Raw genomic sequence first — 72,089 nt, 5'->3', positions numbered from 1 at the left:
TACTGATGACCTGCATGATATGAATGATGAATTCGATCACGACAGGCCCGACATTGATCCGATTGAAGCTCCTGTTATACAATGATTGCTATATTTATTGTTGGTACAATTCGCTTAAACTCAAAATACTTTCTTATTTTGCATAGAGCTCATTGTATAATATGCACATTCTTTTTTAATATCAAAACTAATACGAATTTCAAATAATTTGTCTACATTTTTGTTCGCAGGTTTCGATGGACCAGAAACCCCCTACTTGCGCACATCGTGCACCATGCCTACCCGTCCCTTGCATGACTACATCCACACCGGCGATGTCAGGGGCACTACATACCACACCCTGGCCACACCACCCGGACGCCGTTTATAGACCATTGCCACCGGGTACGGCGGGGATGAGCTCGTCAGATCATGGGCAGACGAGCGCAGCTGGATATTCTCCTTCTCCATACCCGCCTACGTCCACACCGGCGATGTCAGCGGCACTACATACTACACCGTGGCCACACCACCCGGACGCCCTTTATAGACCATTTCCCATGGGTACGGCGGGGATGAGCAGGTCAGATTCCGGCCAGACGAGCTCAGCTGGATATTCTCCTTCTCCATACCCGACGTTCTCGCAGTTGGGGATCACCTCACCGGGTCATATTGATTGGTGGTGGGCGCGAGAGTGTCATGATCTGAGCAGATTCCCGTTGTACTATCCATACCCCCTTACACCACCTATGCCAGTCAACCCTGATAGTGAGACTCAGGATGACAGATTCCCGCTGTCACAGCGGGGGGGGATGCCTATGCTGGCTATGCGGTCGGGACAGATGTCGGCACCGGCAGGGGGCCAGGGCCCGGCACATGGGGAGAGTTAGGTGCCTGTTTATGGACAGAGCCAGTTGCCACTTTCTGGGGAGAGTCAGGACCCAGATGTGGAGGAGAGCCAGATGCCCCATGAGGGGGACGATGTGATGTTGGGTCTTGATCAGTTGGCCCATGATGTCCCCCAGGATATGTCTTCGGATGACGATCATCATGATGGCGACCCAGCGACAGAGCTCATAGCGATCGACCATATTCGGCTGATGGGTAAGTACATTTTTATACATAATTATATCTTAATTTAGTAAGTTCGTATAATATTTAAATTGAATTTTTAATTTATTAATATAATTAAGTTATTTAGTGTTAATATATTAACGTTTTATATTTATTGACTAGGGTATAACCCATACGGGAGCATCTATTTTGAGGTGATTAAGGACCAAGAGAGAAATTGGGTGCTCCCGAGGGGGAAGAAAGTTGTGTAGCAGTAGAATGCTGCAACACAACCCGTGGGACGAGCATGCAATCATTATAGATGGGCTGCGGGCAAGCTTTTACGGAGCGGGTCCCACATTCACTTGCGGGACGAATGGGCAAAGGTAGATAAGCAGATTAAGCGGGCTACGTGGGATGCCATAATGGTATGTGTATGAAACTAATATATGTATTTAGTGAAATTAAAGTTAAGATTAAGTTTTTGTTGAACTGCTAAAATTAATCCTTAAATTGAATGTGCAACAAGAATTTTATGTACCCGTATCCGTCGACCAGCGTCTGGCACAGAACGAATTCTGGGGTGATATGGGCCGTAAGCACCTTTCGTGGAAGTCGAAGTTGAAGACCCAGCTAAATATTCGAGACGGTGACACGCCATTGACAATACGTGCGAGAATGCCAGATACGTTTTTTGATAAGTATGACCAAACGGATGTGGAGGACGTACTGCACGAGTGGTGCACAAAAAGAAATCAGGTATGTAGGTCTTTGAATGTATTAATATAATGTTGTCTTTTTTTAATAAATAGTTCATTTAATCATAGCACATAAGTAATTAAGTGTGTCAATTCTTACATTTTTTTTCGGAATGTTCAATGCAAAGGCGAGGTCTAAACGAATCAAGCGGCTGCGGGAACAGAATGACATCCCCCATAGTCTGGGGTCCAAAAGTTATGCCAGATTTAATCACGATGAGGTATGAAACAATATGTAAATGTTTTAATTGTTATTTGTGCGTAATTGTTCTTTCTTAACATTAAATGAATATCCAATGTTTGTTATATATTTATACTGTATGGCGACAGGCATCTACATCTGGCACGCCCCCCACTCGCGCCGAGTCGTTTGTGAAGACGCACACAAGGAAAGACGACACTTATCTGAACGAGCAGACACGGGACCTATGCGTATGATACTGTTCTATGTTATTAATATTTATTAGTTATGCGTGTGATAAAGTATTTATTAATTACCAGTGTATTGTTTGTTGACGACGTACAGGAGCGGATGACACAGAGTTTGTCCACTGATCTTGCTGCCACGGATTCCGTTTCATCAGATACGGTGCATTGGGCACCTGGCGAAGCGTACGAGCAGGCAGTTGGGCGACCCGAGTATGGGGGTAGGGTTCGGCAGGTTGGGCCGAACGTTACTCCTGTTCACGGGACTTGTTTCTCGTATAGGGCTCGCACACAGGGGGGACCGGCCGAGGGCACGTCTCAGGATTGGGCTGCCCACAAAATTGCGGAGATGGATATCATGTTACGGGCCGAGAGAGAGAGGAATGACGGGTTGGAGGGCATAGTGCGGGCCGAGAGAGAGCGGGTTGACAGCATGGAGCAGCGCATACGACAGTTTGATGCTATGGAGCAGCGCATGCGACAGTTTGAGACCTTCATGTCCTCTACAGGATTATCGTTCGTTTGCCCTGGTGCTCAGCAGTCTTCACCTGCACACGTAGGTAGTACGTCGTCTGTTAGTAGTGCGCCTGTAGGTATGGTTCATATTATGTATACACTTAGGTTTATTTTTAATTTGTTCTCATTACTTGTTTAAATTTGCATATAATATTATATAGGTTAATTATTTTTATTACTTGCAGGTAATGCGACAACGATTGGTCCGGTGTCGCCTGTTGGACAATTGCTGAGCCAACAATCCCCTCTCGGGACTCCATCGCCCGTTACACCATCTCTTGCGGGACAATCGCCGGTTGGCGAGTTCACGCCCGGGACTGCACCTCGTGATCCGCAGCGAAGTCCTCCAGATTTGTAGATATTTTGTGTATTTTTTTTTTGTTAGTAACAAATAACTTTATTAGATCAAGATTTTCAAATTTGTTAATATTGTTGTGTAAGTATTTGTTGTTAGTAACGATTACATTTATTAGTACATGGTATTCAAATTTTTAAATATTGTTGTTTTGATTAATTTGTGTAATTTGATTTTGTGATATTTTTAGATAAAATAATTTTGGAGAATTTTAGTAAAATATATATATATATATATATATATATATATATATATATATATATATATATATATATATATATATATTTTAAATAAGAGGAAATTAAAAAACAAAATTAAATATTAAGAAAAAAATTTCACAGTTGGCCGCGTGTATAATAATACAAGCGGCCAACAGTTAGCCGCGTGTATTGTTATACACACGGCCAATTGGCCACGTGTATATTAATACACGGCCAACAGTTAGCCGCGTGTATTATTATACACGCAGCCAATTGGCCGCGCGTATTAAAATACACGCGGCCAATTGTGCAATTAGTGTCACCCGGATTCACCACGTGTATTTACGTGGCCACTTGCACGTGGCTAACAGTTCGCCACGTGTACAGTGACCGTACACATGGCGAATTGCAAGTGGCAAAAAACATTTTTTTTTGTAGTGATTCTTTAACAATTTGGTTTAGTTAATTAATTTGGTAGAAGGACATTCGACCTATTTTTTGAGCGACAACAAAAGAAAAGAAAAATAAAACCTAATATTCATCTACGCATTACTCAGTAAACTTTAGGTTTACACAATGCTTTTCATGCAAGAAACGAGTCAGACTACAAGGACTTAAAACATGGAAGTAGAGACCCAACATAAGAATCGAACACCAACAACCAATAACCATTGACATACAGTGACCGAGAAATACAGACCCACATTAGAATCGAACACAAAAAACCAATGATCATTATATACTCACCACAAAAATTCGAATCACTAACTTACCTTCCAATTTTTGTAACTCACGAATCTCCTACCGAAATTTTTAGTGGTGTGGGCAGTTTTCACCATCATCGGCCGCTCACAAAAACAAATGCGCTCAATTGAAGATGTGCCCCCGCTGCGTTGCGTGGACTCGGAGGTGCTAATTTCAGTGGAAGATTCCGTGGGTTTATTGCTTTTCGAAGAAACCCTACCAGCAAAGATCGTGACCCTGTCGGCTTGAAGACAACAAAAGTCTCAAAGGTTGTGGCTTTTAGTATTTTTTGACCTAAAAGGCGTGTGTTGTTTTTCAAGGGCATTAAGGTAATTTAACGTGCTAAAATAAGGGTATAAATGGGACGTTATCTTCGAACTTGGCACGTGATACGCACGTGTTAACTTTTCCATCTGGTTTAACCGCTAAGGGTGACGGAATGCCTGAATTGCAAATTTATGGAACTTCGGGGGGGTACATTGCAATTTTTTAAACTTTGGTACCCAAATTGAAAATGGCCGATAACTTCAGGGGGGTGAATTGTATTTAACCCAAAAAAAAAAAAAAAAAACTCTTGGAACATATCAAAAACTGAATTGCTTGCAGTCCAAACTTTTAGTAAAATTAGATGTCTCTAATTATTAATTTAAGGGATAAAAGAAAATGTTAGGAATCCGAATCCATATATAGAGTTATTGAAATGAAATCTACCCTGAAATAACATGTAAGGAAACCTTGACAATAATAATAATGGAATATCAACTTTGTAGGTAATGCATAAAAACCTAAAACTGACAGAAAGTAAATGAGATTTGCTTAAACTGACAGCAACAATGTTTAGAAATAATAATCAATAACAAATTATAACTCTCAAAAATAATAAGCAAGAATGTGATTGAGGGACTTCATATGGTTTTTTTTTCTTTTTTGTATATAACCTCCTTTCTATAACACACAAAATAAAAAATAAAAACCTACATTCTCATTAGTGCAAATTTGGTCTGCCCCATTAACACTACCTTTAGAGAGGAGCAAAGAGGGAAGACTCAGCTGCTAGTATAATTTTTGGCTTCTAAAGGTATTCCAGATCTTTAAAAATGTTGTTTATTTGTATTCTAATCTTTTGGCATGCATATAACAGTTCTAACACATACCAGGGCGCATCAAAACCTGCGCCCATAAACTAGAACATCACATAATGCTTCATTCATTTGAACAAAACCAAAATTTGGTTTCAGTTTTTCCCATGGAATAATTACTAGTGCATGAAAACCTCAACCATGCTACTTTGGTAGTTTTTGATCATCATGAGTCTTGGTCTTGCAATTAAGCAGGCTTAGCGTTGGCTGGATATTCCAACAGGGACAACATGAAGATAGCCTTAAAACTATAGCATACCAGGTCTACTGCAAAGCTAATTTTCTCGTTCAGATATTCCAGAAATATATAATCTACAACTTACGTTGATTTAGGCTGGTTGCAGAGAGAGTTTACCTGAATTGATTTAGGTTGCTTGAAGATAGAGAGAGAGAGAGAGGCACTCGATCTGCTGGGTTCGAGAGAGAGAGAGGGAGAGAGAGCTCGGTCTACATACATCAATCACAACTATTCAAAGTTAAACCACAAATGAATACCGCAATTTTCGCAAAGCTTGACAAGAAAATAAATAAAAAAAAACCGTAAATAAGGTGTTTGAGGGATTAGGATTCAGACCAACAAATCCAGATCTGAGTTTCAAACCCAACTAGATTGAGAATAATGGAACTGAGATTCTAGATCCAAAAACAAGTGGAAAAACAAGATCTTTCTGATACTACCAGAGGAGATCGAGGAAAAATGGAAAGAAAAAAAGAAAGAAAGAGAAAACCTGACCTCGGTGGGCTCGTCGGATCTGTACGGTGGGAAGCGATGGAGATGGATATGGGTCATCGGAGATGGCGGTCCGGTGGCGGTGGGAGGTTGCAAAGGCTGGCGGTGGTGGGCAGTAGCGACAACAGCTTTGGTTGGGAGAAGTTTTGAAATTTGGGGAAAAGCTTTTCTGAAATGAGGGGGGAAAAGGATAGAGAAGCTGTATATTTGAATCAGAGCACCAAACAAGCACCACGGTAGGCTCGTGCGTACCACAAGGTCGACGGTGGCCGGCTCACTGTGGGGTTGAGGAGAGGAGATAGAGAGAGGGAGGGAAGATTTGGGGGGAAAATGGTTTGGGGAAGAAAAATGGGTATAGAAAGAACATAGATGGGTTTTCAAAATTCGATTTTTTTTTTTTTTAGAAAATAATATATATTAAAAGCTAAAAGGCCCTTTCCACGTAGGAAAGGGCTGGGCATGGGACTGTAAAACGTCCCCTGCCTATCATTAGTCGAGGGAAACAGATGCTTTCCATTTCATTTAAAACGAAGAAGAGCCGGTTATTAGAGTACTAGTAATAGATATTTTATAGGTAATTATTTATAAAAAAAAAATAGGAAAAATACCAAAAAAATCACAAAAAATCACATACAACGGATTCCTTACAAATTTCTTAAGCATTGGGAATAGTACAGTGTTTCCCAATGTGAGAGAGAGACACATAACATAAATAAAATGAAAGAAAAAAAAAATTAAAAAGTAAAAAAAATAAAAAAAAATTATATATATATATACATATTTTAATGGTTTAGAGAAAAATTAAGAGAAGTTATTGTGGAATGTTTTTAGATAAGTGAAGTAAAAAGTAGTTTTGTTCTCTAAATTTAGAGAAAATGGTTGGTTGTCTCTGCTAGTGCTCTGTAGGTTATAAAATAAGAGGCAAAATTGTCATTTCAATTTTTTTAGATAATTTTACCCCTAATTTTGTAACTAACTAGCTCCTCGAGGATCCTATTGCTCCAGGGAGCATATCACCGTTTTCGTACACTTGTTTGGTTTCTTTTTTATTTTTTATTCATTATTATTATTTTTTTTTTTTTAGAGAGAGGGAGGGGCAGGGGTGAAAGAAGAAATCTCCTGTTTTTTTTATTCTTATGGGTATGGTTTAACGTTCAGTGTACTATTAAAAAAATATATCATAGAATATATAAAAGTGAAAGAGAAAGTGGAAGCAAAGAGAGAAAGAGACTAATGAAAACCGTTAAGGCTACATCTTTACTATTTGAATGTCAATGAAACTGTATTATAATGAGTACTATTTATAGAGTGGTTAAGGAGTGGTGAAAAAGAAAACCTAGACTAAAAAAGAAAGATAATAAACCTATGAGGAAATAGAATAAAGACTTAATAAAGAGAGAATATTCCAAAATGCTCTAACATTTTGAAGTCATACATATTGTACACCTATGCTACTTTTTGATAGATGGGATTATGCCATTTTTGTTTACTTTTAGCTAATCCTATAATAAAATATACCAAAAAAAAGCTTCCTATTTTGCTAGCCACTTTAATAAAAAAAATTTCTAGTTGCTGCAACGCTAATTAAGCAAATTTGCATAGCAGTGTAACTCAATAATGCATAAGTTGAATTAATAAAAACAAAATAAAAATCAATCTGATTCACTATATTCTTCGAGAATAATAAAAATGGATAAAGAAAACATTTTTAAATAGAAGAGTTGAAGTGTTGAGCTGGATGTCGACGCTTTGAAAAAAGTGAATAGATAAAATAAATAAATAAAAAGATGTTTTTTACATAATTTTAAACAAATATTTGTTGAGCCAAATGTAAATGCTCGTACCGAAAGAATTTCTCTTCCTGTTATTCTCCAATCATATTCCACTATTGAAATATTCCACATATGATATATTTTTATATGTTGGCAAACAAATGATATGTTTTGGCATCAAGAACGGTTTGTCGAACCGATGCTACTGCACCCACCGCGGATAACCCTGAGGCTGCTACAGCTATCAATGTGTTGGCCCAAAAAACAAGGCCATGCTTTGAGGGCTTGAAGGTCACATTGTAGAAAACCATTGGGAAAATTAGATCCAGAGGAATGAATCCAAATGCCCCCAAAATTGCCATGATATCTCCAAAGAAAGGTAGCATTGCCGCAAAAAGTGTACCTACGATCACTGATATCGATCGGGAAAACAGCCTAGGCACAACGTTACGAATGGAAAACTGCTGCACGTTGGGGTCTGCAAATAACTTTTCAAACGCTTCATTTGTTGGTTGCAAGTATATATGCAGTATAACAAGTATGACTGTTACACAACTTATGAATTTGATACGAAATTAGCAGATTAGGATTAAGGGGTCTGATCTATTTAATTAAATAAGTCGTGTTAGATCGAGTTGACCTATATAGTCTTATATTCATGCTTCAACACGATCTAAACTCGACATGCAATATTCAGAACTGATAATTTTTTACACTAACCACAAATTAAACCCGAGACAAACTTAGTGGTAGCGCGCCAAGCGGCTACGTGGATTTTAAATTTATAAGTTTACCACTCGCAATAGTACGTATCGATTGTACTATAGTAAGGGTGATCGAACCATAGAGATTATTGGTTGTTTTGCGTAACGGAATACTAAAGAACGTAATTAACTTAACTTAAGAGTAAAAATAAAAGCAAAGGTTGTAGAATTGAAGCTACAACAATAAAGGTAAGAAAAAAGCGGAAAATGAAAGCAAACTTAAAAGAAACTTAGGGTATTGATCTCATCTAATCCTTTACCAATGAAATGCTTAAAGTCTACATGGATTCTCCTAACATGCATGATATGAGCGCGTAATGGGCGTCAACCATTACGAAGACCTCAACGTGAAAACACTTTCGTTAAGACGTAGTTATAAAGCACCTAAAGGTGTGGAGTGATTAATGCTCCCTAGCTTACTACTCTACAACACATCCTAATAAGTATACACAATACATGAAAACCCTAATTAGGTCACAATGATAAGGTATCTAGTTTCACACCGGTCGCATCACATAAAAGTTACACTATAATTGAAAAACAGTTTAAACTACTAAAGGTGTGAAACGACCAGTATTCCCTAGCATACCCTATAAGGTGACTCTAATGAGAAATCACACATCATGTCAAATAGCATCATTGCAAAAGACATCGTTCTTGTTTCCAAGAACGTTGGTTTTACTCAAGAAATCTAAGAAAACTCATAGACAAGTTTAACTCTTTTTCATGAATAATTAGATTGGAATCTCGAAAACAAAACCTTTTAGAATGGGTTTTAAGATCCTCTAGCCCTTAACAATCATCAAACATCTAAAGAAAATCCTAAGAACCTCAAGAACACTTCATGGTTTTTGGATTGGATTTTGATCAAACCCTAAGAACTAAATTAGCTAGACATGAAGCAAACTAATTTAAGCATGAAATTAAAGGAAAACAGTAAAGAAAACAAGATTTGAATAAACTAATAACACTATATTAACATAAGAAGATTCAGATTACAAACGGAAATGAAAAGCATTAAAATTAACTAAGAAGATACACCTGAGAAAATGGAAGTCCCAAGAAGATGCATGCCTATTACTCTCACCCATGCCTCATATATATAGAGGAGGAGATTTACAAAATAATATCTAAAGAAGAGATAAGATAAGAGAAGAGATAGGATAAGATAAGATAGGATAGGATAGGATAGGATAAGATAGGATAGGATAAGATAAGATAAGATAGGATAGGATAAGATAGGATAGGATAGGATAAGATAAGATAAGATATTTTGGAAATATCTAGAAAATATCTAAGAAATATCTAGGAAATATCTAAAAATATCTAAAAGAGTGACATGTCAACATTGTTCCAGATTGTTCCGAAAATATCCAAATTCGATCGATCGATCGCACTTCGCTCGATCGCATTCGTGGTTGCCCTATCTCGATCGATCGCATGTCGCACGATCGATTTTTTCTTCGACTGATGATTCGATCAATCGATTATAAAGTAGATCGATCGATTTGCCTTAGCCGATTCTTCACTTGGCAGGAGCAACTTTGAACTCTGGAAATGACCAAATCGCCCTTGATGTATTTTCAGGTTTAATTCAGGTGTGTTGAACTAGATTTCAATTAAGACCAGAAAATAAGACAAAACACAAAAACTACAACAACACTTTATATATACAACAAGAACTAGGTCTAACAAATGCAAATTAAGGGGTCTTGAATCGAATAATTCAAGACTTATCACTTAGCATGAAATTAATAAGTTAGGAATGGAGGATATTACCCTTTTAATAAAATAGGTGCTGTTAAGGTTAACCTATATAGTATTATAGTACTTATGCTTCGACACAATTCGAATACAACATGCAACATTCAAGGTAACAATTTTTGGCACTACCCATAAACCTAACATGAACTTAACACGAAATTAATAGGTTAGAGATTGGGGCCGGGTATGACCCGTTTAATAAAATGGGTTGAGTTAGGAGCTGGTGAATTATTATTCCCCAAAACTTAAATGAGCAAGCCCATTGTTTCAAGCCGTGCTAGTGGCCGGAATAAACCCTAACCCATATGTTTAGAATTTGGCAAGCCCACATCAAGGGAGAAATGGGCCTAAAAGGCCATCTAAGGCCCGGTCCTAATCGGAAAAGAAGATCCATGCAGGGGCAAAACCGGTCATGGATTTGCCTAAGTTGTGGATGTATATCATCTGAATCACCAGGGGATTTACCGCTCAAAAACTGCAATACCCACATCTGAGACATAACCATGATCATGAAGAGGTTCTCCCTCAACTCAAGGGATTAACTGTCTCAACCCTACAGTATAAATACAGGTCAACCTCCAGGTATTCTCTAGCTGAAATTATGGTGATTGAGGCATTTATACAGATTATGCAAAGAATTAACTTAAGCATCGGAATGAGAGTAGCAGGAACCCCTAGCAAGTACTTTTATTGTGATTGTTATTTGCAGAAGGACTTCATCATAATACACGAAGCAGGCTTGTGTCACCTGATCAAAAACTGTCTCAATATTAGGGTTGACCTATATAGTCTTATACCCATAGTTCGATACGTTCCGAACCCAACACGTGACATTCAAGGTTGACAATTTTTTATACTATCTGCAAACTCGACATGAAGTTAGTAAGTTAATTAGGGATGAAAAATATGACCCGTTTAATCAAATGGATCGGTTATATCTATGACTTGACACAACTAGAACCCAATATGCAAACGCAAATTGCCATCGTAAAGTGAATCAGGATCTCCATGATGCCTCGTCATAGGGGACATATAATCTTCAGGAATTGTTAGGCTATATAGTGATGAGTTGGACTTACCACTGTGACAGCCGATATTTGAATGACATTGAAAACATTGGTCATCAAGAGAAACCAAGTTGGCAGCAAAGGCTTTTGATCACCCATAAAATTTGCAAGAACTGTCCCCATAGCTTCATTGCCAAAATGCCCAGTACCCGGAAATTGAAACGCTAAAAAAATTTGTGAATATAACAGCATAGCAGACGCATAAACCTTTGAACATCTTTCCTTTGACTGGAGGAGCTATAGTTGCCTGCAAATGAAGCAAATTTAAGTCAATTTTTGTCCTTTTTGGGACAAAAGGAGTACATTCTAATTTTCAGGTAGTTTTGAGAGAATATTGCTTTAATTGAAAGTTTGAAGGGTTATATGATAGTTCAATGGTATGTGTACTTTGTCCAAATTGTATGAGAAAAACACATTTAACCCCTATGAAGTATACATGTTTTTTTGGATCTTGCCTTCAATGTATAAAAAGTAGTAATAGACCCCCCAAAGTTTCTGACTTTTGCAATGTTGCCCATCCGCTAGCCATGTTCTTCTTCTTTGACGAAAAAATGACTCACGTTCATCTCATGTAGTTTTTTATTAGATTAAAATTTCAAAATGCCCATATTTTTCCTAAATTTTGAGGGTGGCCAGCCACCATCATTTGGCCGCTTAATTGTAGCGGAATCAACCCCAATTTTTTTTCGAAAAAATGAGAGCATTTTCAACTTTTCATCTAATAAAAATTCACGTGCATCGGAAAAGCAAAAATGGTTAATGGACGAACAATATTGTAAAAGTCAGAAACTTTGAAAATCTATTGTTACTTTTTAAACATTGAAGGTCAAATAAAAAATGAGTGTATACTTGGGGTGTTAAATGTATTTTCCACAGAAATTTTAACTAAAATTTGGAGAGTTAAAGTTTGTTGATTATATGTGAAACCCAACAAAAATGAAAAAGGAGAGAGAGAAAGAAGGATAAGATAGAAATTTCAAGAAATTGTCTTAGCAACAAATGAGAGTAGTGGCTCAACGTACTATACCTGTATTTCAGGAATAATTCCACAGGCATATGTGGTAACAATGATTGAAACGGCATTAACAGCACCAAAAACACGATTCACTTCGGAGCCATTTATAGAATAGTCCTTGTTGGGAGCGTTCTTGGAAAGCCCTGTCAAGTTTATGTATATATCATCCAAAAGAAATGTTTTATATATATATATATACACACACACACACACATTGTGGTTTGAAGTCTTATTACCATGTATATTGAATCGGCGGTGACGCAGGCGCTGTAAGCAAGAGAGAGGAAAAGTGAGACAAGATTGAAATGCCTGAGGGAGTGGAAGGATGGAATTTGGGCCAAGAACAACATTAGGACTCCGAAGATGGTGGTAAACTGGTAAAGCTTCATTGTCCCATTTGGATTTGAAAGTAAGTAGATGAACTGCCAAAAAGAAACTCTAAAAGTTAGTCGTTCAACATTCACATCCCGCTCACTAAATTAGTTAAATAACACTTTTTCAAAGTACTTATATTCAATTCAACATTTTAGCTATCTAATTTCACTATTTGGATCCATTTAAAATATTATTCTTATTATTATTATTTATATATTTTTACTTTTTTCAAACAAAAGAAATAATCAAATTGATATATATTTTTTTTCCCTTTAAAATAGATAACCATAAAGTGTATTTTTTTCATATATAGTTGAAAATGTTACGGTTACGTACATCGATTTGTTTCCCTTAGTTGCATAATACATTTAATCTGGATCATATATGTATGTGTCACACTCACGTCCTAGGACGATATTCCGATTGAGTGACTATATTGATGAGGTCATGTTGAAGTCATGGAAGGCCGTATTACCTTTCATTGATATATGTTGGGATTTCCAAGTTTGTATTATACCTACACTGTTTACATGGTATAATTTGTTGGACTTGATCTGTTTGTGATATTAAGGAACTTACTATGCTCGGACTTGAATTTTAATTATGGAGTTTGTATTATGTTTGGAGTTGAGTGACTACGTTAAGTTTGAACTTGAATTGTTATTGTTGTGTGTTTTTGACTTGATGCAATCGTTTGGACTTTCTGTTGAGTTTCACACTTGGATATATTGTCCAACATTTGATTATAAGTTTTAAATTTGAATTGAGATTAGGTTTGTGTTGTTAGAGTTTTGTACTTAATTAAGTTTTTTGGACTTGATTACAACGTTTGGACTTGATATTGAGTTTTGCACTTGATTAATTATGAGTTTTGGAATTAATTACGTTGTCTTGAACTTTATTATGTTGTTTTGGACTTGAGTTTTGGAATTGAGTTTTGATCTGGAGATTATGAGTTTTGAACTTTAGTTGTTATTGTTATGAATTTAGATAGTTTAATTTGTATGGACTTGAAATTGTATATTAGGTTTTCATATTATATGGTTGAATTTGCTACATCAATTATTGCAGGAAAAAAAAAGAAAGAAAGAAAAAGACGCTCATTATATATATATATATATATATATTTTTGGGGCGGAGGGGGGGGGGGAAGAATTTAGTCTCGTTTAGCCTCTAAAACGACACTAAGATGTTACTGTCATTTGAGCTCAAGCGCCTTTAATTAGTGTCGTTTAAACAGTAAACAACAATAATCTAAAGTCTCGGCCCTATGTTTAGCATCGTTTAGCAAACGATACTATTCAAACGGCGCTAAATGATAGTCCTTTTTTCTTTTTTTTCTTTTTTTTTTTTTTTTCTTTCATAAATAACACTATTGAACCAACACTAAACCATCATTTGTTTTGTAGGGTTACTTTATATTATTCATTGCTGAGCTACAATGCTCAACAAATTGCTGAGCAATGTAGCCACAAGCCAATTTTTTAGCAAAAGTGGCTAGTGGGATGAAGAGGTTCTTTTTTGGCATATTTTGCTATAAAAATAATGCATCATTACTCATTTATTTAAGGAATTAAGCTGTTTAATTAGGCATATTATTTGAGATGGCTGAAAGGGCTTAATGGACAGAGACTCAACTGACCTTAAGGCTCTGCCCTCCAAGAAGAACACCAGCAATAATTGCGCCATAGCATATCCCAAATTGAAGTGGCCCAACAACATACTTCCCCCATCGTGGTCCTGCCAATGCATTTACCTTCCACAACTTAGAATTCGTAGCAAAAAGGCCAAAATTGCAAATATTATTGGCATCAAATAAAAAACAAATTATAAATAAAATAAAATAAATAAAGAGTGGGAATGCTTACCAAAGGACAATAGTTTCATAATTTTTTATGAAGCCACCAAGGAAATAAAACCTTTTCCATATCAAATATCCCTTGAAATCCTGGGTGTCCAATTTTTAGGGTGTGTTTGGTTCTGCAATTTTGCAAGCCAAAAACATGGGTTTGAACAAAATTGCATTTGGTATTGCGGTTAAAAAAATGGGATAATTACACCATTGGTCCCTGTGGTATGCCATAATTATTTTTCACTCCATATGGTTTAAAAAGTTCATGGGAGGTCCTTGTGGTAAGTAATAATTACAAATCGATCTCTGGCGTCAAATTCCGTTAAAATTTTTAACAGATTCCGTCAAATGCCACGTCAGTGCCACGTGTCGCCCTCTTATTGTCGACACGTGTCCATCTTAATAAATAAATAAATTTTATTAAAAAATAAATAAATATACTTATTTTTTAAAAAAAATTCAAAAAAAATTTAAAACAAAAAAACACAAAAAATAGAAAGCAGCAGCCACCCCTTGCTTCCCGTTTTACTTTTTTTTTTTTTTTTTTTTAAATAAGTATTTTTATTTATTTTTTAATAAATTTATATTTTTTTATTAAGATGGACACGTGTTGCCACCTTATTGGCGACACGTGGCGCTGACGTGGAATTTGACGGAATCTGTTAAAATTTTTTACAGAATTTGACGCCAATGATCGATTTGTAATTATTGCTTACCACAAGGACTTCCCATGAACTTTTTAAACCATAGGGAGTGAAAAATAATTATGGCAAACCACAGGGACCAATGATGCAATTATCCCTAAAAAAATAGCACTTTAAAAACCTGAAAACATTCATATTTCTAAACCGTAGGTAAAGGAGTTGATTTTCGAAAACATACAATTTTTTAAGCTAAATCGCAATTTTAAATGTTTTCATTAACTACATTTTGATATCACTATTTTTTCAATACTAATGGCGGAAACCACATTTTTATCCGACAACTATCCATGATGCTGACATGTTTGTCTTGACCAATCATTAGAATTTTTATTTTTTATTTATTTTATTTATTTTTTTTAACAAGGATTGGTTGCATTGGGATTGTCGACACATTGGATAGTGAGATCAAATTAAAAATATAGCTTCTAGCATTACTATTTTTTCAAACCACACATTTTGAAATCGCTAAATTAAACGAACACTGAATTATTCTATTAATATCTTGAACATTAAAATTTGTAGGGATTTTATAGTAAAGAAGGAAATGGCTAGATTGGAGTCTAGAGTGTGTATAGATTGCCCACCTAAAATATCTCTGGCCACGTCCCGAAACCGAAGTTGGCGGCAACCGAGTTGTGCATAGTGCTCCAAAACCAGAGATAGAAGATTATATGAATAAAAAGTCAGCAAACATGCAAGGATGAGGGAAAGAACTCCCCCAACCCAACCTTGCAACGCCAACGCAAAAGGAAGACTCAGAAGCGCCGGACCCACGATAGATGTCGTCAAATGGTATCCACAGTGCAACCATGACCCTAATCACAACAAATTTACACAGATTCTGAGAGCATTAATCAAAATTCTGAACAATACAAAATGAAGCTCTAAAGTTTGGAGAAATTTTACTTACTCCCGAGCTGTTGGTTTTGCAATTAACTTTGTAATATTGGTATCCCATGTTTTAGCATCTTTTAATTTCACACACCAGTTAAGATTTTATCTGAAATCCAAATGGCGGATGCCAAAATAACACGTTTTTATTTTATTTTAATAAAATAAACATTTGTTGACCCATGGCAACGCGTTTAAGTTTTTTTGGGGTGCAACAATGCCGTTTTGCTCACATGGACGGCTTTTAGAACAAGCCTTGTGAGGTGCAATTTTAAATGCCATAAAAGGCTTTAGATTTCTCCATTAGATACCTATTGGTTTTCAAAGGAGACGGTGAAAAGCACAATTCAAGAAATGGTGCTAGAGCCAAGATCATGACTTCGAGTCGTGGGAGTGTCACGTTGAGGGAGAGATTGTTGGGGTGCAATAATACCTCGTTGCTCATGCGGACGGATTTTAGAACATGCCTTGCGATGTGCGATTTCAAATGCCATAAAAAGTCTTTAACTTCCCTCGTTGGACACAAATTGGTTTTCAAATGAGATAGTCAAAGGGTCGATCCAAAAAGTTTTCTTTTTCTTTTTTTCTTTTTTTTCCTTTTATAATTTCTTCAGTGAAAAGGAATCTACCTAAGGTCCCAATCTCCCTTAACTAAGGAGATCATTCATGAGTTTCACAGTGGATCCCATGAGGGATTTCATAAGATGTGGCATCGCTTGAAGTCTGTATTTTATTGGCATGGAGCTTGTGCACAGATAAAAGAATATTTACGAGGGTGTGATATTTGTCAACGAAATAAGAGCGAGCTCACACTTCCAGCCGGATTATTGCAACCTTTGCCAATACCCAATATGATATGGAGCGACATCTCCATGGATTTTGTAGAAGGACTGCCGAATTCTCTAGGTAAATCTGTCATTTATGTTGTGGTGGATCGTTTTTCAAAATATGAACATTTTATCGCACTCAAGCATCTGTATTCAGCGATCATGGTGGCTAAATAATTTTTTGAGAATGTTTTAAAATTACATGGACTCCTTACATCCATTGTATGTGACAGAGATCCAACTTTTACAAGCAATTTCTGGCGTGAACTGTTTCGGTTGCAAGGAACTAGATTCAATTTCAGTTCTGCGTATCATCCACAAACGGATGGACAAACGGAAGTGGTGAATCGAACATTAAAAATGTATTTGAGAAGTTTCACAGGTGAAAAACCCAAGGATTGGATCAAATGGCTGGCATGGGTGGAGTATACTTACAATACTAGTTATCACTCAAGCACTGGTAAGTCTCCTTTTGAGTTGGTATATGGACGTCCAGCCCCATCATTGCTATCTTATATTCCAGTCACAGCAAGAGTAGAATCTGTGGGTCAACAACTGGAGGCTCGAGATATTTTGTTAAAACAAGCTTGCCTCAAATTGTCCCAAGCACAAAACAGAATGAAGCAGCTCTACGATAAAGGCCACAAGGAACGTGAGTTTCAGAAAGGAGATCTTGTTTATGTCCGATTGCATCCTTATAGGCAGCAAACAGTTGCAAGGCGTTTGAATATGAAATTGGCTGCCAAATTCTATGGCCAATACAAGGTACTGGAAAGGATAGGAGAAGTAGCGTACAAATTGGAATTGCCTCCAGGGTCTAAAGTACATCCAGTTTATCATGTTTCTTTACTTAAGAAACAATGGGGTCCCAATTCAGCAAGTAGTACAATTCTACCCGAAGTCCCTCAAGATATTCCAGAATTGGTCCCACAAGATGTTCTCGATGTCAAGTGGAAAGACCAAAAGAGAGAAATTCTAGTCCATTGGCGTGCCATAATCCCGCAAATGCAACATGGGAAAATCTCAACAATATGCAACATCAATTTCCAGAATTCGACCTTGAGGACAAGGTCGATTTTTAAGGGGGAATGAGTGATACGGAATGCATGCTAGTTTATCGTATGGGTGTTAGTTTATTTTATGTTATCATATTATTGTTAGTAGTTGAGTAAGCAGCAGAGTCTATCTTAAATTCAAGTTCTAGAGTTTATCTTAATTTCAAGTGTCAATCGCCAGTAGGTTAGTAGTTGTTGCGATAGACAGTGTTTTCTTTTATTTCAAATTACTAGTGTTATCTTGGCTGGTAGAAGGGGATAATTATCTCTTAGAGTTATCTCCCAGTTAGGACTCATTATGTATTCTTTATTTAAAGAGTTATCAGTGACTGAATAAAGCATGCAAATTTTAACTTCAAACTTTATGTTTGATATGAGACCCAGGAATCTCTAATTTTCTAAATTAGCAAACATAGGCACAAGAAGCAGGATTCTGCTTCTTTTCCTGTTAACAGGCGTGTTACTAGATCCGTTACGAATTCTCGTAACATTTTGGTATCAAAGCCAGGTTACCCAATGGTTGACTCATTGAAAGATCGACTGGAGAATCTCCAAAAAACGCTTGACGACTTCATCAAGCATGCTTCCGAGAGGTTCAAACAAGTGGAGGATAAAATTAGTCAACAAGGCCCCAGTGGATCCGATGAAAATTCCTCAACCAAGAACCGTGATAAAGGTTCTGGGGGCTTCAACAACAATCAGGGAACGAAGGTGACTAAACTCGATTTTCCAAAGTACAATGGACAAGAGGATCCCACGAGCTGGATATGCCGAGTTGAACAGTATTTCGATTTTAAGCAAATCGAGGAAAGGGAGAAATTGCCGTTGGCCGCGTATCACTTGGAGGGGGAATCCCAAATGTGGTACCAACTATTCAAAGACAGTGAAGAAGTCGTTACTTGGGACGCGTTGAAGACAATGCTCCACACTCGCTACGGCTCAACATCTTTTAAGGACCATTTCGGTGAGCTCACGAAACTTCGACAAACAGGGAGAGTTCGAGATTATCAATGGCAATTTGAGCAATTACTCAGCAAGGTGGAACGACTCTCTGTTCACCAACAATTGGGCTGCTTTGTAAGCGGGCTCAAGGGAGAAGTCAGAATTGAAGTACAAGCCGGGAGACCAAAATCAGTAACTGAGGCTATCGGATTGGTCCGATTATATGAAAGCCGAAATTGGAGCTTGAAGAAGCCTCCAAATACTGAGGAAAGGCGGTCAGGGTCTAGGGATTCCGTCCCTCCCCTTCCATCACCCAATCTGACGCGCACCCGGAATCCTCCAACTCGGCGATTATCCACAACAGAAATGCAAGAACGCAAGGCCCGTGGTTTATGTTTCAATTGTGACGAAAAATTCGTCCTTGGCCATCAATGCAAGAAATTGTTCTTAATCGAACGAATCTACTCAGCTGAAGAAAATGGAGGGGAGGAAGAATCATTGGGGACCGAAGAATGGGGAGAGGAAGAACCAGTGATATCACTGCATGCTCTCACAGGGACGCCCAATCCGCAAACTATGCAGGTAAGGGGGATTTTGGGAAATTTGGGGGTGGTCGTTTTGATGGATTCCGGGAGTACGCACAATTTCCTTAACCCGCAAATAGCTCAACGTTTGGGTCTAAGACCCACCCATTCTGGAAGAATGACGGTCATAGTAGCTAATGGGGAAAAGATAAATTGCACAGGGGGTTGCGCTGGAGTATTGTTATGGCTACAAGGGGAGCCATTTTTGGTGGACTTCTTTATTTTGCCCATGGATGTGTGTGAAGCAGTATTGGGCACTCAATGGTTGCGCACGTTGGGACCAATTTGGTGGGATTTTGCAAGGTTGGTGATGGTATTCTAGTGGAAAAGAAAAGAGGTGGAGCTAAGGGGCATCAAACTACCTACGCACAGGATGATTGAAGAAAGAGAGATGGAAAGAGAAGTGAAGAGAAGGAGATGTGGCTGGGCTTACCATGTACAGCTCAGGATTGGGAAACACGATGAAGGTAGCTTAAATGCAATTGAGCTGGGAGCCGATTCCTTTGGGCAGAATAACTCTCATCAACAAATTAGAGTGCTCTTGGACTCATTTTCAAACATCTTCAATGAGCCTTAAGGCCTTCCTCCACTCAGAGGCCACGAGCATCAGATCGGATTACTCCCGGAAGCTGGTCCCGTGAACGTAAAACCCTACAGGTATCCTCATTATCAAAAAAATGAAATTGAAAAAATTGTATTGGATTTATTAAAACCTGGAGTAGTGAAGTTTAGTACTAGCCCATATTCATCCCCAAACTGTTAGTAAAAAAACATGATGGGTCTTGGAGATTATGTGTAGATTACAGGGCATTAAATCAAGTTACAATCAAAGACAAATTTCCCATCCCAGTAATTGATGAGTTGCTAGATGAGTTACATGGGGCCAAAGTTTTTTCTAAACTTGACCTCAGATCAGGATATCACCAGATCAGAATGATGGATGCAGACATAGAGAAAACTGCATTTCGAACCCACCACGGTCACTATGAATTTTAGTGATGCCGTTCGGGTTAACAAATGCACCTTCCAAGCCCTGATGAATGACGTCTTTTCAAAACTACTATGTAAGTATGTATTAGTTTTCTTTGATGATATTCTCATATATAGCAAGACTTAGGCCGAACATATCACGTAGCTACAAGAAGTTTTCACTATAATACGAGATCAAAAACTATTTCTCCGGCAAAAGAAGTGTGAATTTGGCCGGGATTCCATAAGTTATTTGGGCCATGTGATCTCATACCAAGGAGTGGCAATGGATCCAGAGAAGATCACCGCCATGACACAATGGCCCCAACCAACTACAATCAAGGCTTTGAGGGGTTTTTTGGGCTTAACCGGGTACTACCGGAAATTTATCAAAGGGTATGGGGATATTGCAGGACCCTTAACCCAGTTACTCAAAAAAGACTCCTTTATGTGGTCTGAATCTGTAGATTTGGCATTCAACAAACACAAGCGGGCCATGACTACAGGACCTGTATTAGCACTACCGGACTTCAACAAATTATTTGTGGTGGAGTGTGACGCATCAGGCACAGGAATCGGAGCAATTCTCATGCAAAACTCCAGACCCATAGCATATTTCAGCCAACCAATAAAGGGAAAAATTTTAGCCAAATCCACGTATGAAAAGGAGATGATGGCCCTCATTGCAGCAGTACAAAAATGACGTCCATATTTATTAGGCCAAAAATTTGTAGTTCGCACTTATCAGAAAAGTCTCAGGTATCTATTTGAGCAAACCATCACTACAGAAGCGCAACAAAAGTGGCTTGTAAAATTAATGGGCTACGGTTTCTCCATTGAATACAAAAAAGGGCGTGAAAATTTAGCGGCAAACAGCTTATCAAGAAGAGAAGACCACGGCCAACTGTCTACCATTTCTAATCCAATTCCACATTGGATAGAACCCATTCAGGAGGAGATATTGCAGGACAAGGAATTACAAGACTTGGTGTAGAAGATTCAGCATGGAGAAGCATCGGGACACTGGACTTACAAATCAGGTTTGATTTTTTTTAAAGGCAGAATCTACCTAAGATCCCAATCTCCCTTAACTAAGGAGATCATTCATGAGTTTCACAGTGGATCCCATGAGGGATTTCATAAGATGTGGCATCGCTTGAAGTCTGTATTTTATTGGCATGGAGCTTGTGCACAGATAAAAGAATATTTACGAGGGTGTGATATTTGTCAACGAAATAAGAGCGAGCTCACACTTCCAGCCGGATTATTGCAACCTTTGCCAATACCCACTATGATATGGAGCGACATCTCCATGGATTTTGTAGAAGGACTGCCGAATTCTCTAGGTAAATCTGTCATTTATGTTGTGGTGGATCATTTTTCAAAATATGCACATTTTATCGCACTCAAGCATCCGTATTCAGCGATCATGGTGGCTAAATAATTTTTTGAGAATGTTTTTAAATTACATGGACTCCCTACATCCATTGTATGTGACAGAGATCCAACTCTTACAAGCAATTTCTGGCGTGAACTGTTTCGGTTGCAAGGAACTAGATTCAATTTCAGTTCTGCGTATCATCCACAAACGGATGGACAAACGGAAGTGGTGAATCGAACATTAGAAATGTATTTGAGATGTTTCACAGGTGATAAACCCAAGGATTGGATCAAATGGCTGGCATGGGTGGAGTATACTTACAATACTAGTTATCACTCAAGCACTGGTAAGTCTCCTTTTGAGTTGGTATATGGACATCCAGCCCCATCATTGCTATCTTATATTCCAAGCACAGCAAGAGTAGAATCTGTGGGTCAACAACTGGAGGCTCGAGATATTTTGTTAAAACAAGCTCGCCTCAAATTGTCCCAAGCACAAAACAGAATGAAGCAGCTCGACGATAAAGGCCACAAGGAACGTGAGTTTCAGAAAGGAGATCTTGTTTATGTCCGATTGCATCCTTATAGGCAGCAAACAGTTGCAAGGCGTTTGAATATGAAATTGGCTGCCAAATTCTATGGCCCATACAAGGTACTGGAAAGGATAAGAGAAGTAGCGTACAAATTGGAATTGCCTCCAGGGTCTAAAGTACATCCAGTTTATCATGTTTCTTTACTTAAGAAACAATGGGGTCCCAATTCAGCAAGTAGTACAATTCTACCCGAAGTCCCTCAAGATATTCCAGAGTTGGTCCCACAAGCTGTTCTCGATGTCAAGGGGAAAGACCAAAAGAGAGAAATTCTAGTCCATTGGCGTGGCCATAATCCCGCAGATGCAACATGGGAAAATGTCAACAATATGCAGCATCAATTTCCAGAATTCAACCTTGAGGACAAGGTCGATTTTTAAGGGGGAAGGAGTGATATGGAATGCAGGCTAGTTTATCGTATGGGTGTTAGTTTATTTTGTGTTATCATATTATTGTTAGTAGTTGAGTAAGCAGCAGAGTCTATCTTAAATTCAAGTTCTAGAGTTTATCTTAATTTCAAGTGTCAATCGCCAGTAGGTTAGTAGTTGTTGCGATAGACAGTGTTATCTTTTATTTCAAATTACTAGTGTTATCTTGGCTGGTAGAAGGGGATAATTATCTCTTAGAGTTATCTCCCAGTTAGGACTCATTATGTATTCTTTATTTAAAGAGTTATCAGTGACTGAATAAAGCATGCAAATTTTAACTTCAAACTTTATGTTTGATATGAGACCCAGGAATCTCTAATTTTCTAAATTAGCAAACATAGGCAAGAACAAGAAGTAGGATTCTGCTTCTTTTCCTGTTAACAGGCGTGTTACTAGATCCGTTACGAATTCTCGTAACATTTAGGGATGAAATTAAAAGGAACTAAAACTTTTGTATCAACATTACAAATTTTGATAATTCGAGATTATCGTCGCAAAACCCTTAACAATTCGGGAGTAACTTAAGTTTCACCCAAATTATTATGTAGTCATATATGATAACAAGAAACAGAGGGAAACATTGTCATCAATCATTTCTCCACTGTTACAACACGAAACCATCAACAATGGCGAAAGTTTTCCTACCATGGGGGAAAATCGCTTAAGCATCTGAAAACGTAGGCATATAAGGGCTGTTGGGAATTGGAAGGAAAGTGAAAAACAAGTTACTAACCTCTGGATTTGAGTACAAACAAAGCTCCAGCATCAAGCTCTTTTGGAGGGTATTCAAGAACAGCATCTTCCTTGCCAGTTGTGGATGACATCTCTCTCCTCTTTCTCTCTTAGAGCATCTTCCTTCCCCTGTTTATCTATTATCTGCTTAACTAATCAATATTAATTAGCCACACAAATTAAATCAATAGGCATGGATGATCTTCTGTGTCTCTTTGAATGTGTGCTCGGCCATGCCTAATGGGAGATGGTGCTTATAGAATCATTTTTATCTATGAATTAATAGACATGTCCTCATTTTAGGAAATGGACAAAACAAAAAATAAAGTACTTCGACCAGCGACCAGTCAATGACTCAATGCCATGCAAAGCTAAAGCCAAAAAATGGAAATTAATGCTACTTTGGACTTTGCTAGAAAAAAAGTTTCATGGAAGACAACGAAATCGATATCAAAATTTGGTTTATTGTTTGACTTTAATATACGTGAAAAGTAAGTATAACGTATATAAACGGCAGCACAATAAGACGGAAAACATGTTTGCAGGGAATTAAATTAATAAAACTCCAAAGTTTTCGAGATTTGCTTATGTTTTACATAAGTTATTCTATCACTTCATCTTTAAATTTAACGGTTTGGCATCCGCCACATGTGTCTTATTTAAGTAAGATTTGAAAACTTCCATGGCCAAATCCCACGTAACATGTTGGATTTTGGTCAGAATTGATCATAAACACCCTGTCCTCCCTTCTCTTGCCCTAAAGTTGTCGTTGTTTGGCCTAAAAATTGCTGAATAACTAAAATTTTGGCTAAACATGCAGGCGATCCACGACCCAACTTGACAACAATTGCATGTTTTTCTTTGATTGATCATCATACAGAGATACTTTTTCTAATGTGTTATTTCATCTTCTGGTATCCATTTGAGAAAATTCAAACTAGATTTTTGCGGATTGAAGAATTTTAAAGTTAGAATTTCAAGCTTCCTGCATTCCTAGTAATACCCATTGCTATACCTAAGGAACCAAACGTAAAAAACAAAAACACGAATGCTTACAAAAAAGTCACGACTTCTCATTTATTTGTACGTCTTTGTCCTATTAATTGGATTGCGTGAATAATTAAGAGAGCTGCCACGACTGTTGACATTGAAATTAGGGCCGGCAATTTTGACCCGAGCCAACAATTCTACACGAACACGACACAAAATTAGCGGGTTTGAGTTTACTTCAAATGGGTTTGGGTCATAAACGGGTCCCATTTATTTCGGTCTAGCGGGTCGTGTCACGGGTCACCCGTAGGTGAACCACCGAACACGATTATTATTTTTATGTTTTTTATTTAAATTTTTTTTTTTTAAAAAAAAAAAGGAAATGGGATCCATGTGGGCACAACTCGGGAACCCCAAAATTTGAGTTTATTGAGTCAAATTTATCTAATTTTCTTTCTCAGTTTGCTCTGCAATTGATTAGAGAACGGTAAGGGTTTTGTAATTCTGCTGGATCATACTAATTCCTTTGTAATTAGCCAGATGTACAATAAAAATCATTGATGCAATATAATCGTAATAATAAGTGAGTGTAAATTTGATTTTAATTGTTTTTTCATTGTAGATTCTTGATTAAATATATTTGCTATAATTCTTGATTAAATAGACTTACACCACCCATTAACAATAAGACTCTTAATATATAACAGCTTACAAACACTCAACACTCCTAACCATGACTGAAACATCTTGAAATGATGATTTTTATTCAACAAACAAATAACCACTTTTACTAAAACTAAATTACTCGAGAGGCAGCATATATAGAGATTAATCTTTTTGCAGCGATAGATGTCTCCATGGATTGTAACAGGCACGTTCTTCCACTTTGGCACCCAAAAAGAAAAATAAAAAAAAATTCACTTTTAAGCTAAACGGGTCGTGTCGACCTGATACGACCCCTTATGCTAAATGGGTTTTACGGGTCGTGTCAGGTAACCTGTGAAATTGCCGTGTCGTGTCTTATCTGGAGCTCCAACCCATTAACATAAACGGATTGTGTTTGAGTCTAGCTTAAACGTGCATGTCACAAGTCTCCACGGATCGTAAACGGGTCAACCCACAAACCCGCTTTGCTAGCACTAATTGAAACTCATGCTCCATATACGTACAAATTCATGTTGCCATGAGTTGAAATTGGTCCTTTAAAGCTACGTGGATCTTTAATGCCCTCAAGAACTTTGAAAGGCATGTGCCACAATACTATACGTGCCATGTACATTAAATGCCTGCATGTCCCAAATTATATGATTCTTCTCCATCACTTTCAAAAGAAAAAAAAAAATTACAAGAATATTGTTCAATTTCGATAAAATTTGCTCCATGTTTGGATCGTTAGCAATTCGAACAATAAATGTAAGAAAATTTTAACAAGATGAGGGTTTTTTCTGCTTATATATATATTAACTTTTTTTTATATTTACTATCTGAATTATTAGCGATTATTGTATGGATTTTTATCTGTTCAATTTAGATATCCTTGCTTTTGGTCACTTTTGCCTACTTGTTACTTCTTTTATATAGAAGCTTTTAACCCTCACTGCCACAAATTCTAACAATTACCTACCTGTATTGCTGGCAATTGTGAAATGGTCCATGAACTGCAGCAATCTAGGCATATAATTATTGGAGATCCAGATCCGACTACTGCTATGTATAACTTGCATTGCTTGGTTTTTTGTTGATTGTAGCTAAAGTTGGCCCAACTGTCGCTGAGTTTGAATTTGCCTCGGCCACATTAGTTTATAGCCGCAGTTAAAGTTACCTTTGGTGAAGACCAAATTTCTTGTAGTTTTCAATGTGATAGTTAAAAAAAAAAAAAAAAAAAATCATCATTCAAATAGTTAAATATATTCTACCATTCTTTATAAGATTGCAGTTCTTATAGTTGTCATTCTTATCATCATTAAAATTGAGGACTAATTAATTTCTTTTGGATCGAAGGGCATAGGCATGCATTTGAAGTGTGGATACATAATGTTAAGAATCATACATTTTCAAATCAAGAAGTATTTGTCTAACGGATGATAGAGCCCCCCCAACAATCAATACTGAGGATACGACTACTATGGATGTGTTTGCCAGAAAAATTAGGCTAAGCTTTGATGGCTTGAAAGTCGAATTGTAGAAAAGCATTGGCAGAATCAAACCTAGGGGGATGCATCCAAAGGCCCCCAACAATGCCATGATATCTCCAAAGAAAGGTAAAACTGCAGCAAATATTGTAGCTATGATCACTGCTGTTGACCTGAATATCACCCTTGGCACCACATTCCGGATTGAGAATTGGTCTGCATTTGGGTCTGCAAACTTCTTCTCTATGATTTCATTTATCGGTTGTAAGTAAACCTGCAAAATAACCCATGTAATCCTCATATGTGGCTGCAGAAAACTTTTAGAATAAGCTGTGATCGATTTAACCTGTTTTAAGACAATATTTAATAAATTTAAGTGAATTTATTAGAATTCATGTTGACCAAGGCAACATTTCTTTCTTCTTTTTTGGTTCAAATAATGCTACTTATAAGTGGGATAGATTAGTGGTGTTACAATAAATAATTACGTACCCTAGACACACTCAAGCAGCCTCTACATAAAAAATGATCAGAGGGATATATATAATTTAAGTCTATCATGTGGCAAGCATCTAAGGGACTACCCCCATGAAGCCTCCCATAAAAGGGGGCAAACATTCCTGGCTACGCACATTTTCTCATCTCCCACTCTCTCCATCAAGTTTTCTATCAGAGAATTATTTACTGACTTAAGTATCGGAGGTTTCCAAAGTCCTCCAGGATCGCAATAGTTTCAGGTGACTTTTTCCCTTGTTTTACATGCAGAAGCCTCTCGTTGGGCACTATAGTATGATGTGGTCATGACGAGAACATCCGCGATGTGAGTGGCTGAGCTTATAACATCCCAAAAAAAAAAAATAGCCTACGTTGGCTAATTGTGTGGATTCTTTTGATACATGAGTATCAACTTTCGTACTGGTTCTTTACTATAATAGATGGCTGTCAAGTGAAAATTGGTTCCTTTCTAGGTTAAATTAGACTTTATAACCGATTTCAATGAAATACAATTGTAACTTTGACTAGTATTTTTAAAATGGTAGTGCAAACTGCAAATGTGGCTAATTCTTTTCATATAGGAACACAAATGTACTTGGAGGCTGCCGGTGTCCACAACCTGGCCATCTAGTAAACTTCTTATTTTTATTTTTTCTTTTCCTTTTTTTCACTCATATCCAAGAGTCCAAGATTCATTAATGTCATCGAATACGTGAGGTTCAAAAAAGTTTTTGATGAAAACATGGCAAGGAATATTGGTGATCATTAACCAAGTGCACAATACTTGGGAAATTGGTAGAGTAGCTAGTAATGAGATGATCATCTTACCACAGAGACAGCCGATACTTGCAAAAGAGTGAAGACATTCGTCATCAAAAGAAACCAAGTGGGCAACAAATACTTGTCATCACCCATAAAATTGGCAAGAACTGTTTTTGCCATAGCCTGATTCCCAAATGCCCAATACCCCGAGATTGCTACACTGAAAAATGTTGTCACTGCAACGCCATAACAAAGGCATAGGCCTTTAAACATCTTTCCCTTCACTGGAGGTGCTATAGTTGCCTGCAATTTGGACAAAACATATAATGAATTGCGTTAAGAGCCTGCTTTAATTAAAACCGTCAAGGAGCTTAAAAAATGTTTTTAATACATAAAAAGTTATGCAAAGTAAAAGTTGGTCAGTTTGGTCAAAAACTTTAAAAGCACGTCTTTGAAAATTGCGTTTTACTACAGAAGCTTGAGAGTGTGTTTGGAAGTGCAATTTCATAGGCTAAAAGTACATTTTAAACCAAATTGCTGAAACTGTATCGTTTGACGGTGCGTTTTTAAAAAATTGTGGTTTGAAAACGTAGAAAAAATAGTATTTTCAAATCGCTAGCAAGGGGATGTGTTTTTAAAAACACAAAAGCTAAATTGCAAATTTAAATGTCAAGCTGCAATTTTACTTAACACTTAACTGTGTTTTTAAATCGAACATTTTAAAAATCGCTAGCTTTTAATCACATTTTTTGAAAACGTAAACCTAAACGAACCTGAAAATGAAGCTTTTTCTAGCTTTTTTTAATAAACAAAAGCTCTATTTTTTAACGTAATACCAAACAAGCTCCAACTCTACGTTAAAACTTATTAAACATATTTACAAGTACATCTATTTAAGTCAATTTCTGATCAGCTATATATCAACTCAATGAAAAGGGTCAGAAAACCTGTATCTCAGGCAATACTGCGCACGTATAAGTGGTAATAATGATTGAAATAGCATTGAAGGCACTGGAAATGCGATGTTCTTCAGCTCTGTTGATTGAATAGTCCCTAATAGGTGCATTCTGGGAATTCCCTGCATGTGAGTACCAAGAGAAAATATTGCACATTATATATATCCAATTAATATATATACATGCAGCATGTGTAATGATATAATTAACCCCTTAAAAATATGGTTTTTTATTTACCAATGTAGATGGAACCAGCAGTGGCACAAGCGCTGTAAGCAAGACAAAGGATTAAAGAAACAAGGTTAATGTGCCTTAGGGAGTGAAATGACGAAATTTGAGCCAAAACCAGCACCAAGGTTCCAAAGAGAAAAATAAAATGCCCAAGCTTCATCGTCGACCCATTTGGGCTGGAGAGCAAGTAGACGAACTGCCAAAATGAAAATAAAAGGATATGTGAACAAGGGTTTATCTTTCTCTTCTTTTTTGTTTACTCACTTTCTAGTGACCAAGATAGTAGAGCTATGCAACAAATATATGTTGTTTAAATTAATTAATATTTCAACACCATCGTTCTCGTGTGAATTTAAATTTCACTCAAAAATTGAGACTTAACATGTAAAATATTTAATTAAAATAAGAAATAAATTATGAAATCATGGTTCAAATTCATGACCTTTACCCTGATACTATATTGAATCACTATTTGTTTTAACACCTTCATTCAGCTCTAAAATTAAAATTCCCTTAACAAGTGAGATTTAACATGTGAAATATTTAACTAAAATAAGGGATAAATTATAATGTCAGGATTAATTCATGACCTCTGCTTTAATACCATATTAAATAACCATTTATTATAACACCCCCATTCTAGTGTGAATTGAAATTCCCTACAAGAAGTGAGATTTAACATTTGAAATATTAATATTTAACTAAAACGATGAAAAAAATTATGAAGTCAAAGTTAGAATTTATGACATTTCTTCTGATACCATATTAAATCACAATTTATAAACGATTAAATTAATAAAAAAGAAAATTAATCATTTAAATTAATATTCTAAAAAATAATAATATCTGAGAAACCTAAACATAGTATTTAAATTTATTATGTCAAAGCTTATGCAATTTGACATAAAAATTTGAGCCCTAAACGTAATGAAGCCATGGCAATGAAGGTGTGGTAAACAAACCCACAAACAAACTTTTTAGTATTTTAAAAAAATTGTAATGATCACATCTAAGATTGAATCCTTTGTTGGAACATTGATTAATAAACTTAATGGAAGATTAAACACATTTAATAATGAATCACTGACATTAAGGCTTTGCCCTCCAAGAAGAATTTCTGCAACTACTCCACCATAGCATAAACCAAGTTGAAGGGGGCCAACAAGATATTTGCCCCATCTGTTTCCTGTGGAGACATTACATAATCCATTATTAATTAGTTAGCATCAATTCCCAGAGCCTTTTTAACAAGAATTTTACTGGCAAATCTTTGAATATAGGATTGAGAGGAATCAGAGGTTCTAACTCTTACCTACTGCTCAATGATCGATGCTCAACAAGAAGCTATAGTTCTTTTCCCCCTTAATCATAAACTAATTATAGGTATTATGTCCAGAAGTCCAGCAGTTTTTTCAAGTCTAGCTGGATGGGAATTCTCTACAATTTGTTGTTCAAATTACAAGATCATCTACAATTGATTAAGCTATTGGTGCGAGGCCACCTATCATAAATAAGTAGGCCTCGCACCTTAGACTATTTGGAGCACATGAACCCTGCAACTCACGCAATTAATCCGGGTAGCCAAATTGTAGGAGGTCCTTATCTTTATGATAAAGATAATTTGAGACTTTGAGTCTATTTGGCATTGCGATTTCATAGACCAAAAATACTATATTAAACCAATTCACATAAAATATATCTTTTGAGAGTGCATGTTTAAAAAAATTGTGATTTTTAAAAATGTAGAAAATAAAAAATTGTGTTTTTAAATTGCTAGCATGGGGTACATTTTTAAAAACGCATAATTTAGAAAGTAAAATTACGATTTTAAAAGTCAAACTACAATTTTATCAAATGTTTAATTAATTAATTGCATTTTTAAAAATTACTTTTCTAAATCACAAGAATTTAAAATAATGAAATCCAACATTTTAAACTAGCAAACTCAAATGTACCTTCATATGTACAACTGAGATTGTATCAATAAGTGAGCCTTGAACCTTCAAATAAAAAACGATTGAACTGACCAACTCTTCGGTGATCTTAATTGGTACGTATCTTAGGTTTCAACTTTCTATTCTTCGTACAAAAGACAAACAGTAGAAGAAATTTAGTTATGACTAAAAAGAAATATGGATTGGCCACAAGGCATAAATTAGAAATATTAACCTAAAATATCTGTAGCCATATCCCGGTACCGGAGCTGGCGGTGCCCAAGCCGAGCATGGTGCTCCAAAACCATAGATAAGAGATTATAAGAATAGAAAGTGACCAGACCCGCCACGATGAGGCCTATAAGCCCCCCAGCCCAGCCTAGCAAAGCTAGCGCAAACGGCAGACTTAGAAGCGCCGGAGACACCATGGAAGTCGTCAAATGGTAGCCGGAATGCAACCATGACCCTGTCACCATAAATCCAAATTCTATCATCAAAGGTTTTGTTGCCAAACAGTTAAACACCCTTTTAGTAATGGAGTTTTTTTTCTTTACCAAACAACCCTTACACTAACCTCCAGATTTCAGGACAAATAATGCACCAGCGTCAAGCTCAACTGGAGCATTGACGACGCCATTTTCGTTGCCACCTGTGTCTGTGGATTCTTTCATGGAGATTGGAAGCTCAGTTCCCATCTCTCTCTCTCTCTCTCTCTCTCTCTTATATAGATTGAAGATGAAACATTAGAAGTGTAAAATGGTTAAGGCCATATATACATATGGAATGGTAATATTCCAACTGATTGACGACTATATATACATATTGTTTGAATAATTTCCATGTTAAACTTTTTTTAGTTTGCTTGCAGGTCTATCATCAAATATTGCCTTGTTTACCTTACCTTAATTTCTCTATAAATACTTATACGACTTATTATAATACAAATTTTTTTTCTAATTTATTATAATACAATTCAATACACTTCAGTGTAACCCTAGCTTATTCTTGTTTTCTTTCTTTTTCTCTCTTATACTTGATATATTTTATTATATATTTCTACAATATATATATATATATATATATATATATATATATATATATATATATATATATATATATATATATATATATATATATATATATAATGGTTAATGTCTGCGGAATATTGCTTATGGACCATTTGAAGAAATGGTTTTGTTCAAAACATCGAAAGGGCAAAATAGATGATCAAGACTACATTTTGACTGGTACTTTAATTTATGAATTAATACGTTTATATCTTACCCATGGAACATGCACCCCCCCAAAAAAAAAGTAAAATAAAAAAAAAATAAAAAAAACAACTCTTGGAACATATCAAAAACTGAATTGCTTGCAGTCCAAACTTTTAGTAAAATTAGACGTCCCTAATTATTAATTTAAGGGATAAAATAAATTGTTAGGAATCCAAATCCATATATAGAGTTATTAAAATGAAATCTACCCTTGTAACCATTTCCTGTCATCAATTAAATAAAAAAATGAAATCATTTTGTCAATAAATTTGTGTGAACAATAAATAAAGCTGCAAACAAGCGTATCTTAATTATGACTTGTTAAAGATCTAAGCAAATTTTGAGCTCCAGAACCTAAGCTAGGGCTTGGGTTGACATATATAAGCTTGCATTGGCATGCCCAAGGATGCGTTATGCATATATGTAGGAGCCAAAAATAGATTATTTATATTTGAGACATCCCGTAATTGCATACTCTAAATTAATTTAATTCACACCTTATATAGGACTACCCATAATCCAAGCCCATATATGTAATATCCTTTACCTTAATCTTAGCTTACCTTATGGATCAACCTAAGATAATGGGCCTATATGTGTAGCATATATAGGGTATGTATGGGTTCAAAAATAACACTTAGCAGCTTTGGCTTTGTAAAGTTTTTAGAACTAAACCCTAGATGGCCGAATGCATGTAGTGCTCTAAATTGTTTCAATTTTTTTAAACAAGTTTTAAAAAAGACGGATATTAGCATGAATTAGACAATACATTCCATGGATTTAATAAAAAAATAAGTCCAAGTTTATATAGTTTATGTAGGAAAAATTTTAAGGGAAAGTCATATTTAGGCCTCGTTTGGTTAATTTGCGGAATGAGTATTCCATTGGGTAACAAAATAGTTAATTATTACTAGGAATAAAAATGAGTGCAATGGAATGGTTATTCCTAAACTTTAGTTTGGTAACAACTTATATACTTCAATCGGAATTCAATCACAATTACTAAAACAAACCCCACATTTTATATATTTTCTTCGTTGACGATCTCTAGGATCCTAGCCATTGAGGACCTAGTGCTAACAGATGAGTTAGATCTGGACAATCTATTCATCTTACCAGTTTCTATTTATCAGGCTTAAACTTTTACTGTTTTCATCTTTTTGTTGCACTTATCTCTGATAATCAACTGTGGGAAAAACATCTCATTGATGAGTCAAAAGAAAGCATAAAACATGCTGTTAAGACTGACGCTGAAGGAATTCCTATATTCAATGAAGAAATTGGATTAGGAGGAAACTCCGTTGCGGTTAACACCCTGTTCTATACTATTATAGAACACTTCTTTGGAAGTCCTAGTCACCTCACATCTAGGATCCATGACCAGCTAAGCAACTTAAGATGTCCAACTCTAAGCGACTTTAGATGGTACAAAGATGATTGATTACCTACCCTTTAGATGAAAAGGTTAAGTTTAAGTTTCTAAAAGAATAAGGAATTAATCAATTGAACGCTTATAAAAGCAATTCAATTTTTAAGTCTATTAACTTAATTAAGTCAAAAACTCAACAAATAGAGTTTTTACAAGAAGAATTTAAGGTAAAAAGAATTGAAGACCAACTAAGTCAAAAGACCCTCCAACAAAAGATCTAACTCTTTGAAGATAGAATTAAAAGTGAAGTTTGTTCTGATCTCCCTACTACCTTTTGACATAGGAAGAAGCACACAGTAAGCCTTCCTTATGTTAAAGATTTTAACGAAGGAAAAATCACTACTAAGGCCAGACCAATCCAGATGAGCCAAGAGACTATGGAATTCTGCCAGAATGAAAAGTAAATCTCTTTGGTTATGCTCAGCCTTCTATGTTCAAAAGAATATTGAACTCGAAAGAGGAGCCCCAAGATTGATTATCAATTATAAGCCCCTTAACAAAGTCTTGGAATGGAACAAAAACAAAAGAGACCTAATCAATAGGCTAAGCGGATCTATTATCTTCTCTAAGTTTGACATGAAAAGTGGATTTTGGCAAATCCAAATTCATGAAAAAAATAAATATAAGACAGCTTTTGTCGCACCCTTCGAACAATATGAATGGAATGTAATGCCCTTTGGTCTTAAGAATCCCACAAGTGAGTTTCAAAATATCATGAATGATATTGTCAGTGCTCTAAGTAAATACTACATAGTTTACATAAATGATGTCGTCATCTTCTCTAAGTTTATTAAAGAACACTGGAAACATTTGAATTCGTTTTTAGAAGTTATTAAGGCTAATGGTTTAGGAGTTTCTGCTACTAAAACTAAGTTGTTCCAAATATATATATATATATATATTGAAAAAAAACTTTCAAATCTAGTGGGTGGCCGCAACCACCCCTGGAGTAGTAATCAGGGGTGGTCGGCCAGCCACTGTAAAAGGGGGTTTAGGGTTTCGTTTTTTCTTTTCTTTTTTCTCTCTCTCTTTTTTTTTTTTTGAAAAAAAAAATGAAAGAAAATAAAAAATTATAGTGGATTTTTTTAGAAAATCTAGTATTTTCCCATTGGAATAGCTATTCCTCTCAATTTTTAGAGAAATAGGTATTCATCTTCGTAAGGGAATAGTTATTCCAATAGGAATAACTATCCCAAGGCATAGACCCTTACCAAACATATTTCATTCCATTCCAGGGGTCTATTCCGCGAACCAAACGAAACCTTAATCCCTAGATTTTTATTTGATTTGGATTTAGTCATTGTGTTTCAAATTTCGAAAATAGGGTCCTTTAGTTTGGGCCAGATTTCAAATAGGTCCATCTGTCATTTTTACTGTCAAAATTAATAGGTTGCTATTTGCCACATGTGTCACATTTGACATGTCAACATCCATGATGGCACCTAATGTCAATGCCATGTCAGTAAGTTCCAAGCCATCCATCGAAAAAAAAAAAAAAAAAAAGAAACGAAAGCTATGCATCACATATGAATTCCCATTAGGCTGAAACCCCATTTGACCCATGTATGAATTATTCCGTAGTGAATTAAAATCATAAAATTACTCACTTTAATTAATTAGCTCTTATTCTTGAGTAGACAATTTAATCACATTGATAATTCTACTACTTGTGAAATCTCATTTCATTTTGTACATAAAAGTTTTAGTAACTCTTACCAAAATACTCAAGTCGGCCAGTGATTAAGAATAACCAATTACATTAAATCTATTTCAATGAGATATTTCTTATTACTTTGAATAAATCAAACGATTTTGTTACTTTCTTGAAGAGTTGTGTTCTCACAATGCTACATATGATTAGGAATGTAATCGAGCTTAGTTGAGTCGAGTTTGAAAATTTCGGGACTGACTCATTTAAGGGGTACTCAAAACAAGCCGAGCTCGAGCTCGAGTAGGGCTTCAAAATCTTTGGCCGAGCTCGGCTTGCCAGATACATACCCTGGCTCGAGCTTGAGCTCGAACTCGCTAAAAACGTTATGGTGAGTTGAACTGGGTACTCGAGTGGCTTGAGCTCAAGCTTGAGCCGGGCTTCAAAATCTTTGTCCAAGCTCGGCTTGCCAGATACATACCCTGGCTCAAGCTCGAGCTCGAACTCGCTAAAAACGTTATGGTGAGTTGAACTGGGTACTCGAGTGGCTTGAGCTCGTAACAAGTAATAAGCTTCCCGGAGAAGATAAAGCACTGCTGATCCAAAGGGGATGCCTTGCTTGTCTTGGATCTTGGATCTTTGAGGATGGTTTGCATCTTTCGAAGGATGTGTGAAAGAGATACTGTAAAATGCAGAAAAACAATGAATAAAGAACAAAGAAGCTCAGTAGGCATGGGAAAGAAAGAAAATTAGAAACTATGAAGGGTTGCGTGTTGTTTCAAACGAGAAAAGGGAAGAGAAACAGATTTTGGATAAGAATATTGTCCATTTGCAGTGGAAAGGATCAAAGGAACCTAAAGAAGAGAGACAAAGAGAGGCAGTTAAAACCGCAGGCGTGTAAAACCATGTTGGAAAGAGGGCGCGCAGTTGAAAAGTAAAAAAAAAAAAATGAGTTTAAAACAAGGGAAATGCTACACATTCCAATTTTTTTTATTTTTTTTTTTCCAAAATTTGGTTCCCAAATGATGTGTCACAATTTCATATGATTTATCATTTTGGAAAATGTGTCACAATCTTATGAGATTGTGATACATCATTTATGACCAAAATTTTGGAAGAAAATTTTGAGAAGTCTAGCATTCTTCTTAAAACAATGGGTGTAGTATGCTTTAAATGATGGATTGTATAAGTGGGACAAGGGGAATGGGCATTCTCAAGGTCTGAAGGTTGTATAAGAAAAATGTGAGTTTTATAGGGAAAAGTGCTGAACTAAGTGAAAAGTTGAAAAAAAAATAAAGAAGACGTAAAAGTGTATATATATATAAAATATAATATAACTATAATTGTGTAAATATGGAAATATAGTAATTAATACATAATGTAAATATAAGTTAGTATATATTAAATATTGAGTAACATAAATACAAATATTGAGTAAGCTAAATAAATATAATACATATTACTTAATTATTAATATACATATTTATATCTATTTATATATATATAAACCTTTACATATATATGAATGAGCTAACGAGTCGAGCAATTTGAGTCAGGTCGAGCTTTGTACGAGCTAAGCTCGCGAGCCCCTATCGAGTTTTATCGAGCAAGTCAGGTATGTATCACTTACTAATTGAGGGGGTTTATACAGTGATAAGCGGGTTTGTACAGTACCGAGCTCGAGTTTGGATTAGGTGTTATCAAGCGGGTTGTCGAACGGACTGATTTATTTACATCCCTACATGTGATCACCCAATGTAATATCCAAGACATTAATTAAGTGTTTAAAAAATGAATTAAACTAATTAGGTGGTTAAGTAGGTAAAATGGGGAAGAAAACACTTAGAAAACCCTTAGAGAATGCCTAGAAGTGGTTTCCTAAGTAGCGCATTTGGACGGACCATTTCTGGGTCCAAACAGGTTAATCAGAAAGTCAGTAGTGACTTTCTGTGAATCGTGTTAGGACGGGCCAAACAAGCCTTATAGGAACTTTAGTTCTGCGATTTCTAATACAAGTGTCCGGACAAGTCACTTTCGTGTCCAGACAAGCCTTTATTAAAATCAATGCATGGCGATTTGTGGCTCATTTTTTTGGTTCTCTCTCTCTCTCTCATGAAAACTCTCCTCTCTCTTAGGGTTTTGGTCTAAAACCTAGATCCCGTTAAATCGAAGCCTCAAATCTCCAATCTGACTCTGGAAACGCGATCCTCGAAGCAAGATCTATGTTTCCACCGTTCGATTTGATGTAAAATCCAAAAATCCATATCTCTCTAGATTTTGGGTCGATTTTTGAGAGGTTGATCCTAATCTCTCAATTTTCTTTAGGTTTTGAGCATTTTGGAACATTATTAAACATTTCCAAGCATCGAGTCACGTTTTGGTGGATTTAAGGTAAAACTCCAAAGACCTAGTTTTTGGTTTAAGTGTTTAAGTTGTGGTTTTAAGTCTCTATCCTTAAGATAATTTTATGGGCTAGTACTATTTGTTAATGAGTTATCAAATGGAGCCTTATAAATTCTATGGGCTTTTCATGGGTTTAGTTATTGAGTGATTCGAGAGCTATTTAGAAGTTTAGAGTTAGAAAATGTTAACGTATTATGCAATGTGATAATGTAGTGGCACATTGCAAAGTTTTGGTTGAGGATTCTTCTTTAAGTCATAAACAAAGCAGCCAAAGAAAATAATATGACTTGATAATGTCAATTTAATGTGATTTTGTTGATTGTATGCGTGAAATGCTTTGATGAAGTTTGATAATGAATTATGAAAGAAAAAGCATGAATATGTTGTGTTAAGCTATATGTGAAGTTAAGTTTGAGAAAAGTTGTGTGATGCATGTGTTGATGAAAGTGTGTGAAAAGAACATGAGATGAGATTTGAGAATGATTTATGAGATTAGATGATATGAATATGAAATGATGCTTTGGGATATGATTTGATGAGTTTTATGTGAAGTAAAACTCATGATGTGGTTGAAAGAAAATGTGTAATGAAAGACCACTGGGCGACATCCCTTTTGGCGATGTGAAATGAAAGACCATTGGGCTACGTCCCCTTTGGTAATGTGAAATGAAAGATCACTACGATGTGTCTCCTCTGGGAACGTGAAATGAAAGACCACTAAGCTGCGTCCCCTTTGGCACTATGAGGTGAAAGACCACTAGGCTGCGTCCCATTTGGCATTATGATGTGAAAGACCACTAGTCTACGTCCTATTTGGCACCATGAAACGAAAAATCACTAGGCTGCATCTCTTTTGGCACCAAATGAGAGGAAAATGGATGGTGAGTATGTACAGTAAAATGATGATGTGTAATGAGATGAAAATGGATGTTGAGTATGTACAATAAAATGATGATGTGTAATATATTTGAGATGATTCAATTGATGTCAATGATTTTTTATACATAGAGATGACTGTATGCTTATGATTTACCGTGAAACCCAATGTGTAATATACTCCTAAGTTGGTGAACTCATACTTTTACCTATGCAGACGTGGCTAACACCACGACTGTGTAGATGCTAATGCTTTAGCTGCAGGTACTGCAGGCATCGATGAGGATCCTATGGCGCTATACTTTGGATACTATGACTGAGGCTCTTCACTGGGGCCGAAGGTTTGTCGGACTCAGATAGTCCATGTTTTGTGAAGTCATTTGGTAAATGGCTTGTGTCGCTTATGACACGTATTTTGTAAAGCCATTCTTTTGTGTAACTATTGTTTTAATTAAGCTTTAAACAAATATGCAATCTATTGACTCTATTGATGTAATCTAAACTTGCCAGTTTATGAGATTTAATTAGTTGGCTTGAGGACTAGTCGTCATGCTACTGTGTGATTCCATTTTGTATATAAAAAGAAAAAAAGGTTGTCACACCCAACATTGAGAATTTTGACCACAAAAAGTCTTACTCCTAAATGTATCAAACTAGCCCCCACTTCACTTTTTGAGTTCATAATCTTCTCAGGATTGAAATCAATACAATAAATAGTCGTGAATTTTACATCATTCTTTTGACAATGTTATAAAAGAATGACATCTCACATGTCCCATTCCACACCAACTCATCAATCCATAGTCCCTATTTCACATGATCAAGATAGATCATCATGGTTATGAGTTATAGTTTTATCAAATAGAATACTCAACTTCATTACTGAATATGAACAATAATTTATTAGTCTAAAGGTGTAATGCCCCGATAAACTAATTAACTTCACGGTTCGCCTCCCAATCCCATTCCACCAAAGAATAAGATTCAGGGATCTCTATTCATAAAAAAGAGAATGCTACGCTGGGAAAACATCAGATATTTCTATCAACATTAATCATTACAACCAAAGCAACTACTAAGAATCATCACGTTAACTGAAATCATACTATACAAATTTGTCATTTTATTGTGAAAGCTAACAGGTTGCAATTTGCCACATTTGTCATATTTGACACGCTAGTTGGCACCTAATGTCTAATGCCACATCGATCAATAAGTTCCAAGTCATCCATAGGGAAAAACAAAACAAAAGGAAACAAAAGACCAAGATCTATGCATCACAAATGAATCTCCCATTAGGTTGAAACCTAATTTAACCACTCCATGAATTAGTCCGTAATGAATTAAAATCATAAAATGACTATCACTTTAATTCAATACCTCTTATCTTTCAGTACCCAATTTAATCACATTGATTATTCTCCTACTTGTGAAATCTCATTTCACCTTGTACATAAAGTTTTAGTAACTCTTATCCAAACACCCAAGCCTAGGATTAAGAATAACAAATTACATTAAATCTATCTCAGAGGATATTTCTTATCACTTTCATTAAACTAAATGATTTGGCTTCCTTCATGAGAAGTTGTATTCCTACCATGCTACATGTGATCACCAAACATACTGAGAATTTTGATAGCAAAAAGTCTTACACTTAATGTATCAAAGTGACTTCCAATTCATATTTGTGTTTACAATGCTCTCCAAATTGAGAGTCAATGCGATAAGTAGTCGTGAGTTTCACATCATTTTTTTGATAGTGTTATAAAAGAATGACAATTGATCACGTGGCTTGTTTAGCGAATTGTATCAACACCAACACATCAATCTGAAATCTCTAGTTCACCCGATCAAGATATTTCATCATGGTTGACGTGTTATAGTCTTATCAAATAAAATGTCAAGTTCGATTACCGACTATGAACAATAATTTAAAAGTCATAAGGTTTATGACTTAAATTTTCTGTGTGATAATATCATTACTCACACCTACATCATATACAATTTAACCTTTAGACCTTACATATACATGAGAAATAATAATTATTAAAATTATACATGTAAACAGTTTATATGCCCAATATTCATTAACTAAAACAATAAACAATAAATAAATAAATTTAATTAAAACTAAAGTCCAGTTACTTTATTTAATTAAACCCTAACAATCTTTTCACCGGTAGCCATGCTTAAGACTATCTGAAATCTCTTGGCCATTTCCTCTCATTTAGATTATGAGATTTGGCAAATGGACATCAAGATGACTTTTCTAAATGGTCATCTTGACAATGACATCTAAATGACGGAACGAAACGGGTTCATAGCTAAGAAACTAAGAGCATATGGAATGAAAGTTGCATAAATCCATTCGAGTTTAAGCTAGCATCTATGTTATGGTACATCAAATTTGATCAGGCAATCAAATCGTTTGGCTTCGATAAAAACCATGTTGAGCCATATGTGTGTAAAAGAGGTGTCAAGATAAAATAGCAACATTCTTAGTGTTTATATTGATGATATCCTACTCATTGGGCATGATGTAGGGATATCTTCAACATTCAAAATCTGGTTGTCTAACTAGTTTGATATGAAGAAATTAGGAGAAGCAAAGTTATATCCTAAGGATCGAGCTTTTGTGAGATTGTAAGAATATGATGTTAGCCTTATCTCAGGCTACATGCATATACAAGATTCTGTTTAAGTTTAGCATGCAAGACTCCAAGAATGGATTACTTCGCTTCAAGCATGGGGTGACACTTTCTAAAGAGCTGTGTCTAAAGATACCTTAAGAGGAAGAGCAGATGAGAGTGGTTCCTTATGCTTTAGTAGTAGGAAGCTCATGCATGACATGCTATGTACTAGGCCATATATTTGTATTGTAGTTGGCATAGTCAGCAAGTATAAGTCAAATCATGTATCACTACATTGGGTAATGGTTAAGCATATACTCAAGTATCTTAAAAGAACAAGGGATTTTATGCATGTCTACCATAGTGAGGATTTGATAGCAACTGATTATATAGGTTATGACTTCTAGTTTGATTGTGATTCCCGGAGATCCATCTCAGGCTATGTCTTTACCCTAGGTGGTGGAGCGACTAGTTGAAGTAATGTCCAGCAATCTTGCATTGATGATTCCACCATCGAAGCTAAATATGTTGTTGCATGCTCAAATATGAGAGAAGGGAATCACTACCCCCAATCTCAAGAATCCAGGACTCTCGGTATCATTCTGAGAGTCGATACTTTTTAAGGATTCCACAACCTCAGTGGAGAATAAGGGAGAAGCTCAAATTATGATTATATCAGCCCTAATGGTTCCCAAGCTTATAGAAGGATAAACAATTCCCATGTAAGAGGACTTCTACTTTGTTGGGGAGAAAACCTTTTTAATCCCAAGAATTGATCTATAGAACTTTGGTTTTATCATTGTTTCTCTGGAAACAAACAATTAACTTAAGCATCGGAGCTATCTCCCGCTGGTATGTCCTGGCAAGCTTTGGTCTTTACATTTTCTTATTTTGCAGGTGTTCAACTCATCGAGAAACTATTCAAACAAGATAAATTAGAACATTGGGCATATCCTTATATATATATATTGTGACATTTATGTATATGCAGTCCTTAAGTTATATTGAATATGGTTTAGGTGTTTTAATTAATTTATCACACAAATTATCTAAACCATAATGCCCTATGTCTTATAAACCCTAATTCATAGTTAGTGATAAGTTGGCTGGAATCATAACTCTTTTGCAATTTTCATTGACTCCCTGCCTTCCAAACTCCAAAGATGTCATATACTAGGATGGAAATTGGCTAGACGAATTGCAACCAATTCATATAGTAAATAAGAGAGGTTTTCCATGAAATTCACCTATTTGAGCAAGTGAGTCTATCTGCTCAAACAAGTAGACCCCATATGGAGTCACCTCTTTTGCACCCTTCTTGACACAACGCGTTTTAAAACCGTGATGGTCATGAACCTATCAGAACTTCGCAATTAAGCGTGCTTCTGCGAGAGTAGTACCGGAATGGGTGACCTCATGGAAAGTCTGGTTCAGGGAGAGCAAAAAATGGACAATATTATGTTGTTGGAGGCGGGTCGTTACAAAATCAAAGCCATGTCTCATTACCTGTCTAAATTAACTGCAATTCAATCAAAAAATTACAGTCAATCTCAATCCGTCATACACTAACTCCCCATAATCATAAAAAATAAAGTGAATATCCAGTATAAGTTGCATGCACTGGGCAGCAATTAATTATATACCCCTGCAGCATATACCACAAAAAGAAGACAATAACCCTTAGTTCACATATAAACGAGTAGGTAAGCACCAAGCTACATTTTACAGTATATAACTTTTATTAGTCTTACACTGATATATAACTTTGGAAAAGCTGCACAAAATCCAAAACTTCTTGCACCACATGCAGTCATTACCTATTTCCTAAAGAGCAATCTTGAATATAATCTTCCCATTCAGGGGCGGACCCACGTTTATGGTGGGAGGGACGAGTGTCCCCCCAAGAATTTTTAAAACTCCTTAAAAAATATTGATAAGTCCATTATTATTCTTCACAGTTCACTTTTCGTCCCCCCAAATAATTTTTTTTGCCCCTTAAAAGGGCAGGTTGAGGTCTACATGAAGTCAAATCCTTTCTTAGTTAACGATGACGTAGATTTTCACAATGCACAAAAAAATACAAATTTTGAAAAGTCAAATATATAACAATAAAATTATATTTCTTTTCACGCTGCACAAGACGTGCAGCTTTTCACACTGCACAAGCTGCACGTCTTGTGGATTGTGAAGAAAAAGGTAATAAAATGCCTTTCTTTCTATTTTTTTTACCGTAATAATAAAATGGCTTATGAATATAATAAAATAGTTAATTAAGAAAGAAACACTTATCTTTCACATTGCAACAAGTTTTATTGTAAAAAAATTTCTTCTTCATTTCTTTCTTACACTGTATGAAACAAGTTTCTTTTGAGAACGGACCTAGCACAAGGCTTGGGGCTCAAGTCGTACAAAAATTTAAAACATCAATAAAAAAATCAATTTTTTATGAAATACTCTCAAAAATTAATTTTGTTAACCTCAATTTTTTTTTTTTTTTTTTTTAGTTTCGTCCCCCCTCACTCAAGATTCTAGTTCCGCCCACTTGGCCACTACTTGGCCTTGGCCGCCACTTTTTTGTGAACTATACCGTTGAAGTCAATGAAAACATTGTTCAATGATATAAATTCTGCAAAGAGTATCAAAGCAAAGCAAGACCAACTTAAGTTAACGATCAAAGATTTGGTGCAGAAATTTTGAGTTCGCCTCTAGATGAAAATAAAAACACAAAGGTGATGTCCTTGTCAGTGTTCAAAAATGTAAGATTCTTAAGATTAGCTGCTTCTATATCAAGAACTACAACTTCATGCATAAAGCAGTGCTCCAATTTCAAATTTTCCAGGTTTGGACAACTTGAATATGGAAAAAGGTCTTAGTGGCTGAGCATGCCAAAATTCAATGGATGTCTACTACTTCAACCTAAAGGGTACCAATCTCAACCTTAAAACTCTAAGGATTCACAATAAGCAAGAAAAGGCGGCAACTCAAATGCATCAAAGCCAGCGAATATTAAGATCAAGCTCTTTGAGAGCACAGTTTGTGGCCACCAAGAGCAGCCCATTAAGTAAATGCTAACCAATCGCACTGCACAACAAACAGAACAGTTTCATATCAGACCCATCTTGTAAACTCATTGCCAACCAAGCAATGATCCAAATGGGCTTTGGTGGAAATTTAGGAAAACATTGAAGTACAAATGCGCCTCTATATTCTTAACAATATGCTTTAAGTGTATAAGATTTCCAGTTACAAGGAAGGAGAGGAGGTCATGAAAAACATCTTGGGGCAAGTTGCTGAGCCTATCATTGATGTCAAAAACCAAATGGGTGGCAATTAAAATCCAGGGTCTCTTGGAATTGGGCTGCATCGCTGAAATATATCACTCTTTTTACCTAATAAAAGTCTAAAAGCAATAAAACTACTCTTTCAGCCAATTTGTCAAACAGCTGGACCAAGTGGTAATTACTTAAATTCTTAATCTCAAATTAATCACAATAACCTCAATTGATGATTCAACCATATGCTTTGATTTTATTTTTCCTGCATGCTTTTGCGTTTTCGGTGATGACGGGTCATACCATGGCTGGTTGTGGTATGCTGGTGCCTTCCCTTGGGTTCGACAGGGAGAGTATGGCGTGTGTGTGGCCAAATGGTAAGAGTAGGACTGTGTGTGCGTCTCATCTAATGCGGGGGGGGTGGGGGGGGGGAGGGGGGGAGGAGAAGAGGATGGTTCCTGGGTTTATCAAAGTGCCTCTTGTATCTCCTACCTACTTTTATGTATGAAAATGATGATTGATCCGTATCAAACCAGCTTCACTCAACAAAATGGATCTCAAAAAAGCAAACTTACATAATAATGAAACACGAGCAGCAAAATTTAGGACCAAACACTCGTGTAAAACAAAAATAAAAAAAGACAGAAACATGAATTAAACAAGCTAACTAGCTAAGGGAATGGATTGGGGCCATACCTCACGGATTATCCTTCTCTCCATTGATCAAAACCGAACTCAGCTCATAGTCTACAACTGTTAACGTTCCCTCATACCCTTCAAACTGAAGATTCGTCTCTGTTTGTGTAAAAAGATCATACAAGACCAGCTGCCCCTCACTATTCTCCATGAACAACTCCCCCTTCTTCCAAAACCGCAATGGCCTTTCCAAATGCAATGGGAGTCCAATGCTAAGATGTCTAGTCCACGACTCTCTAACCCCAAATTCAAGCATAACCCATATATCCAAATACATCTCTTTCTTCTCCTTAGGAAAAGCCAACATAGCAATAGATCCATTCAACTTGTAACGCCCCGCTTTTACAAAAAGCGTAAGTGAAAATTTTCGAATTTCCACAAGACATTACTAACTTATCAGAGTTAAATATTGGCAACGGAATATATATAAATATAATACAGACTTAGGAATTAAGTAACACTTCAGAGCTTCTACTGAAATACCTCAAGATAGATATAATAAGTAAGTCAGCATAATTATACAAAGTAGTAGTAGTCATGCCTCACAGGGCATAAATAGTCATACAAGCCAAAATATCTAAGGTTTAATGACTACATAACAGCAGAATTATAAATATTGTCTTTAAACTAAGTTATTGAACTACAACATGGTAGTTCCCAAAAAGGGAGGCGGTCTCGCCTAAAAAACTAGTATCAGGAACCATCTAAGAGTCTGGATAGTCCTGATATTCTTCTTCTTCATATCCTGTATTATCACACAATACGGAGAGGAAAACAACAACACAAAATACTAAAGTGAGTCCGCTGTTTTCAATATTGATATGATTACTGATTTATTTAAGTAAATGCAACACAATGCAATAATATAAAGTAATGATAGTTTTATATGCACAGTTTTATTATAAAATGAATCATGAGCTTCTTGCATTCGATCTTATAGAGACGTAACTCTAACGCATAGATTTAAGGAAACATAATTCCATTTAATAAAGTCTAGGAAAAGTAATTCCTGTCTAGCGTGCTATAGGAGACGTAACTCCCGCTTATCGAGTTATAGGAGACGTAACTCCCGTTTAGCGAGTTCTAAGGAGACGTTACTCCTCTAACAATTTATTATCTTTTTGGCACAGGCAGATGTCACTCCCTGTTCCGTAGGCAGACGTAACTCCCTACTCTGTTGTTTATTAATATTTTTGGCTCAGGCAGACGTCACTCCCTGATCCGTTGGCAGACGTCACTCCCAACTTTGTTATAATTAAATTTATTAATTAAAATGACAAAATATGCAAATTTCACATGCGCAAACAATTAAATAAAACAGAAACCACAACATTATGAAAATTCAGCTTCACCCTCAGTAAGTAATAAATACTTACAGTTCTTTCTTTGCTTCAGAAAAGTGTTCACATAAATATTAGCTGCAGTATAATTTAATACCAATAATAGTGAATTAGTACAATTCACTTATAAACTCATATTAACACTATTTATATTTTTAACCTTTTAAACCATAACATAATTGCTAAAATCATTTAAACATAATAACAACATATAAAAATGGTTTAATTATAATGTCACATATTCCATATGGGCATTATAACAACATTTATAAATAATGACCAAAATATCCTTTTGCATTTTTAAAATATTTATGAACATAAGAATCGTTTTACCAACACTTTTAATCATAAAAGCTATATATTTATATAACATAACCAATTCCAATTGAGCTGAGTAACAACATTAATATTAGTAATGTCTAAAAATACTTTTAGAATATTGGGCGGCATAACGGCATAATTATGAATAATTCCCTTTATAAAATTTGGCAGAACAACGACGCTTTTATAACTAATGCTTAAAAATACCTTTCAAAACTTTTGACAGCATAACGGCACATTTAAGGAATACCCATTGAATTTGGGCATCATAATGGCATATTTGGTAAATAAGTGATCAACTTTGAACATAAACACATAATGAACATAATCAAGCCTAAACTAATGAAATCAAAACTTAAAGCATAAAATCAATGAAATTGATGATTGAAAGCTTACCAAAAGACTTCCTAGAACACACTCCAAGCCTTGGACTACACAAAAGCACGCAAAAGCACACTTTTCTCTCTCTTTGCCATGAGTGTGTGTGTGTGAAGCTTGATGGGTTTTTGAATCCTTATTTAGTTCTATTTATAAGGGAATGAATGGCTAGGATCAAGTAGACACTTTTTGATCTAATGGATGGGAGTTAGCCTTATCCTCCAAGGCACATGGGTGTCATTATTACTAAGATAAATATCTACATGCATTTGCATTTCATATGAATTTGCATTTCATGTGAATTTTGGCACATGGGTTTCATCAATACTTAAATCAAATAAAATCAAATAATATCTAATCTAATAAATTCTATTCTAACTAAATTTGACACCCCACAAAATATCTTAAAATCTCAATCATCACAAATCAAATAAAATCAAATCCAATTATAGCAAATATTTCTATCCTAACTAGATTTGGCACATGGGTTTACTAAGAAATGAAACTAAGTTATAAATAGGACTAATTGGTTACAAAATATCACAAAATCAATAGGGTGACGTGGCGATGACGTGGCAGAATCTACACATGCATGCTGCCCAGTCCAGGGGCAGTAGAGTCACGGTCACTTTCGGCAAATCTAGAAAACTCTGATTTTTATGAAATTTTATATGTAGATAGAGGACTCCGAGACGAGCGTTTTGGATTTTGAATCGACCAAAACGGAGTTCGTTTGACCCTGTTTCCGTTATTCCAAAGTTTAAGGTCTGTTTGAGTTTTTATTAAACTAAAACTATAAACACTTCTTAATAAATGAATATTTAACTTCATAGACATTCATATTTATTCTTTTACCTTATTAATAGGTCATAAATCATATTTTAAGATATTTTATTTAATATCTTAAAATATGGGGTGTTACACAACTCCGTGACCGTCCGCGTGTATTCACCGTAGTCACATAAAAAGCGAGCATCCGGAAACAGCATCGTTCGGATCTCCTCGTTGCTGAAGTCAAAAGCAAGTATTGTCTCGCTCACATGTTTATGTCTATCACATACGTCGTCATCATACCATAAAAAAAACCCATCCAATGCTGCGGAGTGGGAAATGAAAACTATCTCAAAGGGCACGCTCACATCAAGCAGCCTCCAAGAACCACGTCTTAGGCTGTATATTTCTGCTTCATAGAATCCGTATTGGTTTTGGTCTACAAGTCTAACCACCTTGAAGTCGTTGGATCCCGAGTCAAAACCGAACCCCACAAGCTCCATAGTGCGTGCGTATCCGAGGAGAAAGGGAGAAGAGCCGGCCTTGAGGAGAGCCTTAGGTTCTGATGACGTGGCGGGATTCCAGAGATAGATGTCGCTTCGTCTATAGTCCCTGACACAGACCAAGCCATTGCACAAAGCGACGATGGTATAGCTTGGTCCTGGCGGTGGTGGGAGAGTCAGAGGGGCTTGAGACGCGCAGTACTGGAGGGAGTCGTAAGAGCGGAAAGAGTGTATTAGCGTTTCCCAGTGGGATTTGTCTCTGGCGTGGAAGAGGATAAGACGGAGAGGATCACCGTCACCGGCGTTTTGGGGGAGAATGGAGTGGTTGAGGAGGTTTATTGAGAGGAAATCAGGGTTTCCTATGAGAGCATGCCAGAATTTTGAGACGCACTTGAATCGGATCAGAGATTTTGGAGGCAGCCTTGACAGTATTCTCACCACCACGGCCGCAGGTAGACACTCTGACATTCTTCCAAGTTCCGGGAGAATATTAGTTTAATTAGCGTTAGAAGAGGAAGATATTATTCATACTAATTATCGAAATAAATTCCAATGGAATTGCTTGACACTTCAAAAGATAAAAGAACCGAAAAGGAAAAGTCATTATGGTAGTAAATAATGGTTATCCAAAAGCTTGCTTTAGTCATTGCCGGCATGTCTTCTACTTTCTATCTATTCATCTTGGGAAAAATATAGAAAGGCTTGCGAATTAATAGTCGATTTTAGAATAGTTTTTTGAATTTTAATTTTAAGTGTATTAATATGATTCATCAAACTATAAATTTGTGCCAAAAAAGGTTATTTTTGTCTAAATATTCTTATAATACCCCTATTCTCCTAAAAACTAAAAAAAAATAAAAAATTGTTGAATATAAAAAAGACCACTCAACTAACCGTTGAGTTTATAATACCTCCTTAATTTTCAAGTGTGTTAAGGTGATCCATCAAACTACCACCGTGTCCCAAAAAAAGCCAATTTTTTTGATAATACCATTATCCTCTAAAAAAAAAAATTAATAAAAAAACAATTTTTTTCCTTTTTTTTTTTTTAAAAAAAAAAAAGAAATCTAAAATGTTAAAAAATTAAAACGTTAAAAAATAAAATTTTTTAATTTAAAAACAAAATAGAAAAAAGAAAAGGGGTGGCAGCTGGTTGGGTGGCGCGTGGCCATCGCCATGGCCTGGGAGTGGCTCACAGGCCACCCCCCAAAGGGGTGGCTGCCAATTGGTTGGCACCCCTTTCCTTTTTTCTATTTTTGTTTAAAAAAGTAATCATTATAATTATAATATTTTTAGTATAATATATTTGTATTTATTTATTAAAAGTGACACGTGTCCCCATCTTATTAACGCTGATGTGGCACATAACAGAATCTGTCAAATTTTTTCAGGAAATTTGACCGAAAGGATTGATTTTGTATTTTTGGCATACCATAGTGATCTCTGAGTTTATTTTGATACCACATAGAGTTAATTGTAAATCAGGTAAACCACTTGAACTAATTTTGTATTTCTCCAGTTTTTCTTAATAAGAGTGACACATGTCATCATTTTATGAGTACTGACATGGACATTAACGGAAACTGTCAAGTGTTTTGACTGCAGGGACTAAATTGTTATTTTGGCCTACCTTGATAACCTCTGAATTATTTGTATATTGCAAAGAGCGATTTGTGATTTAGGCCAATTATAGCGACTAATAATGCTTTTATCCGAGAAAAAAATAGTTTTTTTTTTTTTTTTTGGTATTAATCCACCCCTTGGTTTTTTTTTTTTTTTTTCTTAAATATATATTTTTATTATTAATTTTTTTTTAGAGGATAAGGTTATTATCAGGAAAAAAAAAAAAAAAATGGCCTTTCTAGAAAATAGTGGTAGTTTGATGGATTACTTTAGCAATGAGTCACTTTAGCACACTTGAAAACTCATAGGTTTATTCTAAAATCGATTGTTAGTTCAGGAAACTTTTTTATATTTAACCCCCAAAAAAATTAACCTAAACTATTTTTGTTAAAAAAAAATTGATAAATGTAAAATCAAACTCTGTGGTTGGTTTAAATTAAAAACTGCTCACTGCAGTATAAAAAATAATTCAAAGGACTTCAGTGAAATAACAATTTAGTCATTGTAGTCAATTCCATCAAAATACTTTACAGATTCTTTTAGTTTCAACGTCAAAACCAATAAAATAATAATATATGTCACTGTAACTAAAAAATATTAATATATTAAAATATATATTTATAAAACCAAATCATTCTCTGCAGTTAAATTTTCGTCAAAACACTTGACGAATTCTGTTAGTGTGCCACTTTAACATCAATAAAATGACGATATGTGTCACTGTTAATAATATATATATATATATATATAAAAGTCATTATGGTAGTAAATAATGGTTATCCAAAAGCTTGCTCCAGTCATTGCCGGCATGTCTTCTACATGCCTAAGCAAGGAATATTACTAGATATTATAGCATATTATTCACATTAATTATCAAAAGAATTTCCAATGGAATTGCTTGACAATTGAAAAGAGAAAAGAAAAGAAAAGTCATTATGGTAGTACATAATGGTTATCCAAAAGCTTGCTTTAGTCATTGTCAGCATGCCTTCTACAGTAGTTCTACTTTCTATATATTCTCATCTTTGGAAAAAATGTAAAAAAGCTCTTTAAACAAACAGTCAATTTTAGAATAGCTCCATAAATTTTGAAGTGTACTAATGTGACCCATCAAACTACTAAAGTGTACCAAAAAGGCTACTTTTATTGAAATATTCCTATAATACCCCTATTCTCTTAAAAACCATGGAAAACTACGTTTAAGCCCTTCAAACTATCAGCAATTTTTTAAGTAACCCTCTAAACAACCAACCCTCGCACTATGGCCCCCCAAACTACCAAAAAGTGTCAAAAAAGTCCAATTTATCGAAATACTCCTATAATACCTTTGTCACGTGTCATATTTTTAATTACAAAAATAATAAAAAAGTCCAATTTATCGAAATACTCCTATACTCCTATATATATATAGGGTTGGCCGGCCACCCCCATTTTGGCCAAGGGGGGTGGTTCGGCCACCCCCAAGGCTTGGCCACCCCAGACCAGCTAGTTTGGGGGTAGCCGAACCATGGTCGTTGGGGTGGTCGAGCCAAACCCTAACCTTTTTTTTTTTTTGGCACTAAAATAATTAAGCTCAGGGTACATATCAGCTACGGGGATCTCCAAGGGGAACTCGGTGTAATAGAAGATGGAGAACAAAGCAGAGATGTCAGAGACGACGTAGGACCAGACGACATCGGGGCCGACGTGTTCTTTGGCCTCGAGTCTGGTGAGAAAGAAGATGCTGGTGCCAATGACCGCGCCGATGCCAAACCGCGTGAGGTCCCACCAATTAAGCGTCTTCTTCATCTCGTGGTGGCTTCGAGCCTTGACCTCCACAAGCTCCGTGTGGTCAATGGAGCGTGTCAGGACTCGATCCTTCAGCCTCATCGAAGTCTCCTTCAGCGCTCTCTCGTAGGTGTCCTAGCTCCAAAACAATTCCTCAGGTAGAAAATCGTTCTTTGTGCATGAGCACCCCCTCCAAACCAGCCTTAGCCACCCCTACTTTTTTTAGTTTTTTTTTTAAAAAAAATTTATTTGATTTTTAAATTTGATTTTATTATTTTTAATTGAAAATATGACACATGGCAAGGATATTGTAGGAATATTTTGAAAAATGGGGTATTTTTGGCACTTTTTGGTAGTTTAGAGGGCCATAGTATTAGAGTTTATGCCCTAAATCCCAATGCACTATTGACATATAAGTTTATTATGAATAAAGTTGTTATTCACTTATCTATATTTGAGTATATGACATATGTTATTTTGCATGCTTAATATTGTTCAATGTATATTTTGCATGTGAAATGCCATGGATTACATTGAATATGATCTATAGTGTGAGTAAGGAGTTATCACACAAGATCTTAGTCCATAAACCTTATAGTCTTAAACTTATAGATAGTTCGCAGTCGGTAATGGAATTGGGCATTCCATTTGTCAAGACTGTTACACATCGAATTTTTGTAATTTATTTTAATCAAGTGAAGTTGGAGGCTTTAGGTTGATGTGTAGGTGTTATGAACTGAATGGACCTTGGGAGTTGTTTTTCCATGAAAATACTGTCAAAAGGAAAAACTCATACTCCCAATATTACTTATGATATTGATTCTAAATCATAAGAGGATTGTGCACTCAGATGTTAATTGTAGATCACTTTGATGCATTAATGGGTGATATCAAATTGATGGTCAAAATACTCGGTGCGTTGGGTGATCGTAATTAACATTGTGAGGAAAGCTTTTCTCAAGAAGGAATCCAAGTCCTTTATTAAAAGGATAAGAAATTTCCCCTTAAGGTTGACTGCATGGTATTGATTGTTCTAAGTCCCTGGTCGGAGCATTTTGGTATGAGATACTGGAATACAAAGTACATGTTATAAGGCTGTCACGAGTACGAAATAATATATAAAATTAGGGGACTCAAGAAAAAATAGGTAGATAATTAAATGACAGTATCTTGGCTTTAATTCTACCATAAAAAACTTCATGGAGGAATCAAAAGTCAAAATTAAATAAATTTAAAGGATTAATTGTTAAATCAAAAGTATAAACTAGAGTGCAATTACAATTGATCCATTGTTTAGTAGAATCAATTGGAATTAAATAGTGACTGGATAAGTCGAAAGTATTTTGGCTAGTTTTTATTTTTTCCTTTAGGTCCCTCATCAAACTAATTTAATTTAACAAAATCAGGCTTTTTATTTAATGTGCTAGATGTTTTTATTTAATTAAAAACATGAGTTAGAGAGAAACTGTGCATTTGATGCAAGGGGAGATTGGGCTTTGGAATAAAACCCAAGCCTAGTAGCATGTATGGGACGCATGGGCCAGGGAGCTTATCCCTAGCCCATGTGTCACATTGAAGTGGTGGAAGGCTAGGATGAATCCTAGCCCTAGCCGTCCACCACTTGGAGTTCCAGTCTATCTAAAATTTCATTTTACAACATGTCCCACATTGCTTGTATCTCCCAGTCTCCTAGTATTCTGAGCCTAAAATAGATATGCCTGTAGCTCTTCAAAGGTAAGCAATTTTGCTAATAGTTCTCTAGTTTTAACCTAAGAACTAATATTCTTGAGTTAATTCTCAAGAATAAGTTTAATATTTTGAAGAGCAAGATAAGAGCCCACGCTCTTGGTTATCATCAGCCATTGGTGAGAAGATCTGAAGGTTCATCACGCTTTCTTCGTTCGAGGAGTAAGGAGTTTAATCTTGCCCATATAGCCAAGGAGTGGCAATTTAATTTTAAACACATTCAAGTAAGTGTTTTTGATTTGCAGTTTATTTTAAAATAGCATTGTTCTTTGCTTGTTCTTCATAAAGTTTGTTCCTGGATTTGGGAATTTTATTTTTCGTTGCACAATAATGTTTTTGCTAACTAATTCCCAATACATAGTGCATTGAGGACCCTGTGGCGCTATACTTTGGATACTTCTACTGAGGCTCTTCGTTGGGGTTGTAGGTTTGTCGGACTCGAATAGTCCATGTTTTGTAAAGTCTTTTGGTATATGGCTTGTGTCGCTTGTGACATGTATTTTGTACAGCCATTCTTTTGTGTAACTATTGTTTTAATTAAGCTCTAAACATATAGGCAATCTATTGGCTCTGTTGATGTAATCTAGACGTGCCAATTTATGAGATTTAATTTCTGCTGCATAGATATTTGTCTCTGATATATCAGGTACATATTATGGGACATGTACTATGAGTTGGATGGGTGACTAATCATCATGCCATTGTACGATTCCATTTTCTATATAAAAAAATAAAAAGGGTCGTCACACACAACACCGAGAATTTTGACTGGAAAAAGTCTTACTCCTAAATGTATCAAACTGGCCCCCACTTCACTTTTAAGTTCACAATCTTATCAGGATTGAGAATCAATACAATAAATAATTGTGAGTTTTACATCATTCTTTTGACAATGTTATAAAAGAATGACATCTCACATATCTCGTTTAGTGCATTGTATCCACACCAACTAATCATCCATAGTCCCTATTTCACATGATCAAGATAAATCATCATGGTTTTGAGTTATAGTCTTAACAAATAGAATACGCAATTTCATTACTGAATATGAACAATAATTTATTAGTCTAAAGGTGTGCCCCGATAAACAAATTAACTTTACGGTTCGCCTTCCAATCCCATTCCACAAAGAATAAGATTCAGGGATCTCTACTCATAAAAAGGGAATGCTACGCTGGGAAAACCTTAGATATTTCTATCAACATTAATCATTACAATCAAAGCATCTACTAAGAATCATTACATTAACTAAAATCCTACTATACAAATCTGTCATTTTATTGTGAAAGTTAACAGGTTGCCATTTGCCACGTTTATCACATTTGATACACCAGTTCGTACCTAATGTCTAATGCCACATCAGTAATTTCAAGTCATCCATAGGAAATTAAAAAAAAAAAAAAAAAAAAAAAAAAAAAAGGAAAAATAAGACCAAAATCTATGCATCACATATGAATCTCCCATTAGGCTGAAACCCAACTTGACCCCTCCATGAATTAATCCGTAATGAATTAAAATCATAAAATGACTTTCACTTTAATTCAGTACCTCTTATCCTTCAGTATCCAATTTAATCAAATTGATTATTCTCTTACTTGTGAAATCTCATCTCGCCTTGTACATAAAGTTTCAGTAACTCTTATCCAAACACCCAAGCCCAGGATTAAGAATAACAAATTACATTAAATCTATCTCAGAGGGATATTTCTTATCACTTTCATTGAACTAAATGATTTGGCTTCCTTCTTGAGGAGTTGTATTCCTACAATGCTACATGTGATCACCAAACATACCGAGAATTTTGACCGCAAAAGGTCTTACACTTAATGTATCAAAGTGACTTCCACTTCATATTTGAGTTTACAATGCTCTCAGAATTGAGAGTCAATGCGATAAGTAGTCGTGAGTTTCACATCATTCATTTGACAGTGTTATAAAAGAATGACAACTGATCATGTGGCTCGTTCAGTGCATTGTATCAACACCAACACATCAATTTGAAATCCCTACTTCACCCGATCAAGATAGATCATCATGGTTGATGTGTTATAGTCTTATCAAATAAAATGCCAAGTTCGATTACCAACTATGAACAATAATTTAAAAGTCATAAGGTTTATGACTTAAATCTTCTGTGTAATAATCTCATTACTCACATCTAAGTCATATTTAATTTAACCTATAGACCTTACATGTACATGATAAATAATAATTATTAAAATTATACATGTAAACAGTTTATATGCCCAATATTCATTAACTAAAACAATAAATAAATTTATTTATTTATTTAAAACTAAAGTCCAGTTACTTTATTTAATTAAGCCCTAACAATCTTTTCACCGGTAGCCATGCTTAAGACTATCCGAATTCTCTTGGCCATTTCCTCTCGTTTAGAATATGAGATTTGGCAAATGGACATCGAGACGACCTTTCTAAATGGTCATCTTGACAAGGACATCTAAATGACGCAACTGATGTGAATTTTAAATGTACTCGCAAGTGCACGAATCGTTAGCAGTTAATGGATTGCAAGTGCGAGGTCGATCCCATAGGGAATTGTGTTTTTAAAAACAAATTTATGACTAAATTAATCTAATCCTAACCTAGTTCCAAAAATTAAGAGATTGTTTTTGTGAATAAAAATCAACAACATAAACAAAATTAACTAGAGTGAATGTAATCAAATAAAAAAAAGCACTAAGGTATCGGAATCCACATTCATAAACTCATGGCAACATATATTCCCATGATCAATAATATTTCTCAAAGTTCTCACAATAAAATCTTAAGTATGTTTTACTTCTACTTCAAACATTTAATCAAAACCATCCCATGTATCCATTCTTTACACAAATCACAAAAGAAATCCAATTTAAATCAAATCATCAAGTGTATCCGTAAATCATAGCAAGATATCAAATTTAAATCAAAACATCAATTGTATCCGTAGAATAAATCACAAGGGATATCCAATTTTTTTAAACAAAAAAAACCAAGCACAAACAATTTTATGAAACTATCTTAAATCATCAAATGTATCCTTGAATCAAAAAGATATCCAAAAATCATTCCACAAAATTGAATCGAAGTAAAACAATTGGAAAATCATACTCATTAAAATTGAAAAATATTACATCACATGAGAATAATGTTGCTAATCATAAGTGAGGCTTCATCCTTAACCTTAGTTGAGGGTTTAGCTTCTCATGACTAAAAATAACATGCTAACTTTAATTAAAAACATTAAAATAAAAACTTACAAAAAAAAAAACGTTGCAAGAAGAACGAAGATGCACGAACTACACGAAAATTTGCTCTCTAGCTTCACACACTTTTTCTTGAGGCTTAGAGGTCTATTTATAGGGAGAAAAAAAAAACCCTAGAAGCCCTAGAATTTCTAGTAAAATTGGAGGTTAGTCTTCTAGTTTGAGTAGGAGACTGAAAACTCAATCGAAGATGAAAAAGATTCTAAATTTGTCTAGATTTGCAGTCTTTTATTGCGAGACACTTTTGACATAGTAAACGTCCGAATTGGAAAAATTATATATCACAATGATTTGTAGTAATTTGAGTTATCTTTCTAACACCTCTTGATTCACGTTAATCCAATACTTGAGTGAAAAGTTGACCAAAATAATATGACATGTGAAGAATCTAAATTCTAATCCAATTTTGACTCCAATTAGAGAAATTTCGATTTAGTCCTCTCTTTCATTTGGTTAAACATAACCACATCATCTTGGTCTTCTCAAAGTGTGCTTTCTTTCACCTTAAAGCAATTGTTTTCTCTCAATGACCTGCAAAATACTAAAATACTTAAAACTAACTAAAAACATTAGAAAATAATAAAACTAAAGGTTTAGTAAATGCAAATTAAGAGGTCCACATATGCAATATTTGGCACTCATCAGTAACGAAACAGGTTTATAGCCAAGATCCAAGAGCATAGGTATGCAAGGATCATATGGTATGCAAGTTGCATAAATCCATTTATGGGCTTAAGCAAGCATCCATGTTATGGAACATCAGATTTGATTAGGCAATCAAATCGTTTGGCTTTGATAAAAACCATGTTGAGCCATATGTGTGTACAAGAGGTGTCAGGATAAAACAACAACATTCTTAGTGTTTATATTGATGATATCCTACTCATTGAGAATGATGTAGAGATATGTTCAACGATCAAAATCTGGTTGTCTAACTAGTTTGATATGAAGAAATTGGGAGAAGCAAAGTTATATCCTAAGGCCTGAGCTTTTGTGAGATCGTAAGAATAGGATGTTAGCCTTATCTCAGGCTGCATGCATATACAAGATTCTGTCTAAGTTTAGCATGCAGGACTCCAAGAAGGGATTTCTTCCCTTCAAGCATGCGGTGATTCTTTCTAAAAGGCAGTGTCCAAAGATACCTTAAGAGGAAGAGCAGATGAGAGTGGTTCCTTATGCTTCAGTAGTAGGAAGCTTCATGCATGCCATGCTATGTACTAGGCCATACATTTGTATTGCAGTTGGCATAGTGAGAAGGTATAAGTCAAATCATGTATCACTACATTGGGTAGCAATTAAGCATATACTCAAGTATCTTAAAAGAACACGGGATTTTATGTTTGTCTACTATAGTGAGGATTTGATAGCAACTAATTATATAGATTATGACTTCCAGTCTGATTGTGATTCCTGGAGATCCATCTCAGGGTATGTCTTTACCGTAGGTGGTGGAGCCACTAGTTGAAGGAATATCCAACAATCTTGCATTGATGATTCCACCATCGAAGCTAAATATGTTGTTGCTTGCTCAAATATGAGAGAAGGGAATCACTACCCCCCAATCTCAAGTGAAAATACAAAATGACATCTAATTAATCGTGTGTATGAATAGTGTGCAACAAAATATTAAATGCGAAATTTAAAGGAGACAAATATTTTGTTGACGAAGTGAAAACTTAGTTATTAGAAAAACCACTCCAGGGCAGCTAAACCCAGGATTTTCACTATTCAAAAGACAAAGTTAGTTACAAAGCAGTAGAACTCACATACCCCTGATGCAGTGGTCATACCTTGAACTCTGACGTGTACCTATACACGAACGCCTTCCATACTAGTCTTCAATGGAATTTTTTTACCATAGGGCTCCTCCCTAAGATAGACTTCACAGCTGATCAAATCATACATTGGCAATAGTTAGAGAGCTAGCAGATCTTCAAATCTCCCTAAACACCCTCTCTAAGCTATAGAGAATTCAATAAATAATACATGTCTAGAGCCTCCTATTTATAGGCTTTACAAAACCTATTACAATTACAATTCGGACTCTGAGCATGCTCGTTCGGATGGAAGTAATGTAGCGTCCGAACGGTCTTCTGCGATCGGTTTTCCAAAACAGAGCGATTCTTCCTTTAATAAGGTCGCGTCCGGACGTGTTGCCCTAGCGTTCAGACAGTTACAGGCAGTTTTCCTTATTCGAGATTGAATAAGAGTTTGGATTCTTCTGGAACACTGGACGGTGTCCGGACTGATGAACTGAGTGTGCTGTTCAGAATCTTCTCGAATACATGAGGGCGTCCGGACATGTCTGAAGGTCGTCCGGACGGTTGCTATTCCCAAACCATGTCTGACTAGGAAATCCAATTTCCGCTCATACTCTGACTAGCATCCGAACGATGTTGAACCTGTCGTCCAGACGGATGTACTGAACTGTCGAGAATCTTCTAGACACTAGGAGCGTCTGGACGGTATCAAGAGCTCATTCGGACGGATGCAAGGGATTCGTCTTGGAAACTGTGCAGAATTTTCTGGAACTCTGGATGCTTTGAAAAGCTAGAAGACTCTGGAATAAAGTAGATTCCCTATTATGATAGCAACCATTACATAAAGTGATTTTGTCAACCAGAATGTTACCAATATAAAATACTAATATTAAAAATCCTGGACTCTCGGTATCATTTTGAGAGTCCATATATACTTTTTAAGGATTCCACAATCTCAGCGAAGAATAAGGGATAAGCTCAAATTATGATTATATCAACCCTAATGGTTACCACGCTTTTAAAAGGATAAACAATACCTAGGTAAGAGGACTTCTACTTTGTTGGTGAGAACTTTTTTAATCCCAAGAATTGATCTATAGAACTTTGGTTTTATCATTATTTCTCTAGAAACAGACAATTAACTTAAGCATCAGAGCTATCTCTCGCCGGTATGTCGTGGCAAGCTTTGGTGTTTATATTTTCTTATTTTGCAGGTGTTCACCTCGTCGAGAAACTATTCAAACAATATAAATTAGAACATTGGGCATATCCTTATATATATATATATATTTATTTATTTATTTATTTATTTATTTATTTTATGACATTTATGTATATGCAATCCTTAAGTTACATTGAATATGGTTTAGGTGTTTTAATTAATTTATCACACAAAATATCTAAACCATAATACCTTGTGACTTATAAACCCTAATTCATAGTTAGTGATAAGTTGGTTGCAATTATAACTCCTTTGCAATTTTCATTGACTCCTTGCCTCCAAAGATGTCATACTAGGATGGAAATTGGCTAGATGAATTGCAACCAATTCAGATAGTAAATAAGAGAGGGTTTCAATGAAATTCACTGATGAGTGCCAAATATTGTATATTTGGACCCTTTAATTTGCATTTGCTAAACTTTTAGTCTTGTTATTTTCTTATTTTTTTTGTTAGTTTTGGTATTTTAGTGTTTTACAGGACATTGAGAGAAAATGACAGTATTTTTTGAGATTGGCAAAGAAAAGGTATATTGAGGAGAATAAAATATAAATGAAGAGACTTGGCAGCATAAAAAAATAAATACATGTCCACGTGAGTGGAGGAGCCACATGGATTATTTCTAGACCTTAGCCGTGCTTATACATGGGTGTATTCTCCAGACTTCCAAGGGACTTAAATTAGAAAAGGAAAGTGCAAAGCAAGACCAAAAAAAAAAAAAAAAAGAAGAGGAATGTAGAGGCGCCGACCCAGCACATATGATTTTTTTCTTCTTCTTAACGTGGACTCAAGTGTTTAGGTGCTTGCAAGTTAGTATTTTCTCTTAGAACGTGAACGTGAAGGAGGCCAAGAGGGACGTGTGCGGCTGTTTAGCATGTATTTATTCTTTTCCACATTCAGATCGAGATACAGTACGCGTTCTTTCCATAACAGTCCCCCCGAACAAAGACGTGTGAGATGGCAGACCGAAGACATGGGTTTTCTTTAGGAAGGCCTGGAGCACTGAGTTTGATTTCTTTCCAAGAATTACAGCAGCTCTCAACACATGTTTATTTATTTATTTATTTTTTCCATATCTGGGCGCAGCAGCTGTGCGTGAGTTTGCTTCACCACGATTCTTTCCACAATGGACAGACAAGAGACACGTTTCTCACCTCACCAAGACCCATGCAGACCTGGCGTGCACCAAATCAAGACACGCATGATTTTCTTCCCAAATAGAAGCAAGCTGTGCGTGAGTGTGGAGGCCCATAAGGAAAGAAAGGACCGAACAGCTAGAAGACACGTCTCTTTTTCTCTAGGATTAATGGGGGCGCCATTAAGCAGATTTTTCTTAACCTAAAAGTAGGACAGCCGTGTTTTTTTTTTTTCAAGTGATTCTTTCCAAATAGGACCAGCAATTCTTTGCGTGGAAACAGGTTCTCTCCAGGATCGCAGCACCAAACAGGACACGCACGTTTCCCTGGTATGACCACAACGTAGTTGTACGAGAGAGCGGCACCAGGGATATAAGATGTGTAGTGTGGGTAGGAGTGAGCAAAAAACCGCAATACCACCCCCCCCCCCCCCAAACCGCCCCATCTAGCAGGAAAACTGCACCCATGGTGCGGGCCACAGGCCTGAATTTGGGCCCCCCGCACGGTGTGGTGCGGGCTGCGGGGGGGCCATTTGAAAAAAGTCGGGGACCCGCCTCTACCCGCACAAACTATATATATAATTAAAAAAACCCTTCCCCCCTTCCTATCGCGCCGCAGCCGCACCCCCCTTTTCATGTTTCTCTTCTTTTCTTCCTCTTCTAGCTCTTCATCTTCCTCTTCTCTTCATCTTCGTTACTAACAAAGGAGGACGGCGGAATGAAGGAGGACCGGAGCCTGGAGGATTTGCGAAAAGAAGAAAGGAAAAGAAGAGCCGAAGTTGAAACGGTGAAACCTAAAAGGAAAAGAAGAGAAAAGGAAGATGAAGAGCCGAAGACAAGTGGACCACATGTCGCATGCAGGTTGCAGTATTTTTTAAAGTGTGATACAGCTATTAGTCATTACACTCCCTACTCTAAACGGTGCGTTTAGCCTAAATACTAAAAATGCAACACCTCAGAAAAAACCCTAAGTTCTTCATTTTCCCTTTTCTTTCCCTACGCCGCACAACGCCACAGCCTCGATCGATCGTTCCCATCTTTGCTAGCTCCGCCGGTCCAGTGGCCTGTGGGTAAACAAAGCATTACCAAGTAGTCCTGCTGATACACAGGATGAGGAGGTAAGTCCAAGAATGTCTAATTTTCTTTATGGCAATCCTCTTTCAAGAATATTGTTGTTGTTGTTGTTGTGGGTTCCTCTTATACGCAACATATACCGGAAAGAATTATCACTGCTTGTGTATGTTTGGTATTGAATTTGGCTTTGATTTGATTTTTCTCATGTTTTGACCTGAATCGGGGATATTCGCACAACCCGCAAACCTCGCATCCCCCACCCCGCGTCACCCACTCCCGCCCCGCACGGATGTCACTAATTTTATGCGGTTTATGGGTGTAAATTTGAGACCCCGCAGGTGTGCGGGACGGGGCCAAAGAAGGGGGAAACCCAGCCCCCCCCCCCCCCCCCCCCGACCCATACTCACCACTGGGTGTGGGGGGCAATTTGGGGAGAAATTTTATGGTCTTTACCTAATAGAACCAAAATACCCTAGGGACTTAGTCTATATATATGTGTTCTATCTTCTCTTGTAAAGGAGTGTGGGGGGCCTGGCAGCAGCCACACCGAGTGGGTGTGAGAATCTTTTGCACGTTTACTTCTTGTGCAGTTTTTCCTTTGTAAGTCTTCTATTTTTTTTTTTTTTTTTTTTTTATGTTTTCAATAAAAATTAGCATTTTGTTTTTAGTTATAAACGGTTAAATCTTCAACTAAGGTTGAAGATGAAGCCTCGCCATTGATTAGATTTCGTTTTTTCATGCTTTGTTCGTATAATCCGAATGTATGTTTATTTCAATTCAATTAAAGGATTACACTCTTTTAATTGATTGTTTCGATTAATATATGTGTAAACGTTGGATATTCAATATGTTTCATCCAATGGATACATTGAATCTTTTGATTTAATTTGGATATCCATTGTGATTTGTTAATCAAACAGATACATTGGATGGTTTTGAATTAAATTGGATATTCATTGTGATTTGTAGAAATGATGGATTCATTGAATCTTTCAATAGGAAGTTTTATGAAAATTAGAACATGCATAAGATGTATGAACAAACATGAGAATATGTGATTTGATTTGGCGAGGTGGATTCTGAAAACCTTAGTTTTTTTTTTTTTTTTTTTTAAAAATATTGTTCTTATTCAGTTTTAATTTAGTTTATTATTTTGCTTGATAAAAATTCCAAAAATTCGGCACTAGGTTAAAATATAATTAGTTTAAATAGAAATTGATTTTTACAATGCAATTCCCTGTGGATTCGACCTCACACTTGCACACACTATATTGCAAACGACTCGTGCGCTTGCGAGTACAATTAAAACTCACAACATTCACCTATTTGAGCAAGTGAGTCCACCTGCTCAAACAAGTAGACCCCATCTGTGACATCCCACATCGCCTGGGAATAGGCTTGGCAATTTTTGACACGATCTGTGAACCCGGCACGAACACAACACGAAAAAACTGGATTTGAGTTTGTTATAATTGGGTTCGGGTCATAATCGGGTCAACCCGATTATAATCGGGTCTGGCGGGTCAATTCGCGGGTTGACCTGCTAACACGATTATACACGATTAAAAAAAAAAAAAAATCTCCAAAAGAGCAAAACCCTAGCCACAGCCTGCACATGCCCGCGTCACTTTTCTTTTTTCTTCACCTTCTTCACGCGGCACGCCTCCAAGAGACTATCTAGTGTCCTCTATTCAGACTCCTTCTTCACTTCACGTTCATGATTATCTTGCGTCGGGGATCTGAGCTTCGAGATTTGAGCTTCGGGATCTGAGCGCCGGGGATCTGAGCTTCGGGATCTTCCAGTCTTGCTATTGGAGATTGTCAGCTTCAGGCACGCCATCAATGTGAACTACAGCCCACCCTCGGTGGTCGACTGGGCGGTATCGTTGATCAAGCACGGTGAATTAGCAGAAATCTGCGACCGCCGGATCGATTCTCGGATCCAACTGTCCAAGCCCAGTTGAACTTGCTCTACCTCGTGTCCTCCGTCCTCGTGGCCTGTTTGGTGAGGCGGTGCCGGTGAGCCAGTGAGCACGCGTTAACAAGACATGTTCGTGTCGTGTAACCCGGTTCATTATTGGACCGTGTTCGGGTTTGAAGTTATGACCCGATTAATAATCGGGTCGAGTTCGTGTTGAACCCGATTAGGTAATCGGGTCGACACGAACCTGACCCGTTAACCCAATTTGCCAAGCCTACCTGGGAATGGAGATGTGCTTATATGTATATTTGCACCCTTCTTGACACAATCCGTTTTAAAGCCTTAATGGCCATGAACCTATTAGAACTCTGCAGTTAAGTGTGCTTCTCTGAGAGTAGTTCCAGGATGGGTGACCTCTTAGGAAGTCTGGTTCGGAGGAGGCAAGAGCGAACAATATTATGTCATTGGGGGTAGGTTGTTACAAATGGTATCAGAGCTATTGCCCAGCCTGAGATGAGGGGAGCGTACACAAGCTCATGAGGGTCGCCAGCGAGGACTCGTTTTTCACATGTTAGTCTAGTGATGGTCAGAAAAAATAATAAAAAAAGATCAACAAGGGTGCTTGACCTGACCAACCCATGTCATTTAGTTGATGACATATTCGAGAACTGACATTGATCTTGTGGCCCCACCACCAAAACTAGTTGCAGGGTCCAAGATTTTTTTCCGATTTGGTGGCGATTGTGAGATCTCGCATTCCAACCACCACCAACTACAAACTGACTAACATCCACTGCTATTGATGTGGTTTAGAAGCCCTATTGTGGTTAATCAATTTGTAGGAAGTTTTCATCAGTTGACATTGATTTATTCGATTGTCAAAGATCACCAGCAACTGACCCATGGGCTTAGTTGCACCCCTAGGGTTTAACAAAGAAGTAATTTTTTTGATATTAATTACTATCTTGTAATTTAATTTTTCAAATTTTTTTCCAATATTTTTGAAAAGATTTCAATTGTTGGAGTTCACTAAAATGTGAAATTAATTACTATTTTGTTTTTGTTTTTGTTTTTTTTGTAGCACTTTATTTTACCATTTACTTTGGCAATTTATACAAATTTTTCATAGAAAATTGTAACGCCCCGCCTTTTATACTTATTGTTAGTATTTTATATTGGCAACATTCTGGTTGACAAAAAGACTTTATGTAACGGTTGCTTTTTAACAGGATTATCGGTTCTATTCAGAGTCTTCAAGTAATATGGACAGTGTCTCATTTCATGCTATGTGTATGGCCACAAGTTTCTAAGAAGATGTCCTTGAAGATTCCATACAATTTCCAAGTCAGAACAACCGATTCCTATGCAACCGTCCGGACGGGCCTTTGAAGGCGTTCGGATGCCCTACAGTGTCTAGAAGCTTCAGCGTTGAAGACGTCCGGATGGAAGGGCAACACCGTCCGGACGCTAGGTCAAGCTTCTCCAATTTCTACTCGGAGTTGGATTTCATGTTCAGACACGGATCAGGAAACAGCAACCGTCCGGACTGAAGGGCAACACTGTCCGGACGCTTTTCAAGTTTCCAGAAAGATTTCTGCACACGTCTCAGTGTTTTTATCATAACTCTTTGCTTGAGTATCGGATTGAGATAAAATTGGTGTTGTTGGAAAACTAAGAAAAAATCATACAACTTGAATGTCTAGACAGCAAATAGAAACGTCTGGAAGGCCCACCGTATGGATGGAAAGAGAGTAACATCTGGAAGGCCTCCAAAATTGCTCTGTTTCTGAAAGGCGGTCGCAGAAGATTGTCTGGACGGTCCGCAGTCAGAGTTCGATTTTGAGCAGATTTAGGGTTTCTTTAAGCCTATAAATAGAGGGCTCTAGGCTTGTAAATTGTATGAATTCAGTATCGAATTCCATAGTGCTTTGAGAAGGTGTTTAGGGAGAATCGAAGATCCGCTAGCTCTCAAGCCGTTGCCGGTGTGTGCTCAACTGTTTGTGTGAAGTCTATCTTAGGGGTCAGCCCTAAGGTAAAGGAATCCATCAAAAACCCCTTCAGGTGGAAGATCTGGTTGGGAAGCGTTCACGATGGGCTTCGTGTCAGAGTTAAAGGTATGACTACTGCATAAGGGTATGTGAGTATGAGTGTCTTGTAACTAGCTTTGTTTTTGGATAGTGGATTTCCTGGGTTTGGCTACCCCGGAGTAGTTTTTCTCTTCACAGAGTTTCCACTTCGTCAACAAATATCTTGTCTTTTAAATTTCGCATTTTAAGATATTTTGTTGCACACAAACACACACACTTGGTTGTTAGAAGTCAATATTTAATTTTCACATATTTTTATAAAAAGGAGTAAGTGGTTAATCCGATTAACCATGTGACATTACTACATCAAAGACAATAAATTCCCACATGACACACTAGAGTTGTCTAAAATATCTCAAAGATAAATAAATATGAATATGATGTTCTTACACATTAAATACACACCTAAACAATAACATATGTGCCATAGGTGGCACTTGTACAAACATAACTATAGTATTAATATAATACAAACAACAAATAAAAACATTGCATATTAATGAAAAATGCATATGTAGGAGAAGTCTGACTATTGACATAAAGAGGCACTAGATGGCCTCATCCATATATATATCAGGATCGGCATAAGAACCCAAACCGTCCTTATCTTCCTCTTCCATTCCTGCACAATCATCTATGTGATTATGGGCATTACCACAATCCTATATGCAATTTAATGAGTCAATCGTTTTAATAATATAATGGTCACTGATTTCTTAGGAACACATAATCAGAAAAATATTATAATATAACATTTTGTCTATATATATGTAAACAATTCATGATCCATAGTCATGAAGTGAATATATATATCTATCTATAAAGCAATAAAGCAATGATATGATGTAATAACAATTTTGTATGCGGAATCTTATTTATTTATATTTTTCACTCCACTCGTTTAGAGTTGACACTCGGTTAACGGATATTTTTTGAACCGACACTCTCACCATATAAAGCTTATTTGTTTTCTGCTAGAAGCCCTATGGTCCCAGCCGACTGAAAGCCTATGGTCCCAGTCTTGCTGTTCTTAAATCTATCACAAGAGCCTAAGGTCCCACTGGTAGCCATCTCACCCCTTGCTACTCACCAGCTTTGCTATTAACATATTTATTAGTCCAACTGTATACATAATATGCAATATTTCATTCCCACATACATTTAAACAAATCTGCAATCACTATATTATGGAAATCAGAAGCATATCTCATTAAGTAATTTATACTTACTCTTCTTAGCATTAAGAGAATATCCACACAAGTGATTACTACAACACAGTTTTGTACATGTGATAGTGAATTAGTACAAATTGCTAAAAAGATTATTTTATCACTTTCGCCGCATTTGACTTTTAAATAAGTTACTATAGTTCCTAATGTTATTTAGACATTAAGTTGGTGTATAAAAATAGGTAGATAGCATTACCACATATTTTCATATGGGCATCACAATGACATTTATATAGTTAATGCCTAAAATACCTTTAACCTAAAAGAGGCATCATAACAGTATTAGTATGCTAAAAGCTTAATACTTTTGTATAAAAATGGACATAGTAACCCCATTTGTATAAATAATGGGTACAATATTTAAAAACACACGGACGGCATAACGGCATAATTATGGATAATTCCTATTATACCCTTTATAAAATTCAGCAGAACAACGATGCTTTTATAACTAATGCTTAAAAACCTTTTAAAATTTTGGACAACGTAACAATGCATTTATGAAATACTCAATTGAATTTGAGCATCAAAATGGTGTATTTAATAAATATTTGAACAGTTTTGGAATGAAAACTTTCAACGCATTTTCTAAGCACATAATGGATGTAATTAAGCTTAAACTGATTTAAATGACTTCAAAAGAAAAAGAAAAAAAAAAAAAAACTCATGAAATAAATGGTTGGAAACTTACCAAGATCCTTCAAAATGATATTGGAATACTTGAAAAGGACTCCAAGCACACAGAATAAGGGCTGGCCATTGGGTGCAAGATGAGAAAGTGAGAGAGTGACTTAACTGAGCTTTCCTATTTATAAAGGATTGAATGGCTAGGATTTTTTAAACACATTTTGATCCAATGGATGGGGTTGATGCACTCACAAGGGTAGGCATCAAGGGAGGATGAATGTGAATCTTCTAATCATGATTTTTCAATAATATCTCTTATCTTAGTAACCTTATTCTTTAACTAGGTAATTTTATCATTAGATACTTACTTGACCTTATAGTAGCTATTAAACGACCATACAAGACAAGAAAGGACACTTGTCAACTCTAGAAAGCATCAGAAAATCAATAGGGTGACGTGGTAGCCATACGTGCATCCTACCAGCCCACTAGTAGTAGGTTCACAGCGATTTTCGGCCAATCTATGAAAATATGATTTTTATGAAATTTTACATATAGATAGAGCACTTTGATATGAGCGTTATGGTCTTTGAATCGACCAAAATGGAGTTTGTTTCACCCATTTTTTAACTGTCCAAAGTTTCAAGTCTATTAAGCTTGTCCAATCAACTAAACGTGCCTCAATTGACTCCAAATTTTTACCACGTGTTCTTCATGCACAAAAGGTCTTGGGGTAATTGTTTCAGAGAAAATATCCTTTGAATTTATCTTCTATTTCTGAGTTATACCATTATTACGTATAATGAGCAATAAAAGAGATAATATTTTTTATTATCCTTTTATTAATGTTTTAATATTCTTTATTGTTAGTTAGATACAGCTAGCATATATTTTATTCAGATTATATTTAGCCTTAATTATAGTTGTAGATATTCTATAATTATAGGTTGATTATAGTTTCCTTGTCTGGTTTCCTAGAATCATGTAATTGCTAATATTCATCATTGTAATTACTGTTTTTTTTTTTCTATATAATACGAGAACCCACACAAAGAGAAGTATTCAATCCAATTGACATGGTATCAGAGCTAAATTAGGGTTGTTCTAAGTTTGTTTTTCCGTAATTTTCTGTGGGTAGCGGCCGAGGGTTGCTCTAGGGTTTTCTGGGTGTCGGCAGATTTTGGTGCTGTTCTGGTGGCTCTGTGCAGCTTCTTTGGTTCGACAATTCTGTTATGGTGCTCTCGGTAGAGGGTTCGACGATTCTGTTCTGGGGCTGGTGGTTTTGGTGCTGTCGACAAAAGTAGTGTTATTTTTTTGGAGATCTCATTATGCAGTGCCATGTGTGATCGTGCGGCAGTGGGCTATTGCTCAGTCATTATCTGTAGTGTTGCGTGTGGGCGCACTGGTGACGATCTGTGAGTCATGTGGTGTGTTCCAGTGGTGTGGTGATTTCTCCAAGTTCGGGGAACGTGAGGTGCGATGTGTGGTGTGCTCCAGTGGTGCGGTGATTTCTCCACATTCGGGGAACGTGAGGTGTGCGTTGTGGGAGACAATCATACTTGGAGTTGTAAAAGTTTATGAAATTTTTGGAAGGTTATGATTTTGTTGGGTTTCATCATGTCTTCTAGTGATTCTTTTGGGGTGCATTTTACTGAAGAAAAAAAAAAATAATAATAAAAAAAAAAAAAAAAAAAAAAAAAAAAAAAACTCTGCTTGGGAATTCCAATTTCGCTTATTTGTTATGGGGAAAGAATTGCGGGGCTAGATTGATTGTAGTGATTCCGAACCTACGAAGCCTAAGGGTTTGGCAAACTAGATTTTAGGGGCTGTTGATCCTCTTATTGTGCTCAATTTAAGGGCCTATAAGACTGCAAAGACTATGTGGGAGTACTTGCTAAAGGTTTATCACCAGGATAATACCGCATGTCAATTTCAGTTGGAATATGACATTGCTAGTTACACTCAGGGTAATCTATCCATTCATGAGTATTTTCCTGGATTTCAGAATTTATGGGGAGAATTTTCTGATGTGGTTTATGCGAAGGTACCTGTTGCATCTATCTTTGCTATTGAGGCTGTTCACGAGTAGAGCAAGAGAGATCAATTTCTAATGAAAATTGCGCCCTGAATTTGAGGCTACTCATTAAAATTTAATGAACTGGGATCCTTCACTGTCTTTGGATGTTTCTTTTGGAGAATTACTTTGACATGAGAAGCGTCTTCTCACACAAGTTGCGTTCTAGCAGGATGCCAATCCGAATCCAAATCCCTTTGCCTATGCAGCCTACGGGAGAGCGAAAGGTAAAGATATGCACAAGGTCTAGTGTTTCGGCTGCTAGGAGTATGGTCATATTGCCGCCAACTATGCAAAAAAAGTTTGCAACTACTATAAGAAACATGGCCACTTTATCAAAGAATGTCCCACTCGTCCTCAAAATCATCACGCTACCGGTTATCAGGCTACAATGAACACTTCTTTTGCTCCAAGGATGTCCTCAGCTTCTTCCTCTACAGCCAGATCCTCTAGCATTACCCCTAAGATGGTCAAGCAGCGTTTTCTGCCTTAGGGCTTCAAGGTAATACTTCGCATAAGTCTTGGCTTATTTATTCTACTGCATCCAATCATATGACCAAATCATTGGATACATTGTGCAGTGTTCATCCATATCATAGTTCATCCCAAATTCAAGTAGCCAATGGGAGTCATTTAGCTATTAATGAAATATGAGATATCAATCATTCATTCAAAGATGTTTATGAATTTCCTGGACTGTATACTAATCTTATTCCAGCTGGTCAGTTAGTTGAGAAAAACTATGATGTCCATTTTTCTCGTGATGGCTGTCTTGTGCAGGATCAGGTGTCAGGGAAGATACTGGCCTAAAGTTGGCAGACTCTTTCCACTTCAATTTTCTATTCCTAGTAGTTTATCTTTGGCTTGTATGATAGTTAATACTCCGAGTGAAGTATGGCATAAACGTTTGGGCCAACCAAAATCTTTTATTTTGTCTCGTATGTTAAATTCTGGTTTGTTAGGCTATAAAGAACATGTTTCTAAACACTTGTCTTCTGATTGTTCTGTATGCAAACTTGGTAAGTGTAAGACTCTTTTGTTTACTTCTCATGGTAGTCGTGCTACTAAATGCTTTGATATTGCGCATAGTGATGTGTGCGGCATTACTCCAGTAATTTCTCATGCTCGATATAAATATTTTGTGACATTCATAGATGATTTTAGTCGATATACTTGGGCCTATTTTCTTCGGGCCAAATCCGAGGTCCTATCTATTTTTCAGACCTTTGTACCATATATTGAGAACTAATTTTATACAGGTATTAAGATGTTGAGGTCTAATTCTGGTGAAGAATACATGTCCCACGAGTTTCATGATTTTAATACATTCCAAATGAATTGTCTTTCAGTGCTCTTGTCCTTATACTCCTCAGCAAAATGGGTGGTAGAACGAAAGAACCGCCATCTCTTGGATGTTGTTCGCACCTTTTTCTTGAATAATATGTTCCTTCTAAATTCTGGGTTGAGGCATTATCTACTGCAGTTTACTTGATTAATAGACTGTCCTCTCAGGTCTTGAATTTTGATTCTCCTTATTATCGTTTGTACCATCAGCATCTTAGCTATTTTAATCTGCATACTTTTGGATGTGTTTGCTTTGTTCATTTACCTCCTCTTGAATGTCACAAACTCTCTGCTCAGTCTTTTAAATGTGCCTTTATGGGTTATAGTATTTACCACAAAGGTTATGTTTTCTATGATTCTTGTGCTAACAAATTTTGTGTATCTCGTAATATTGTTTTCTTTGAGAATCAATGTTTCTTTACTACATATGTTGAGTCGTTGCCTAAGATTAGTATTCTACCTTATTTTGATGAATTGTCACCTCTTCCTGATCGATTCAAACCTGGAATTGTGTATACTCGAGGTCAACCGACTTTGCCCCTTTTTGAGACTGACTCTTCA

General features: G+C 36.2%; 3 protein-coding genes, 1 long non-coding RNA gene and 1 pseudogene across 4 annotated transcripts in view; 1 reads left to right on the top strand and 4 right to left on the bottom strand.

The window, feature by feature from the left end:
* Positions 1-3,228, top strand: part of LOC133879584 (uncharacterized) — a 6,410-nt gene extending 3,182 nt beyond the window's left edge. The window contains exon 2 of the mRNA XM_062318206.1: positions 2,918-3,228. Coding sequence (XP_062174190.1) covers positions 2,918-3,090 — 173 coding nt within the window. The 3' untranslated portion in view covers positions 3,091-3,228. The remainder of the gene's footprint in view (positions 1-2,917) is intronic.
* Positions 3,229-7,648: 4,420 nt separating this feature from the next.
* On the bottom strand, positions 7,649-23,868 carry LOC133879585 (GABA transporter 1-like; annotated as a pseudogene).
* Positions 23,869-26,499: 2,631 nt separating this feature from the next.
* On the bottom strand, positions 26,500-32,002 carry LOC133879960 (GABA transporter 1-like). The gene is made up of 7 exons (XM_062318793.1): positions 31,686-32,002; positions 31,347-31,577; positions 30,266-30,363; positions 29,184-29,373; positions 28,938-29,068; positions 28,057-28,293; positions 26,500-27,007 (listed from the first exon to the last, which is right to left on the bottom strand). Exons 1-7 carry the CDS (start codon positions 31,804-31,806, stop codon positions 26,639-26,641), a joined length of 1,377 nt encoding a protein of 458 aa, XP_062174777.1. The 5' UTR covers positions 31,807-32,002; the 3' UTR covers positions 26,500-26,638.
* A 7,513-nt stretch (positions 32,003-39,515) lies between these two features.
* On the bottom strand, positions 39,516-49,266 carry LOC133879061 (F-box/kelch-repeat protein At3g23880-like). The gene is made up of 3 exons (XM_062317613.1): positions 48,292-49,266; positions 45,340-45,678; positions 39,516-39,548 (listed from the first exon to the last, which is right to left on the bottom strand). The coding sequence occupies exons 1-2, from the start codon at positions 49,118-49,120 to the stop codon at positions 45,341-45,343; spliced, it is 1,167 nt and encodes a 388-aa protein (XP_062173597.1). The 5' UTR covers positions 49,121-49,266; the 3' UTR covers positions 39,516-39,548; position 45,340.
* On the bottom strand, positions 45,836-47,495 carry LOC133880226 (uncharacterized). The gene is made up of 3 exons (XR_009902216.1): positions 47,397-47,495; positions 46,716-46,757; positions 45,836-46,084 (listed from the first exon to the last, which is right to left on the bottom strand). It is a non-coding gene; the product is annotated as an uncharacterized LOC133880226 (long non-coding RNA).
* Positions 49,267-72,089: the final 22,823 nt, after the last annotated feature.

Source organism: Alnus glutinosa, chromosome 10, assembly GCF_958979055.1.
Source record: "Alnus glutinosa chromosome 10, dhAlnGlut1.1, whole genome shotgun sequence".
NCBI lineage: Eukaryota > Viridiplantae > Streptophyta > Magnoliopsida > Fagales > Betulaceae > Alnus > Alnus glutinosa.
The sequence above is the reverse complement of the archived record's forward strand: the minus strand, read 5'-3'. Positions and strand labels throughout refer to the sequence as shown.

What these genes read in the sequence shown, in the direction of transcription:
- LOC133879960 (XM_062318793.1), bottom strand. Translation starts at nt 31,806, where the DNA reads ATGGGAACTGAGCTTCCAATCTCCATGAAAGAATCCACAGACACAGGT. An exon ending in TTGGAGGGCAAAGCCTTAAT is followed by an intron (nt 29,374 to 30,265) that starts GTCAGTGATTCA and finishes TCATTTTGGCAG; the next exon opens with TTCGTCTACTTGCTCTCCAG. An exon ending in CAGTATTGCCTGAGATACAG is followed by an intron (nt 28,294 to 28,937) that starts GTTTTCTGACCC and finishes TCCAAATTGCAG; the next exon opens with GCAACTATAGCACCTCCAGT.
- LOC133879061 (XM_062317613.1), bottom strand. Translation starts at nt 49,120, where the DNA reads ATGTCAGAGTGTCTACCTGCGGCCGTGGTGGTGAGAATACTGTCAAGG. An exon ending in CACGGAGTTGTGTAACACCC is followed by an intron (nt 45,679 to 48,291) that starts CATATTTTAAGA and finishes TTTTTGTAAAAG; the next exon opens with CGGGGCGTTACAAGTTGAAT.